Consider the following 72,089-nt stretch of genomic DNA (forward strand, 5'->3'; position numbering starts at 1 on the left):
GCTTAGACTGCCTTTTTTTCACACACAAGAGCAATAGTCCTTCGAAGAACCTTTTGTAGAGTTGCCTCCCAGCCAAAGTGAACTGAGTGGCTAATCTACGAATTGTAGCTCTATCCCTACTATTGGCTGACTGTGGGTATTCTCTTACCTCTAAATATCTTTTTATGTCCTCATACCATTTCATCTCATCTTCTAGATCTAAATGTGCTATTATTAACCCTTCATAGCATGGGATTCTACTCCTCATCAGGATAACTGGCTGGGTCAACTTCTGATCACCCTTCTCCCATAAGGATGCCAGCGTGGCTAGAGCATCAGCCATCTGGTTCTGAGCTCTAGGCATGTGCTTTATTGTCACTTCCTCAAAGCTAAATAATAGTTTCTTAGCATACTCTAGGTATGGCCTCAACTTTTCTTCTTTCAATTCCCATTCACCTTTAATATGGGAAACTACTAGCATTGAATCTCCAAACACCACCACTTTTTTAGCCCCAACAGCTATTAATGCCTCTAGGCCACAAATGCAAGCCTCATATTCTGCAATATTATTAGTGGTTGGGAAACATAGCCTTTTTGACATTAACAATTGTTCTCCATTCGGTGCTTCCAAAACTACCCCTATACAGGCTCCGCTCTTATTCATGGCCCCATAAAAGTACATTTTCCATGGCTGGACCTCTACTAGCTTGAGACTCTCATCCGGGAAGGCTGTTTCGACTTCTTCCTCTTCATTAACTGGATTTTCAGAAAGAAATTCGGCCACTACACGCCCTTTGATGGTTTTTCGAGTCTCATACACAATATCAAATTCAGACAGTAGGACCAAGCATTTGGCCAATTTTTCAACTAGCGTCGGTACTTCAAATAGGTACTTTAAAGGATCCATCCGGGATACTACAATAACTCGATGGGTCTGAAAGTAGTGCCTTAACTTCTTAGTTGCCCATACTACAACCAGACAGGTTTTTTCTATTAGTGAATAATTATTCTCATAAGCAAGGAGTTTCTTACTGATGTAATAGATGGCTCTCTCCAGATTCTCTACTTCTTGTGCCAACATTGCCCCCAGGGCCATGTTTTCCACTGATAAGTAGAGGATTAGAGGGATGCTAGGGATGGGTGGTGACAAAATTGGTGGATTACTCAGGTACTGCTTTATCTTTTCAAATGCCTCTTGACATTGCTCATTCCACATCACTGGCTGATTCTTTCTTAGTAGCTTAAAAATTGGTTCACAGGTAGTTGTGAGCCTAGCTATGAACCTACTAATGTACTGTAATTTTCCTAAGAAACCTCTAATCTCTTTTTCTATTCTCGGGGCTGGCATCTCTTGGATTGCCTTCACCCTATCTGGGTCAACCTCAATCCCTTTTCTACTGATCATATGCCCTAACAGCTTGCCTGAAGTGACCCCAAACACACAATTGCTAGGGTTCAGTTTCAATTTATACTTAATGACCCTCTGAAAGAACTTCTCTAATGCCTCAAAATGTCTCTCCCTAGTTGGGGATTTTACTACCATGTCATCCACATATACTTCAACTTCTTTGTGCATCATGTCATGAAATAACATAGTAGGCATTCTCTGATAAGTCGCACCAGTATTTTTTAGCCCAAAAGGCATGACCTTATAACAATAAGTCCCCCATTCAGTGATAAAAGCTGTCTTTGCTTTATTTATCAAATCCATGAGGATTTGATTATATCCCGAAAACCATCCATGAAAGAGTACATGGCCATGCAAGCAGCACTATCAATAAGCACATCAATGTGAGGCAATAGGAAATCATCCTTAGGAGTAGCCTTATTCAGGTCCCTATAATCTACACACATCCGAACTCGCCCATCCTTCTTAGGGACTGGCACAATGTTGGCTAACCACTCGGGATACTCAATTACTTCAATGAAATCAGCCTCAATGAGCTTTTTCACCTCTTGAGCTATCTTTTCTTCCCATTCTGGCCTAAGCCGACGCTTCTTTTGTTTTACTGGCCTCATGTTAGGGTCTGTGATGATCTTGTGTTGTACTATATCTCGATCAATTCCCGGCATATCTTTATAAGACCAGGCAAATGCTTCTTGGTACTTTATTAATAAGGCTACAAATTTATCTCTTTCTTTTTGGGTTAAATCTTCAGCTAACTTAATGTCTTTAGGATCATCTGATGTACCCAAATTAATAGAGATTGATTTTAATGCATTAACAGAAACAGATTCTAAATGATTATGAATGCCATGCGTGTAGCCATTAGGATGAACATCAAACAAGTAAGCAAAAGGACTAGTCATATTATTTAACTTTGCCTCAAAATCGTCATCAAGTACATCAGAAATAACAATATCAAGATTATCACTCGTGAGTATTACAAAAGACAGACTCAAACTTAGGGGTGTAGGTCCAAGTGCTTGGCTTCCATGCAGACCTTAACTTGATGGCACTGACCTCTTGTTCTAATTCCTCAACATGCGACAGCTCCTGGTCATCAGTTCATGCAATTGCGCCCTCCCTGATAAACTTGGTGGGCTTAAGTCCCTCTTCTTCTTCAGTTGGCTGATAGCCCAACCCATATCTAGTGATCTGCCCTTTTATTTCTGGAAAAGTCACTAAGCCATTAGCTCGTTTTCCCAGACCCATGCCAGGAAAAAACTTCATCTCTTTCATCATAGTGGCCACCCTAGGGTCCATCCAGTCTCCATAGATCCCAGCAACTTGGAAACCAGACAATAGTGGTACCAAATCATCCACTTGTAGCATAGCTACTTCCCCATCTCTTTCAGCATTGACGGTGATTATACCATCTTGGTGCGGGATCTTGATCTTTTGGTGGAGTGTAGAGGGGACTCCACCTAAGGGATGGAACCAGATTCTACCCAACAGTAAGGAGAATGTCATGGGGATGTCTAGCACAGTGAACTCAACTTCAGTTTCTATAGGCCCCACCTTAACCATAGTCTTGAATACCCCTATCACGTTTCTCTTTGAATCATCGTAGGCCACGATAACGGTCGAGAACCAGTTAGTTCAGACATAGAAATTCCTAATTTTGGCAAAATCTTCAGAGGGCATACGTTGATGGCTGACCCATCATCTATCATCACACAAGGCACTTTCCACCCTCCAACCTCAGCGGTCACAAACAGAGCCCTGCTATGGTTTCTCCCCTCAGCTGGGAGATCATGATCAGAGAAAGTAATATGACCCCCATCTTCTATAAGCACAACTTTGGCAATCTCTTCTGGAGTTATCTCCGTGGAGACCTTGAGTACACTCAGGGCCTTGGTCAGTGCGGTTCTGTGTTTTTCTGATGCCAATAGCAATTCCCAGACCGTTACACTAGCCTGAGTCCTTTTCAATTGCCTAAGGAACTGATCATCCTCTTCATCTATGTCCTCTTCAGCCAACACCTTGGCTTTCCCTCTCACGTTGTCCTTCTCCATGGGTGGATCAGGATAATATCTACCACTCTTGGTCATGTGGCTCACCCTACTCTTTTCCTCTCCGTCAGAGTCAACCCAAATATCTAACAAACCTTCCTCATCACTGGAACTATCCCAAATATCAATTGCCATTACAGATCGAGGTTCATCAAGCTTTTGGATAGGTTGGATAAGGTTGAGAATTTGGTCAGGATCAATTAAGGTGGTGGAAATCATGTAAAGTCCTGGTGGAGGTGGAACATTATGGTTGGGCATTGGGTTGGTGCGTGTGTTGGGTCGATTTTCTAGGTCAGCTATTTTCTTAGCATCGATCAGGTCCTGAACTTTGTGTTTTAGCCAAAAACATCTATCAGTGTCATTGCCATGAGTTTGATGGAATTGGCAGTATAGGTTAGCATTGTAATTGGGTGGCAGTGGGTTTGGTGGTGGTCTAGGTGCCAAGGGTTGGAGGAGGCCCCAAGCTTTGAGTCGCTCGAAGACTTTAGATAGAGGTTGGTTGAATTGAGAGAACTTTCTAGGGGTGCGGGACATGGTTTGAACCTCAATGACTTTGTTTTCCCCAGTAATGTTGCCAGCTGACTGGTATCCTCCCCTCTTGGGCTGATAAATCTTCCTTTCATTGTTCAATACATCCTCCACTAATACCCCAGCATCATATAGCTGTTCAAAAGTAGCCAAGGGATAATAACAAAGTTTCTCATAATAACTAGGCTACAGACTTTTCACTACCAATCGCACTAGATCCTTTTCAGCAGGCCTATTGGTCATCTTCATGGCCTTTTTCCTCCATCTCAATAGATACTCTGAAAATGTTTCATTTGGTTTTTGCCTAGTGGTCTCTAAGTCTCTCAGGGTAACATCTAAAGCTGTATTATAGGAGTATTGTTGCACAAATCTCCTAACTAGCTCCTCCTAGTCTTTTCTCACAGTGGCTTCTAGCCCATGATACCATGAAGATGCAACCCCTTCTAGTGACATAGAAAAGAACTGAGTGACTTGGTTCTTAGTCAAACCAGTTGTTTTCATGACTATAAGATAAGACCTAAGGTGGGTTTTTGGGTCACCAGTACCATCGAATTTAGCCAAATCAGGCATCTTGAATTTTTCAGGTAGATTTCCATCCAACTGGATGTCAAAGTCATCTGCATCTAAGAGCCCCATTTCAGTAAATTCAGCTTGCTTTTTCATACTGGCCTAAAGTTTTTCCATCATCTCAGTAACAACTCTAATCTCCTCACTTGTCCCTTTTTCTTTCTTTTTGGCCTTGTCTTGGAGATAATCTTCTTCATTCCAAACGTCATCAAAGGCCTTCTTTTTACTAGTCTCTTCTTCGGGCCTTTTCACCTGAACATCACTAGGCCCACCCATCTCTAGCTTCTTCTCAAAGTTGGCCATGATTTTTCCTTCAAGCTCAGCCATCTTGGCATTCAAAGCTTCTTCAAGCATCTGTCTAAACATGACCTTAGTGTCTTCCATTTTAGCTTGTGCAGGTGTAACTCTTACTAATCTCTTTCCCTCCCTAACCCAAGTGACCTGATTAGAAGTCTTCCTAATGTGTTCTAAAGCTATGTTTACTACAAGAGAAAAAAAAATACAAGGTTTTAACATCTTATGCTATGTACAAATGCAATGTATGAATGCATGAATATGCACTTTCATTTTTACCTTTGCCTTTACAAAACCAAAACCGAACTGTACCAATACGATCGAAACTGAACCAAATCGAACTGTATAAACCAAGCTAAAATCGGACCAAAGACTAAATGATAAACCGAAAAGAATGTCTCCAGAACTGAATCTTCGCCCCCTTATACCTTCAACTCTCACGTGTAGGGTAAGAAAAAAAATTCTATCCTAGGCTACGGTACACTAGACGCACCAACAGGAGGTGGTCTAGGACGACCTTTCCTCTATAACCAAATGATTTGTATCCTTAAAGTTTAACCATAAGTAAGCATCCTCTTGCTTAACATGGGTTTTAAAATGGACTTGGGCCTATACACACATTGGGTTTATGCATAGGCCTAGGTTCATCGCAACTACCACTAGAACTTATGGTTTGAATAGTAAGGATACGAATCCAGCACAATAAAAATCTATGGGGTATCTAGGGTTGAAATCTATGGCTTATAGGCTTTATTGGGTAGGAAAAGGGTCACCCATGCGAGAGCTTGTCCATTAAGCACAACGGCCGGAGCTGTGGCTCTTTTATATACTCGAAGGTATGGGCATGGGGTGCTAGCATTCACCAATTCATCATAGCTTGAGTGAAACTATGGTCTCCTTGGCTAGTACTAACGGGGCTAAAAAGGGTAAGGGTGATCCGTGTGATAGTGTAGTGCAATGCAAAAAGTTTAACAGAGGAATAATATTAGACTAATAGAAACATGTTGGAGTAACTATCCATTTAGTCCCCAGTAGAGTCGCCAAACTATAGGGGCAAGGGGGCATGAGGCGAAATATCATCCATTAAAATTATATAAAATGCACCAGGTAATACCCAGGAAAGATGGTGGAGTCACAATGGTCTCACTTAAGTACCACCTCCTTAGACAGCATTTCCTAGACATGCACTTCATACAATCCTAATAGAATCAAACCACTGGTAAGTACCATCTTCCCATAACACTACCACGGTACTAAGGATTTATACCACGAAGGCATAGATAGACAGGAGTCGCCACCCGGGTAATAACCGGGACATATTCAGTGTTTCTTCCGAGGGTCATGGATGGCAACTTACTCCTTGCAGAGTTTCCACAACCGTCATTACCATAGCCCAATGTCTAGGTTCGGGATAGTGGGTACGTAAGGGGAAGGTGTTAGGCACCCCTTACGCCTGGTCTAACCTCGTTGATTCGAGTGCCAGTCCTCTACTAATGTTTCTAGAAGTCTTGTTTATTATTCCTTTATTAAACTTTATCCTAAAAAATGCAATTCTAATCCTACACACGCAAGTAATTCACAAAAGGGTTGTTGTTTACACACAATTTTCATGCACAAGTAATTCCTATCTATGGGGTTGCTAATTATTTAAATGATATTTACCAAATGACTAAAATTAATTTATTATTGAGAATTTAATTTACAAACAAATTCGATTTCAAATAACCCTACGTTTCTATTTAACTTAATTAATTAATTTTCACCAAGTTACCCTAAGGATAATTGAACTAAGTTAATTATGTACATGTGTAATTTATTCTAATATCACATAAGGCCCAAACAATCACAACCTACTAAAGATTTCTAACATGCAAATTTATTTTACAATTACCAAGTATTAAATTAAATTTATTTACATGCCAATGTTAGTTTAATTTACAAATAAGATTAATTTTAATTTACAAAGTATTTATTTAAATTAATTACATGCAAAAGTCAGTTAAATTAAAAACAAAGTTAATTTTAATTTACCAAATAAAAGTTCTATTATTACTACAATTTCATGCCAATGGTTATTCGAGAAGTTTAGAGCTACTTACCTATTGGTAAATGCAGTTGCCATTGGGGCAAGCTACCCTTAAAAAAGGGTCTTCTATTCTAGTATGGCAATGATATCCTTGGCTTACTCCCGTTTAGCTCCATATAAGCTCTGCGCAAATGCCCTCTTTGGTACTTACCTTAGGGCTACTTACCAATTTTGTTTGTAATAAAAAATAAAGAAAATAAAGAAAAATAATAAAAGTACGAGAGACAGAAACTAAACATGCGCAGAGTTGTGTATCCCCTCAAATTAAATATGATTACACGATATATATGAACATATAAAATAAATTGAAGACAAAGAGCATAGAATTAAAATATTGTGTGGCATAGATCTTGAAAAGAAAACAATAAAAACTGACCTTCCAAAAATCTTGTATGAAAATCTTCTTGAAGAAAAGAAAAAATAAGAAAGAACTCAAAGATTCTTGAATATCTCTAAATTTCTTATAGCTATGAATTTTCTCTTCCTCTTTCCTCCCATCAACCCCTCTTCCCTTCTCTAGTAGGGTATTTATAGGGTTTTGGGAGAGAGGTGTGATAGGGTTTGGAGTCTTAAGGTGATAAAGTTTAGATGACTTAAACAACTACGATTACAGAATTCGAATAAGACTGGGATATGGGTGAGGTGTTTCAACCAATAGGAAGACAGGAAAAAATGGAAGGCACCAATAGGGAGCGAGGAAGATGTGTGGTAGGGTTTGGAGTCTTAGGGTGATAAAGTTTAGATGACTTAGACAACTACGATTGCAGAATTCGAATAAAACTGGGATATGGGTGAGGTGTTTCAACCAATAGGAAGACAGGAAAAAATGGAAGGCACCAATAGGGAGTGAGGAAGTGGTGTGGTAGGGTTTGGAGTCCTAGTGTGATAAAGTTCAGATAACTTAAATGACTAGGATTGATGAATTTGGATGAGACTGGAATATGAGTGAGGTGTTCCAACCAATAGAAAGAGAGGGAAAGAGGGTGACACCAATAGGGAGTGAGGAAGAGAGTGGGGCCAAGGAGGATAGAGATATTTTGTTATTTTAATTTTTAGAAAATAATTAAATGGATCCTATTTAAAATTCCTAACTAAGCTTTCTTAGGCCCATGAAGCCCAATTAAACTTAATTAGATCCATTTAAGACCTATCCATATTAAATTTAAACAAAATAAAATTTTATTTAAATTTAATTAAATTAATTTCCCCAAAACTTTATTATTATTTTTATTTTTTCAAGATCATGCCACAGAATTAGTAATTCAGCTCCATGCCTCCAATTACATCTTACAGTCATATAATTTTTCATCATCGGGTTTCCCACGGCCTCAATGCACATACTCATCACAAAATAAGGGTCTACAGTTTCCATCCTCAGACAGACAGGTAGTCCGAAAGGACAATCCAAACACTGGAAGACATGCTTCGCATGTGTGTTTTGGATTTTGGAGGTCAATGGGATGATCAGCTACCCTTGGTGGAGTTTGCCTACAACAACAGTTATCATTCCAGCATTGGGATGGCACCCTATGAGGCACTATATGGCAGAAAGTATAGGTCTCCTCTGTGTTGGACAGAAATGGGAGAAGTGAAGGTGCATGATGTAGACCTAGTGCAGTACACTTCAGATATGGTTCCTTTAATCAGGGAACGATTGAAAACAGCTTTCAGTAGGCAGAAGAGTTATGCAGATCCCAGACGGAAGGATATAGAGTTTGCAGTAGGCGATTACGTATTCCTGAAGGTTTCTCCGATGAAGGGAGTCATGAGATTTGGAAAGAAAGGCAAGTTGCTACCTTGGTATATTGGACCTTTTGAGGTTACTGATAGAGTTGGAGCAGTTGCCTATCGGTTGGCGTTACCCACCAACCTTTCTCATGTTCATTATGTATTTCACATCTCCATGCTCAGGAAATACATACCTGATCCTTCTTATGTGTTATAGCCGAATATAGTAGAGCTGAAAGAAGACTTGACGTTTGAGGAGCAACCTGTAGCCATAGTGGACTACTAAGTGAGGCAACTAAGATCAAAACAGATCCCTATGGTTAAGGTTTTGTAGAGGTGCCAGTTAGTGAAAAAGTGCACTTGGGAGTCAGAGCGGGACATGCATAGCAAGTATCCTTATTTATTTAATGTGTAATTCTGTTCTTTTATTCTACCTTATGTAAAAATTCGAGGACGAATTTTCTGTAAGGCAGAAAAAATGTAACACTCCTAATTTTTAAATTAATTATTTTATGGGTAGATATTAATATTTTATTTTATTTGAATTTTGAAAAATTATTTGAAATTTTTCAGATTTTAGAAATCGGGTTCGATTTTCCGAAAATATAAACCTTTGATATTTTTAAAAATTAATTTAAAGACCACGTGGCAAAACTAAAAATATATTTGGACTTTACGAATTTTTCTGAGTTTTCTAGAATTTTTTCGAAATTTTTGGGCCTCGTTTTTGGTCCCAAGGCAAAGTAAAAATTTAAATTTTTGTATCCTGAATCGAATCGGACCGGGTCGAATCGGACCGACCCTTTCCTTTTTCCTTTCCCTTTTCCCCGCAAGTCCCGACCTCTCCCCTTCTCTCCTCGTTTTCTCTCTCCTCCCTCCGCCCCTCGCAGGCTAGCCACCTCCCCAGCCCTCCTCGGTCGCCGGTGCACCACCCTCGCCCCTCCTCTGCTGCCGGCAATCCTTCAAGCCATCGGAAACATCGCGCAAAACCCACCCCAGCGCGTGCGCGCCGCTTCGTTGTCCCAGCTAAAATCCGGTTGATCTGACCTTTAATTGGATTGGGTCTTGTGCCAAAACCTATCTACACCTCAAGAGCTTTTCATAGGCACCGAGAACACCAAAATCAATCGAGCGGTTTGTCCAATTTTTGTCTGGGAAGTTTTAGCCGATTTTGACTTTCGGGCTAGATTTCTCAAAAACCGTAAATCCCACCAAAAATCCGAGAGTACTAGAGTACTCCACTCGTAGAGGGCTTCGCGGCAATACCCATTTCAAATTGTTCTGACACCGTTTTTTGGTGGGTCTTACGAGACTTCACAGTGTTTTTTTGAGCATTAAATGAGCTTAGAAAATTTCGTAAAAATTATATACTAACCCCTGTGTTGTGGGCTTCACGTAAGTACCTTTAATTCGCGAAAATTCAACAGTTGCTCAGGTCTACAATTTTGGGCCCGGCAGACAGGTTACAGAAAAAGTATCCGAATTGGGTCGATACATCACCATTTTTAGACGTCCCGGATGCGACTCCAGGGTCGGAATTGGCATAGGTAAACCCGAACTCTCATTTTTCTTAATTATCTAGTGCTTGATTTCGATTAAAAATCTATTAAATATTCGTGGTAGGTTAGAAAAATATAATTCCTTTTGCGTTAGCTCTATAATATTGCTAAGGACCGCGGAGAAAAGTTTAAGAATTTTTAGAGCTCATTTGGGTAGTTTTTTGCAAAAGGGGTAATTATAGGGATTAAATTGTAAGTTTTTAAATTGTGATTATTGACTGTTTGGGTGGGCCAAGGAGAGACTTTGTAATGTGATTGAGTTGTGGATGTGTGGCTTGTGAATATAAAAGTGCAATTTGAACCCTTTTTCAAGTTGGGTAGGTCCTAGGTATAGGGGAGACTCTGCCGGATTTTTTGCACGATTTAGGGTGTCTTTGATCTTTTCCAAACTTGTATTGAGTCAAATATATTAAAAATTGCAATGAAATTTTGTCAGGTAAGTTGGGACAACCTTCCTCTTCCGCCTAGCCACTGCAATGACCGCAGTTAAGTCTGTGAGTAAAATATTAATTTTAATTATAATTTCGATATTATTATATGTTCAAGCATGCCCATGCATTACTTATAAATATGTATCTATGTAGTTAAACACTAGGCATGCTTTATATTGCATTCATAATTGATGAAGTGCCATGGATGTTTGTGATAATTTGGAGCAGTGTGCGTGCGTTGGCGTGCGTGTGGTATGGTATTGGATATGGACAGGATGGGTAGACACGGCTTGAGAGACACTCGCTAGGACTGATCCTTTTTGGATAAGTCGGGGTAGACACAGCTTGAGAGACTCGCTAGGACCCCGCATTTGGTTTATTAAGCGAAAGTCTGGCTTGAGAGACACTCGCTGGTAAAGGTTGGTTTAAGAGAGCTGTATAGGGGATCATGTAACACCCTCCCGGTAGCAACTCCGTACATTCTACTGTTCCGGTGATCGGTGTCGGTCTGGACAGCTAGAACATCCGGAAAAATATTTAAACTAAAGTCAGAAACCATAATTAACTCAAATATTAATAAGAAAAATTTAGTGAAAATTTTAGAAATAAAATACAACCAAGTTAAACGAGCCGGTGCCCTAGCGAGGGGTAAACCAGAGGGAAGTTGCGGTTCTCACAACGAGGAGCCCTAGACCCGGGAGAAAAATTATAAAATAATTTTTGGGACTCCAGAGAAGGGTCATTGAGGTTCCTATGGCATTAGAATGCCAAGAAAATACCTAAAAAAAATTTTTCAATTGGTATAGACAATTTTGACCCGTTAAGCCAAACGGAGGGCATTTTGGTCATTTCGCCTTCAGAGGTGATTTTTGGCCGACTTGTCCAGTTGAGTAAATAATTAATATGACATAAAATATGAAGAAACATTGCTAGAAATTAAATTGAAAATGAGTAGTGGAGGAAAGAAAAGAAAAATGCAACATATGCAATTTATGACATCATTGTGATGTCATTTAAAATTACCAACCAATCACAATTAAGAAACTATTTGACTAATAAATAAAAGAGGTTAAAAGAAGACCAAAATAACAAAAAATGCAGCAGCCATCCCTCTCCCCTTTCACCAGCCGAAACTTCTTCCTCTTCTCCCTCCATTGATGTGCAACCAAAAGCTTCCTTTCTCCTTTGTTTCCACCACTAAACCCTAACCTCTCTTCATTAAAATTTTACCCCACACCTTAAACAACCTTTTGGCAGCCTAGAAAGTGAAGGAAAGTGAAGTTTTGAGTTGGGAAAAATCTGCCCTATTCAAGGTTAGTGCACTACATACCTAAAACTCTTTAATTTCATGAATGGGAACTTGAATTTAGTAAGAAAATGTAATTTAAATGAACAAAACTCATGTGTATGTGTACATGAATTCCAGCTGCCCTAGCTATGGAATAGGAGGGAGTGTTTTTGATGAGCTTGAAGTGAACTAGAATCATGTTGGAAGTTTATAAACATAAGAATAATAAGTTGGTATGCTAACTAAGGCATTTTGTAGAAAACATAATGTGAAGCTAGGGTTTTGGGGAGTGAAAATTGATTTGGCTTATGAAATTGTTAGAGAACATTTTAATGGTCAATTAGTGACCATTTGAGGAGATTTGACCATAATATGGACTGAAAAATAGCATGGTAAAGGGAATGACTATGCTGCCTAGGGACAGCAGCAATGGACTAAGATTTCAGTCCAATTACACAGCCATAACTTTGGCTGTGTTAGTCCAATTGGTGTTTGGCCAATTGGACATGAAACTAGGCTTATAATGGCACATTTTTGCTGAAGAAACCATGCCCAAAAGACCAAAGCAAGAGGACCAAAACTTGGCCCCAATCCGGATACCCTGCAACTGATTCTGCAGAATGACCAAATGAACAGTAGCCATAACTCACTGTAGATTTGGTCAATTGACCTGAAATTTTTACAGCAACAAGTTAAGACATAGACAAACAACTTTCATGAAGAAACCTACCCCAAATTATGGCCAGAACCTAACCCAAATGGCAGTGGCAGTCACTGTTCATGTTACTGTAGATATGGTCAATTCTGCAGATTGGCAATCCGGCCAGCTGGGGTTTTTGGACCATATCTGGAGCTACAAAACTCCAAATGGAGTGATTCAAAAAAGGAAATTCAACTAGACAAAATAAGGAACAACTTTCATGTTTGTCATTTCTTCAAATTCTCACTGCAACAGTGCTTAATGGAACAGTAAACATATGCTTCAAAAACTGAAATTTTCTGCCCCCTTGGTTTTAAGTTAGAAATGGTAATGGTGACCAATTCTAACAAGTTTTAAATGTAAAATGTGGTATGTTGGGAGTGCCAAAGTCAATGTACATATTTTCTATCCAAAAGTTAATATTTTTGTTGACCAATGAGATGAATAGTGACACCAAAACTTGAAATGCACAAATTGAAGAATTTAAAAGTTTCAAATGCCCTAGTATACCTAACATGATTGGTTTGGATAGTTTGGCATGCCAATAGGGTTCAATTAGCAGTACTGCATATGGCAATATGCCATTCTGTGATTTCATGGCTTTTAGCCATTCTGACTTTGCATTGAGATTTGGCCTTGTGCGAGATTATTTCTGACTTAGTAGGCGTTACATTTGCCTGCCGGGAGATGCATATGTGACCGATGGTGTGACGGCCGAGTACTAGATACCCAGTGCGGTTTACCGTTATCGATCCGATCGTCTAGTGTAGGTTACTTGGGGCAACCAAATGAATAAAAGTGGACAAAGTAAATAATATACAAATACCAAACAAATGAAACATATACATTCACTACACATTTAATTTCTTGCTATTTTCTTTTATTATATTATTGCACCACTAAGCATTATTGCTTAGCGCGTTGCTTTTGCCACGCGTAGGTACTGGAGATACTGATCGTGAGCCCAGTAGACCACAGACTGGGTGAGTCCATCCTGCAGTTCTGCACAGTGTCCGTGTCACCTCATCACCTGCAGTGCATTGGTAGGACACTAGATGTCATTTTGTCATTTTGTAATTAAATTTTTATTTTCTCATATGTATTTGGGATTTATGTAATGTATTTTGAAGTTCATGTAAATAATAAAGATTTATGGTTATGTATGAAAATAATTTGAGTATTTAATTATTGTTTATATATGAGAACCCTGAGAAATGGATGTTTGAGAAATGAAAAGGTTGTTGAGACCTGAAATTGAAAAATTGTTGAGACTCTATTGATGAATTGAAGTTGGGATTGTGTGAAAATTAATTAGGGTATATTAGAGTGTGCCGGTACACCGTGTGGCATTACTTACTCGGGTATACTGTACACGGGTACGGGGTGTCACATTTAGTGGTATCAGAGCACGGTTTAGGCGTTTCTGGGCCTAGATTGAGTCCATACCATGCATTGCATTTGTAAGAGTCGAGGTGACACTAATGCAGATCTGTTTGTCTTTGTTATTTTGAATAGGATATGGACCCTTCATCTCAGAGAGCTGTTGAGGAGGAAGTGGAGAGTCATGCTCCACTGGCGGTGAGGCTGGGGCATGGGAGAACCTGCTCCACCAGCTCAGGCAGAGCCCGTTCAGCCTCCACAGGCCTTGTTTCAGTAAATGGCCGATTTCTTTAGACAAATGGCCGGGGTAATGCCAGCAGCACCACCACCACCAGCTCCACAGCAGAAATCACACCTGGAAAGGTTAAGAAAGTTTGGGGCAGTGGATTTCTATGGCAAGAGAGAAGATGATTATGTGGCGGTAGAATTGGTTGAGCAGAATAGGCGAGTTCTAAAACAACTCCACTGCACCCTGAGCAAAATTTAGAGGTCGCCATATCTCTTTGCAAGATGATGCTTATGAGTGGTGGGACACGGTGTCAGTGAAGTGCAGCTAAGTCAGTAACTTGGGACTTCTTCCTCTCCGAATTCAAGAAGAAATATGTGGGTACTGTATACCTGGAAGAGAGAAGAAGAGAGTTTATTAATCTGAGGCAGAGACAGCTGTCAGTGGCCGAGTATGAGAAGGAATTCGTAAGACTGAGCCGTTATGGAAGGGAGATAGTCCCTAATGAAGCTGAAAGGTGCAAGAGATTTGAAGAGGGACTAAATGACAACATAAAGATCATGATCACTGCTTTGGGAATCACTGACTTCACTAAGTTAGTGGAAGCTGCAATAAAGGTTGAAAAAGTAAGAATCAGTGAGCAAACCAGAAGAGAGAGACAGCAGAAGAGGGGCCCAGGTCAGTCTAGTTCAGCTCCTGCATTTGGGAAGAAGTTCAAGGGTCCTCCTGCATGAGTTCGGCTCACCCACAGGTCGTGGTCACCTGGGCCTGGCCACGATTCACCCCTAGGAGAGGTCACCCACACCATCGGTGGGCGCTCTCCGAGGATGGGGTTCAGGGGACCAGCCAAGATCTTCTGCATGTCCACACCGCTGAAGTGGCATAAGGGAGTGTTGGAGAGTAATCGGTGCTCGCTGAGGTGTGGGTCAACAGAGCATCGATTAAGGAACTGCCCACGCAGAACTACTACTTTGCTCCAACACAAGGCATGCACTGCTCCGCACCACGCAGAGGTAGAAAATCTGTAAATCGAGGTCATTGGACCATTACAGAGGCTGCATCTCGAGCCACAGAGAGGCTCGACAGAGACCACCAGCAAGGGCTTATGCTATTAGAGCTCGGGAGGAGCAAGATGCCCTGACGTCATCGAGTGCGTTCTTCCTCTACACTACACCTGTGCATGCATTGGTAGATCCAGGATCTACTCATTCCTACATTTGCATCAACCTACCCGTAGAAAGGGGGATACTGGTAGGGGAGAGTGACCAAGACATTCTGGTCACTAATCCATTGGGTCACAGTGTGGTAGTGAACAAAGTATATAAGGGTTGCCCGTTGAGGATTCAGGGGTATGAATTCTTGGCAGACCTGATTGAGTTGCCCTTCCACGAGTTTGACGTGATTTTGGGAATGGACTGGTTGTCACGTCATCAGGCAATAGTTGATTGCAAGTTGAAGAGAATTTCTTTGAAAACTTATGAGGGTAATGAGATCACTGTTGTGGGTGAAAGGACAGATTTCCTGTCCAATGTCATCTCAGCCACAGTTGCAAGAAGAATGATGAGAAAAGGCTGTGAAGCCTACCTAGCACATGTGGTGGATACTAGGCAGGCTAAGCCAAACCTGAGTAACATACCCACAGTAAGGGACTTCCCAGATGTGTTCCCTGAAGAGTTGCCTGGTTTGCCACCAGAAAGAGAAGTCGAATTTGCTATTGAGACACTGCCGGGTACAGCACCCATTTCCATTGCTCCTTATAGGATGGCACCCACGGAATTGAGTGAGTTGAAAACTCAGTTGCAAGAGTTGCTGGATAAGGGGTTTATACGCCCCAGTGTGTCACCATGGGGAGCTCCAGTGCTGTTTGTGAAGAAGAAGGATGGGACTTTGAGACTATGCATTGATTCTGGCGATTGAATAAAGTGACTGAAGAACAAATATCCGTTGCCTAGAATTGATGATCTGTTTGATCGGTTGAAGGGAGCAGAGTATTTTCTAAGATTGATCTCGATCGAGGTATCATCGATTGAGGGTGAAGGATGCAGATGTGCCAAAGATCGCATTCAGACCGTATGGGCATTATGAGTTTCTAGTGATGCCCTTTGGCCTAACAAATGCACCAGCAGCATTCATGGACCTTATGAACCGTATCTTCCATCCATACCTAGATCGGTTCGTAGTGGTCTTTATTGATGATATTTTGGTGTATTCCAAGACCAGGGAAGAACATGATGAGCATTTGAGGATTGTTCGCAAACCACGAAAGAAAAGAAGTCAGATGCTAAGTTGTCCAAGTGTGACTTTTGGTTGAATGAGATTGCATTCCTTGGACACATAGTGTCAGCTGATGGGATTAGGGTGGATCCCAAGAAAATAGAAGCAGTGATGGAATGGAAGCCTCCCAGAAATACAACTGAGGTTAGAAGCTTCTTGGAGTTAGCTGGGTATTACAGGAGATTTGTGAAGGGATTTTCCTTAATAGCTGCTCCAATGACCAAGTTGTTACACAAAAATGTCAGATTTGACTGGAATGACAAGTGTCAGACCAGTTTTGAGAAGTTGAAGGCTATGTTGACAGAGGTTCCAGCAGCACACACCAAAGGTCGAGAAAGGATTTTGTGGTCTACGTGATGCCTCACATAATGGGCTAGGGTGTGTATTGATGCAAGAGGGGAAGGTGGTCGCTTATGCTTCCAGCGGCTAAGGCCACATGAGCAATTACCCTACCCATGATTTAGAGCTTGCAGCAATTATCTTCGCACTGAAGATATGGAGGCATTACTTGTATGGTGAAAAGTGCTACATTTACACAGACCACAAAAGCCTGAAATACTTATCAACCCAGAAGGAGCTCAACCTTAGACAGAGGTGATGGATTGAGTTCCTGAAGGATTATGACTGTGTAATTCACTACCATCCTGGGAAGGCAAATGTAATTGCTGATGCTTTGAGCAGAAAATCCATGACAGCTTTGAGATCATTGAATGCCCGTCTATCTTTGGTTCGAGATGGAGCTATTTTGGCTGAGTTGCAAGTGAGGCCAAACCTGATGATAGATTTTAGATGGGCAAAAGGCGGATGAAAAGTTAATGGCTATTATGAGCAAGATCTCGGAGGGAAAAGCAATCGACTATGGGGTAAGCGGATGGGTGTCTCAGATACAAAGAAAGACTGTGTGTACCAGATGATGGGGAATTGAAAGCTAGTATTCTAAAAGAGGCACACACTAGCGTATATGCTATGCACCCAGGAAGTACAAAGATGTATCATGATCTAAAGCTTCAGTATTGCTGGCCTGGTATGAAGAAAGACATAGCTGACTATGTGACTAAATGCTTGACATGTCAGCAAGTCAAGGCAGAACATCAAGTTCCATCAGGTTTGCTACAGCCTATACGCATACCTGAATGGAAATGGGATCGGGTCACCATGGATTTTGTGAGTGGTCTGCTTCTCACTCGGAAGAAATATGATGCAGTATAGGTGATAGTGGATAGATTGACAAAGTCAGCACACTTTCTGCCAGTTAGGACTGACTACTCACTGGAGAAGTTAGCAGAATTGTATATCAGTGAGATAGTTAGACTGCATGGAATTCCACTTTCCATCATATCTGATCGAGACCCAAGGTTTACATCGAGATTTTGGAAGAAGTTGCATGAATCCTTGGGTACACAACTCCATTTCAAAGATGACTTTCCATCCTCAGACGGATGGGCAATCAGAAAGAGTAATCCAGGTAAACAATTGAAACCAATGAAATTGATACAAATATTGAATTGAAATGATAACAATAACATGAAATATATGTCAGGTCATTGAGGATATGCTGAGGAGTTGTGTCATTGAGTTTGAGGGAAGTTGGGATAGATACCTCCCACTGGCAGAGTTTGCATACAACAATAGCTACCAAGCTAGCATTCAAATGGCCCCATATGAAGCACTGTATGGGAGAAAATGTAGAACTCCATTGTGCTGGACTGAATTGGGTGAAGACAAACTGGTAGGGCCAGGCTTGGTGAAACAGACTGAGGAGAAAGTGAAACTAATCAAAGCCAACTTGAAGGTTGCCTCAGACAGACAGAAATCTTATGCCGTCCTGAAGAGAAAAGAAATAGAATATGTGGTTGGCGACAAAGTGTTCCTCAAGGTGTCACCATGGAAGAAAGTGTTGAGGTTTGGAAGAAAAGGTAAGTTGAGCCCTAGGTTCATTAGCCCATATGAAGTCATTGAACGTGTGGGTCCAGTGGCCTATAGGCTAGCTTTACCACCAGAGCTGGACAAGATCCACAATCTGTTCCACGTGTCCATGCTCAGAAGGTACCGCTCAGATCCTTCACATGTCATCTCCAGGGAAGAAATTGAAATACAGCCGGATTTGACATATGAAGAAGAACCTCTACGGATCCTGGCTCGGGAAGTAAAAGAATTGAGGAACAAGCAGATACCATTGGTGAAAGTGCTTTGGAGGCACCACAACACCGAGGAGGCAACTTGGGAAAGTGAAGAAACGATGAGGCAACAGTTCCCTCAACTGTTTGCATCAGGTAAATTTCGAGGACGAAATTTAAATTAGAGGGGAAGAGTTGTAACACCCTCCGTAGCAACTCGTACATTCTACTGCTCGGTGATCAGACGGTCCCAGACAGCTAGAACGTCCGGAAAAATATTTAAACTAAAGTCAGAAACCATAATTAACTAAAATATTAATAAGAAAAATTTAGTGAAAATTTTAGAAATAAAATACAACCAAGTTAAACGAGCCGGTGCCCTGGCGAGGGGTAAACCAGAGGGAAGTTGCGGTTCTCGCAACGAGGAGCCCTAGACCCGGGGGAAAAATTATAAAATAATTTTTGAGACTCCAGAGAAGGGTCATTGAGGTTCCTATGGCATTAGAATGCCAAGAAAATACTTAGAAAAATTTTTCAATCAGTATAGACAATTTTGACCCGTTAAGCCAAACGGAGGGCATTTTGGTCATTTCGCCTTCAGAGGTGATTTTTGGCCGACTTGTCCAGTTGAGTAAATAATTAATATGACATAAAATATGAAGAAACATTGCTAGAAATTAAATTGAAAATGAGTAGTGGAGGAAAGAAAAGAAAAATGCAACATATGCAATTTATGACATCATTGTGATGTCATTTAAAATTACCAACCAATCACAATTAAGCAACTATTTGACTAACAAATAAAAGAGGTTAAAAGAAGACCAAAATAACAAAAAATGCAGCAGCCATCCCTCTCCCCTTTCACTAGCCGAAACTTCTTCCTCTTCTCCCTCCATTGATGTGCAACCAAAAGCTTCCTTTCTCCTTTGTTTCCACCACTAAACCCTAACCTCTCTTCATTAAAATTTTACCCCACACCTTAAACAACCTTTTGGCAGCCTAGAAAGTGAAGGAAAGTGAAGTTTTGAGTTGAGAAAAATCTGCCCTATTCAAGGTTAGTGCACTATATACCTAAAACTCTTTAATTTCATGAATGGGAACTTGAATTTAGTAAGAAAATGTAATTTAAATGAACAAAAATCATGTGTATGTGTACATGAATTCCGGCTGCCCTAGCTATGGAATAGGAGGGAGTGTTTTTGATGAGCTTGAAGTGAACTAGAATCATGTTGGAAGTTTATAAATATAAGAATAATAAGTTGGTATGCTAACTAAGGCATTTTGTAGAAAACATAATGTGAAGCTAGGGTTTTGGGGAGTGAAAATTGATTTGGCTTATGAAATTGTTAGAGAACATTTTAATGGTCAATTAGTGACCATTTGAGGAGATTTTTTACCATAATATGGACTGAAAAATAGCATGGTAAAGGGAATGACTATGCTGCCTAGGGACAGCAGCAATGGACTAAGATTTCAGTCCAATTACACAGCCATAACTTTGGCTGTGTTAGTCCAATTGGTGTTTGGCCAATTGGACATGAAACTAGGCTTATAATGGCACATTTTTGCTGAAGAAACCATGCCCAAAAGACCAAAGCAAGAGGACCAAAACTTGGCCCCAATCCGGATACCAGAACTGATTCTGCAGAATGACCAAATGAACAGTAACTGTTCATTTGGCCATAACTCACTGTAGATTTGGTCAATTGACCTGAAATTTTTACAGCAACAAGTTAAGACATAGACAAACAACTTTCATGAAGAAACCTACCCTAAATTATGGCCAGAACCTAACCCAAATGGCAGTGGCAGTCACTGTTCATGTTACTGTAGATATGGTCAATTCTGCAGATTGGCAATCCGGCCAGTTAGGGTTTTTGGACCATATCTGGAGCTACAAAACTCCAAATGGAGTGATTCAAGAAAGGAAATTCAACTAGACAAAATAAGGAACAACTTTCATGTTTGTCATTTCTTCAAATTCTCACTGCAACAGTGCTTAATGGAACAGTAAACATATGCTTCAAAAACTGAAATTTTCTGCCCTCTTGGTTTTAAGTTAGAAATGGTAATGGTGACCAATTCTAACAAGTTTTAAATGTAAAATGTGGTATGTTGGGAGTGCCAAAGTCAATGTACATATTTTCTATCCAAAAGTCAACATTTTTGTTGATCAATGAGGTGAATAGTGACACCAAAACTTGAAATGTACAAATTGAAGAATTTAAAAGTTTCAAATGCCCTAGTATACCTAACATGATTGGTTTGGATAGTTTGGCATGCCAATAGGGTTCAATTAGCAGTACTGCATATGGCAATATGCCATTCTGTGATTTCATGGCTTTTAGCCATTCTGATTTTGCATTGAGATTTGGCCTTGTGCCTGAGATTATTTACAGCTTTGTAGCTGTTCTGTTGCACACCGGGAGATGCATATGTGACCGATGGTGTGACGGCCCGAGGTACTAGATACCCAGTGCCAGTTTACCCGTTATCCAGTCCAGTCGTCTAGTGTAGGTTACTTGGGGCAACCAAATGAATAAAAGTGGAAAAAGTAAATAATATACAAATACCAAACAAATGAAACATATACATTCACTACACATTTAATTTCTTGCTATTTTCTTTTATTATATTATTGCACCACTAAGCATTATTGCTTAGCGTGTTGCTTTTGCCACGCGTAGGTACTGGAGATACTGATCGTGAGCCCAGTAGACCACAGACTGGGTGAGTCTATCCTGCAGTTCTGCACAGTGTCCGTGTCACCTCATCACCTGCAGTGCATTGGTAGGACACTAGATGTCATTTTGTCATTTTGTAATTAAATTTTTATTTTCTCATATGTATTTGGGATTTATGTAATGTATTTTGAAGTTCATGTAAATAATAAAGATTTATGGTTATGTATGGAAATAATTTGAGTATTTAATTGTTGTTTATATATGAGAACCCTGAGAAATGGATGTTTGAGAAATGAAAAGGTTGTTGAGACCTGAAATTGAAAAATTGTTGAGACTCTATTGATGAATTGAAGTTGGGATTGTGTGAAAATTAATTAGGGTATATTAGAGTGTGCCGGTACACCGTGTGGCATTACTTACTCGGGTATACTGTACACGGGTACGGGGTGTCACATATCAGCTTCCATGTATGTATTGTTTGAACAGTGTTGGGTGTGTGAGTGCTCCAAATTGCCTTTTTACTGCTATGATGTGGCTTGTATGAAAATTATGATGATGTTGCATTTTCATTCCTTAGGATGCATTAGCTTTAGATAGCTATAGAAATTGTAGTTAAAATTAGTATTTTACTCTCTGAGTCGAACGCTCACTCCTGTTCATCTATTTTTCTAGGTTACAAGAGGATTACTTGTTGTGACTAACCTGCTCTTCTTCTTCGCAGGTCAATTAGTAGTATTTGATGTATTTCGTACACTTGAGTTAAATTTTAGACTCTGTGTGTGTTAGGAGTATTTTAATTAATTTGAATATGTAATATAATATTGTACTAAATTTGTAAGAATATTAATTGCATGCATGACTGGATGAGATGAGGGAGCTGAGCTCCCATTGGACTTTATGATATTATGAGTATGTGGAGGGTGAGCTGAGTTTCCCAATTTATTATATATTGTGTTTACAGGTCGGGCGAGTCAAAAACTCCCCGTTGAATGGTCCATTTTATGGTCAGACTCTATCCGGTTGAATTCTTAAAATTGGGCCCAAATGGGCCTTAGGATTGGGTTGAGGAATAGTTAGGCTTACTACGGGTCTCGGGGGCTTTAAGCTGGCTCAGGTCCTAGTGTCTATCCGGCCCATAAATTGGGTCGTGACAATAATATATGTTTAAAAGTGGTGAAAGATTCTCTTGTTGAACGCTAGTGATTGTATTATTGTTTATTTGTTTAAATTAGTCCAACTTTTTTTTAAGTTTGATAGCATCAATAATACACATCTATAATGTACAACATAATAAAAGTGAAAAGAGAGAAGATTTGAGATTTTCAAAATCACTTTTATTATTAATATTATTTATAAAAATATCAATAAAAATATTAATAATGATATACATACGAAATTATCGCAAATCATATATTTCAATGATAAAGAATCTGTCATTAATTTGAAAACAATAGTTGCTAATAACTTTTAGCGATAACAACGAGAAGCTATCAAGGCTAATTTGTTACTATTACTTTTTAGCCAAAGCGTAGTAGTCACTAAATGCATAAACAATTTCAATTTTAATATTACTTTATTTAATATAAATTAAAATTTTTAATTCTATTTATACCAAAATCTTGTTATAATTTTAAATATAGTAATTCTATAATCTTAACCCTATAAACATTATTAATTCATTAAAAATTATTTACTTTATTATAATAATTTAATAAAAATCTTAAACACAAAATCTTACTTCCATTATTTTATTTTTTAATTATATATATATATATATATATATATATATATATATATATATATATAAAGTATTTTTAGATGTTTGCATTATCTTTTTTTATTTAGATCTTACTTTTGTTTTTTTAATTTTATTAGATTATTATATTTGTTTTGAAGAAAATTTCTATTAATTTTAAAGTTTATTAATTAATTAATATAATTTTTTTCTAAAATCATATATATAAAAAATAAATTATAAATATATACAATAAATATATATACGCCGAAAAACACAGGCGGTTACACATCGCCCATACTTTGAATCCAAGATCGAATTTCCACTTGCATTTTACGAGGCAGACCGCCACAGTCAATTGCCCAGCCGGAAATTCCTCAAAATTAGAGAGCAGCCTTTGAGCATCCCCCAAGCCGACACGTTGGACAGGATCATGTGCTCTCATAGTTAATAAGATTGTGAAACATGATTATATTAATTATGTTTCATTAATTAATTTAGTTAACATATTCTAATATTATAGGTTAATAAGGGTATATCTAATATAAGATTAAATTTATATAAAAATGAATTTAATAACTGTTAGATTAAATATTTATATCAAGATTTATATAGAATTAAAATGTATATATAAAGTGCACGAATCTATAATCCTATTTGATTTGATGTTGCTGTTGAAATTGTTATTGAAAAAATCACATTTTTAAATATATTAATAAGATAGTATTAAAGAATAATTTAAAATTAAATTTAATAAAATTTTATTTATAAAAATATTAAAATAATAAAATAATTTTTTTAAATTACTTTTTCAATAATATTTAAAATGATATTTTTATTTAAAAAAATAATTTATACCCTTTAAAATAACTATATATAAATATTTAATCAAATCATTGATAAAATCATTCTCATATAAATTTAAACTCTTTATAACTACACTAAATTAATAATATTTGCCTACTCCTTTTGTATACTTTTATATAATTTTTTTAAAAATTATTTCATCTATAATAATTACCTGATATCCATTAGGCACTAAGTCGCATTTGACTGATAATAAAATACAGAATTTTAAGACAAGATGGGACAGAACAACTTGCATCACCATTTTAACATCACTAGATTCCCAACTTTCTCGTCGACGATGCATAGTTCCAGGATGGCCCAATTATTGTTATTATTATTATTATTATTATCATTATTATTATTATTATTTAGTAATTTTCCAATCAATAAATAGAGGAAAAAATATTTGACCGACTCTAATATCTAAGAATTAAAAAATATTTGACCTTCAAGGAGTCCACTTCCATGCATGTTAGTGAAGTGTGAACAGACAATGTAAGGATCTTTTATTTGTCGAGAAATTATTAGGTGTATTCAGTGTAGGTGTATCGTTTCTCACAATCATGTGGGATCTATTTTTTATATTATAAAAAGAATTTATTTTTCTATTAAAAAGAGAATATTATTTTTTAATATTTTTGATGTATCTAATAATTAACCTTATTTGTCTCGTGACAGAACACTAGACCAGTATCACGGTCTATAGCCTTCCACACTGATCCGACAAAGTCATACACCCATTTGCCTTTTCTAAATTTTTTTATTTACAACAATTAATATTAGATTATTTCATTGAGTAAATTACAACCAAATTCTTAAGATTTAACAAAAATTATAAATTAATTTATCATGCAAATTTGATAATAATTTAATCTTTAAATTTTGTTTTCGTTAATAATTTTATCTTCACATTTTATTTCTATTAACAAATTAGTTCATATTAACAAAACTGTACACTAATAAGTCCATGCTAAAGTTTTAATTAATTTTTGTCAATATCAACATCAAGAAATTAAAAACATAAATCAAGTAACTCAAATAAGATGTCTAAATAAGAAAATCCAATGTCTAAATCGATACACTATTCATAACAAAAGAGTTATTTCCATTAATAAGTTGTGAAAAGATTTACCATAGAATAATAAAAGTTTAATAATATAATATTATAAAAGAAAACATTGGTCAATTGCTTTGTCTTGAAGGTGCTGAATATCAAATGCGAAACTGTTAGAACAAAAATAAATGCAGAAAAATAAAGAATATTTTTATTGAATAGAAAGAAACAATCTGTATAACTCTCTTCATTCAAAGACTATTAAATGTGCTATTTATATAGCAAAAGTCTAACTAAATAAAATAAAATCCCACACAAATCTCAACACTTAGTCAAGATTAGATCATTATTTTAAAAATTGAAATGCAACAACCTTAAAATCTATTATCCCTAAAATCTTGAAGGATATTATGAAGACCAAATCAATCCTGTTTGAATTAGGTTCTAACAGAAACACCTATGATGTTCATTTCTTTTCTTCGTTTGCATTAGTTATGTTATTTCCCAAACTTGAACTGAGTGTTCAAATAGACTTTGCAGCAGCAGTAATGATGTATGATCCTAGTAAGATGCAACTTCTGCATGATGGACGATGGGTCTGCAGAAAGGTTCTTGGAGCCGTTCCTCGTGTTATTGGAATGAATGATCCGTGGTTTGAAGTGAATGCCTATAGCCTTTACAATACTGAAGCACGGAAAGACTTGAATCCTAAATTTGTTCTTCAAGTTTATAGGGATGTGGTTGCCCCTGGTGACAAAAAGTTTGCAGATGCTGTTTGGCCTTCAGTTTTTGTTGCGATGGGTTTATGGACCAGTTTGACAGGGATGGTGATGGGATGATTGAGAATGATGGCTTTCCTGATCAAACATATGATACATGGTCCGTGTCTGGTGTGAGTGCATATAGTGGTGGGATATGGTTTGCAGCCTTGCAAGCTGCATCCTTGACGCTTCCTAGAGTACTGTTTAATGGTTAGACGCTGTTTAACAGCAGTGTCTAACTATTTTTTTTTTAAAACTATTTTAATTATTATATATATATATTTTTAATTTTTATTTATTAGACGTTGGAATGACTAGCGATCAGCTCTCTCTTTCCTCCATTTCAACCAAGTTCAAACCCTTTGATAAATACTTTTCAATCACTCCCTTTTGGTATTTTGTTTTTTAAAGAGCAAATTTTTAGGAAAAAGCCCTGGTTTGTTAGCTGATAAAGGTAGTTTATATATATATATATATATATATATATATATATATATATATATATATATATATATATATATATATATATATATATATGTTATGGATTTGTTTATTTCTTACTCCTTGGGGCCTTATATGGCTTTTATTTTTGTCACCTTGGTGGGATTTCTCTATTTGGAAGAAGTTTCATCTCCACAATTTCTTGAAAATCCTTGTCTCAGCTCACTTGATGGACAAGATGATTGTCAAGCAACTATATTTATCAAAGCTCTTAAAAATTTTTGCCTCATCTTACCTAATTGACAAGCTGATAAGTAATCATGAATATCAAGGTGAACTTATATAATGTCACCAGTTTGCAGATGGTATAGAACTTTTAATTCTATCTAAGTATAGAATTATGAGCATATTGATGTTCTTTCCTTTTAGGGTTTTATTCCATCTATACTAGAAATCTCATTATCTTTCAAAAAGGAAAAAAAAAAAAAAGACAAAAAGCCTGTGGAATTAAATAAGAAAAACATTTTAGATATGAAGGAAACACAATACTATATATATATATATATATATATATATATATATATATATATATATATATATATATAGTACGATAAGGATTACATAGACTTAGGTATAATAGGTTTTGCTTCATGGCATTTTGCATAAGAGTCATCAATCGTGAGTACCTGAGATGAACAAAAAAAAAAATTAAGCCATCTTGCATACATTTGGCAAGTAAATAACTAATGTTACAAAAGAAGATTCCAAAAAGTTTTGTGGTTTATATGAAAAAGATATAGAGAGATCCTGTTACATGCAAATTCTATTCTTCATTTCAATGAAAGAATAGCATTACCTGCCACTTGAAGTGTACCTATATTTTGTCTCTTCCTTGGTAATTGACTTCCGATAAATTTGTTTCTAATAGAAGAGAGCTGGGCAACAACATCACTAATATTCATGCGTTCTTGTGGTGATTCCACAGAACAAGGGACTCCAATTTCTAATACTGAAATCGAGCATTCAATAAATGTATTGTTACTCGTATTCTTAGAATTGTGATTGTGATTTGATGTTGCATCCGCAATGAGTTGCATTTGAAAAAGGTTGGGATCTATAATATCTTTCGCTTCTTCTGGCAAAACTCTTTTGGCAAAACTGTGAAGGCTCAAATTCTCTTTGAACATGTCATCATTCGGCCTCTTTCCTGTGAACATCTCCAATAAGAGTATGTCAAAACTAAGTATGTCACCGTGTGTTGATACTTCACTTCCCAGACCATACTCTAAAATACACACATCAACATATAGTTAATTGATTTGCTTTGAAACAAATAAAAAATAATGAATTCTTGTAGCCTGCTAGCATTAGAAAACTACGATTTTAGACATCGAAGTAAAACCATTTCATCATCAAACATGCTGAAGGAAAAGGTGAAAATATGAAGTGCAAATACCTGGAGGACAATATCCAACAGTTCCTCTTATTCCAAGTGAACTAGATTGATTCGTTGAATAGTCAAGCATTCCAACAGAAAGGAACTTTACTAACCCAAAATCACTTATATGTCTAATCATTTCTTCATCGAGAAGGACATTACTTGGTTTTAGATCACAATGAACAATTGGTGTTCCACAATGATAGTGAAGATACTCAAGTGCAGAAGCAACGTCAATGGCAATATTCAATCTTTGGATAACATTTAAAGTCCTTGGCACCTCATCTAGTCCAAGAGTCGGATGCAACCAGCCATCTAAGCTCCCATTAACCATGAAATCATAAACCAATTCTTTGAAATCATTGCCATGAGAATCAATTCCTGAACAAGCTGTGAGTATTTTGACAAGATTTCGATGCCTGACATTTCGTAAGGCCTCACATTCGGCTATAAAACTCTTTGAAGCTCCTCGTCGCGTCAGGTTAAGCACCTTAATTGCAACTACCATTCCTTGTTGATCAAGAATACCTTTATATACAGATCCAAAGCTACCAATACCAATCAAATTATCTGAAGAGAATCCATTAGTGGCTTTGAGCAGACTTTGATAAGACAACTTCAATAATGGATTTCCGTCAAATAGTGATGCAGATTCTCCTTTTCTCTTTCTTGAATGGCGCCAAAGAAGCAAAGATATAAGCAAAAGTGCAACGCTTATTACCCCACAAAACACGGAAATTACGATCTTTAATTTTGTAGTTAGTCTCCTCTTTGATTGTTCAAACTTGCACACAGGTAGCCCAAAATCAGGCATGCCACCACATAGATTTTTATTTCCTGCCACAAAGGTAGCACTAGAATTCTTGAAAACTCCTTCTACTGGTACCATGCCCTCAAAGTCATTATAAGATAAATCCAAAAGCTGTATTGAGTGGAAGCTCTTTAGAAATTCTGGAATCTTGCCTGACAAATTATTATGAGAAAGATTTAACTCTCTAATGCCACCTAATGAACTAAAAGAGGGAGGAATGGATCCTTGGAACAAGTTGGCACCCATGAATAGCAATTCTAGACTTATACAACTGCCAAGGCCACTGGGAATCTCCCCTGACAACATGTTCGCATGAAGGTCAAGGATTCCTAGATTTTTCAAATTTTCTACTTCTTTTGGAAGGGAACCAGACAAATTATTCTGAGACAAATCAAGACCTTTTGATAAGGAGGAAAGTCCAATAACTTGTGGGGGTATGGGACCACTAAGATTGTTTGCAGAAAAATCTAGTGTGATCAATTTTTCCCAACTGCCTAGACTTGAAGGGATGGTACCTTGAAGATTGTTTTTAGATAAAAAAATTTCAAGTAAATTTGTCAGGTTTCCCAGAGATAATGGAATATATCCCGATAACTTATTTATTTCAAGGCGAAGTAATTTTAGATTTTGAAGTTGTCCAATGCCAGAAGGAATGGTACCTGAGAGTTTGTTCGTATCTGCAACGAAAACTTACAAGTTAACAAGATCCTGTATTCCAATTGGGATATTTCCAGATATCTGATTTTCTTGTATGACGAAGAAGTGGAGTTCTTTTGATAAGTTGGAAGTTCCCCTCCAAAGTTGTTGCTGCCTATCTCTAGGATTCGTAAAGCTGTGGCGTTAGTTAAAGTGGAAAGAAATCTCAAGTCATCGGCTTTCTCACTTCCTAAATTGTTGACACTAATCACAAATTGTGAAAGCCTATGCAACTTTTCAAGAGAAGGCACTTTTCCGGTGAGATTATTTTGGGCTAGAGCCAGCATTTCTTGATTTGAGGCGTTAAAATTTCAAGTTGGAATGGGGCCCGTGAATTGGTTATCAGAAATATCAAACCTTCGAAGATTTGGAAGAGAGCTTCCAATGCCCATGGGAGGATTCCTTTGGAAACGGTTTTCAGCAATGCTTAAAACCTCGATCGAAGAAAGATTGAAGATAGACGGAGGGACGCTACCTGAAAATCCATTATGAAAAATTGATAAAAACCATAGACTCGTCAATTGGCCCAAGCCCTAAAGTTTCTGGGAGATTTCCGTTCAAATGATTTTGATATGCAGCAAGAAACTGAAGGGACGACAGATTCCCAAAAGATGGCGGGAGGCTACCTATTAAATTATTCTCCTTCAAAAAGATTTCTTGGAGCTTTGTAAGGAACCAAGCTCCACTGGGATTTCGCCTACAATATTGTTGTTATCGAAATAAAAGAAAAGAAGGTTTGAACAGTTAGATATGCTAGGAGGAATATGACCATCAATTGAATTGTTATAAAGAGACAACGTTTGCAGTCTGCCTAAACGGCTGATCTGAGGAGGAATCTCATGGCTGAAGCTATTATTATAAAGAGACAGCACCCTTAAGAAGCTCAAATTACCAACATGTGGTGATATGGGACCTGAAAGTTTGTGGGAGTGCAAGTCTAACGTTGTGACTCTTTGGTGTCTACGCCCACAAGTGACACCATACCACCGGCAGAAGTGAAGACTGTTATTCCATGAGCGCATGACCCCAAAAGGGTCTCTTATTTTGGCCTTAAAGTTCAGCAATGCAAGTCGATCTGTCTCATTGTTCTTGTGGATGGCAGAGGCTGCTGGCAAGTTGAAGCACATGAAATGAATAAGAGAAAACAGGCACAAGGATGAGAAAGATGCTGAGGAACTCTTGCAATAAAGCCCCATATGTGCAGTTTGAGACTTTCTTTGAGTAGGAATTGGTTGGTTCAATTAAACAAGTATAAAGCGTATTTATGGAGAAGGGATGTGATACATTAAAATTCTTTCACATGGTTGAAATATTAAAATATGAAAAATAGTTGAAGAGACTAGTCAATCACTTGGCTTATTCTTTTACATTATTCAAAATTTATGAATAATTATAAATAAATAATGAATTTATTCATAATTATTTAACATAATACAATATTATAATAAAATTTATAAATAACTTCATAAATTAAATTTATTAAAAAATTTCTAATTAAAACATACGAGCGTTTTGTGTAGGTTACCTACCTAAACAATGACATGTCTTTAATAGAAGGTATACAACAAAATCCAACGCTTACGATAAGATGTGTATTTATTTATTTTTCATAAGAGGATTCGAATCAAACATTTAATTGATTGATGTGCTTTTTAGCCATTAGACAAATTCTAATTATATATATATATATATATATATATATATATATATATATATATATATATATGGATAATTTATAATTAAATCTCTGAACTATAGGAAAACAACAGATTTTTGAGTACTAATGTAATCCTCAAAGTATAGTTCTATTAGCAAATTACTCTATACTATCTAAATCGGCTATTAACTTTGTTAATTGTTATTCAATTTAAAATAATTTAGTCTTTAAAATTTTATTTTATTAACAAAATAATTTTTTTATTAATAAAATAATTCACGTATCAAAGTTTTAATTTAAAATAATTATTTATCTTATATTTAAAATAACTATTTATTTGATTCAAAAAATTTTATATAATTATTTAAATATAAATTAGATAATTATTTAAATATGAAACTTAAATATAGAGAATATTTTGTTAATAAATAAAATTTAAGAAACTAAATTATTTTGATAGTCAATGATAGTCAAGTCTCAATCTTAAAAAATGAAATTATTTTTTTTTTAATTTTAAAAAGTATTTGTCATAATTCGAAAAATGATTTTTTACACTATTTTTAATTTTTTTTAATATATATATATATTTTGAAAATTCTTGATGCATTTGATCACTATGCTGACGGCCAGTGGCCATCCAATTAAGACTTCAACACTTCAACTGCCCTCAACGTTTGGGATGGGTTAGACTTTTCCACGATTGAAGAAGTATTGGTTCAATTAACTCATTGACTGAACTTTTAATTAATAGAAAAATTGTACCGTTTGCACAATATCTTCAAAGAATATTTAATGATTGATTAACGTTCTGCAGACTTAATTGCCTTGGGCATTTTGGATGGGTCCCTTTTTCACGACTAATTGAACTTCTAACTAATTTGTTGGCTATTGATTAACCTTTTATGTGAGATTACCAAGAATTTGTCAGTGGAAAAGGACTAAAACATTCATTAAGGAAATTAATCAGAAATTCTTTTATGTTTGTTTGCTTTGCAATTTCTTAGTGTGAATGGCAACGATTCATGCAGGCTTTTTTACATGGGCGGTAACCTTGCATTCAACTCTTTTCATGAATGTTTCTACGTTACATTTCTGTTAGTTAATACTTATTCGTTTAGCTGAGTCAGACATGTTCAGTATGAAATGAATTTTTAAATAAAATTTTATTTTTGAAGCCATCAAATCTCATGCATATTCATTATTCTGAATTTTCCGGTCTGCGCTTCAATTCTACAGGAATGATTCCTTGCATAACTCAAAATTGTTTTCATTGTTCTTACAGTAGATGTATACTTGCACTGACATTTTATTTGTCCTGCTAGAATGGAGGATGGTGTGCATGGCATCCTTCTACATCACAAGTGAGCTCATTTAATTTCCAGGAATAGGAGATAAATCTGGACTTGGTTTGATTGCTTTATCATGTGTTATACGTTTAAACAATAATGATATTGAGCTCAGACTGAGCTAGTTCAATTGTGTCAAAAGTAATTTTAGTCAAAATTGTATTAAATGCTTTAAGGTTTTTTTTTTTTTTTTGAAACACTTTTAACTTATGAGCCATTTAAGTCATCCTATTTAAACTACTTACTTTTTGAAGTTTAAATTTTTATTTTTCTTTATTTAATTTTAACAAATAATTAATTTCATTTTATTTATAAAACAAAAACTTTTTCTATTATTTAAATTATTTCTATTAGCTTAAAATAATTAAAAACTATTAACCTATAACTATTATAAAGAAAATTGAAAATTCTTATTTTTATCTATTTATAATTTGAATAATTATAAACTCTAATATTTTTATCTATTTAGTTAATAGTATACTAACTAAACTCTGATTTAGCTTTGGTTGAATTTTAAATCCTTAACTCTTTATTTTTATTAATTCAATAATCAGACTAAATTTAAAAATCTTGACATCTTTCAATATTCACCGAACTGATTAATTCAATAATCAATAGGCATTCTACATCAGAGTCATCAATCTTGAGTACCTGAGATGAAAAAAAAAAAAAAAAGAGAGAGAGATTTTTTGAACTACCTTGCATCCATTTGCAATTGAACAACTGATGTTACAAAAAAACATTCAAAAATTTTTTGGGTTATCATATGAGCAGGGGATGGAGAGATTTTGTTACATGCATATTACAAGTTTTATTCTTAATTTATTTCAAGAAAGTAAAAAAAAAAAAATAGCATTGTTTATCTGCCACTTGAAGTGCACTTATAATCTATCTTTCTCTTGGTAATCGAGTTTCAACAAGTTTGTTTCTAATGGAAGAGAGTTGAGCAACAACATCACTCATGTTCATGCGCTTTTGTAACGATTTCATAGAACAAGGGATTCCAATTTCTAACATTGAAATCAAGAATCCAATGAACATATTGTCCCATATTCCTAAAATTATGGTTATGATTTAATGTTGCATTTGTATTGAGTTTCATCAAAAAAAGATTGGGATCTATAATTAATCTCTTGTGATGGCAAAAATCTTTTGACAAAATTGTGAAGACTCAAATTTTCTTTGAACATGTCATTGGTCGACCTTTTTCCCGTGAACATCTCCAACAAGAGTATGCTAAAACTTAATATGCAACCATGTTTTGATACTTCACTGCCCACACCATTCTCCAAAATGCACACATCAACAAATAGTGAATTGACTTGCTTTGAAACATATAAAATATAATGAATTCATCTAACCTACTAGTGTTAGACTACAACTTTTAGACATCAAATTAAAACTATTAATCATGACAAGTTTATTTCATCAATTGTTATCTTCTAATAGTTGAAAAAGAGAAATATGATGAAGGAAATGGTGAAAAATATGTATTGCGTATTGGGGCACCACGAGAATAAGAATGGTAACGAATTGGATTTTTGTAGGTATTCGATCCAATCGAATTTTAATAGGATAGGTTTGGGTAGTCTATAATTGGGTTCGGAACGGGTTTGAATTTGAAATTTAATAGCCATAAAGGGTTCGGGTTTTACATGCTGAATATCCATTATATGAATTTGTTTATATAAATATTAAATTAAAATTAAAAAATATATTTTCTTATAATAATATTTATAAATTATATTTTATTTTATATAAAATAAAATTGAAATATTTTATGGAATTATTAAATTTTTAAAATATAAATTATTAATAAAAATAATTTTTTATGTGGATGTTTAATTAAAATATATAAAATTAAATGGGTTCTGATATTATTCAGGTAATAATAGTCGGGTTTGGGATGGTTTTGGGTAGTTGAAAATAAATTTTAATCGAATTTGAGACGATTCGAGTTTTGAAAATATTAATCGAATTTAGGTAGGGTGATTTTCGCAGGTACTCTACCAGTTGTCATTCCTAAACCAGAATCATTGACCATCATTTTTATACTCGTCCGTACCTAACCATCTACTCTAATACTATATGAGAATCTAAAGCGTCTGGATAAAATACTTTTTAACGAGCCTTTTGAAAGAACACAGTTTGACATTACATCTAACTCTAAACTTTAAAGCAATAAATTTATGAGTTATTTTTATTTATATATTTTTTACTCATTTCATTTTTTGTTTTATATAAAATTTCTAACACTAGAATATTCCTAATAATAAACTAGTCCAGCTGTTTTAAGTTTGACGCTGGTATCAAACGTTTAAAATATTTTTCATACATATAATCAAACTTGTCTGATTTGCTGGGAATTTTTGGGAGGCAGGGCTCTCAAACTTGGCAGTTTTTCCACATTGAGAATGGCACCAATTCAAAGGATTATGACCTAACTTTTGTTTAGTATTTACTAATGCTGCCTATATTAATTTTTAAATTACAAATTGAACAACACGTAGTAAAGACTCGATTGACCAATAAAATTAGGTATTTTTAAAATGATTAAGACATAAATTTATCTATAAAATTTTCATGTTTAACTTTCAAAAATTATTTTCTAAATATTAAATTCTTGTTATTTGTATGAGTGGATGATAAAATGAAAATTTGTAAATATATCAACTTATCACATGATAAGGGAAAAAAATTATATGAAATTAAAACCTAGATATTTATTTAATTACGTAATAATTGATCAAACATACTATCTTATGCAAGAGAAATTGAAAATTCTAATGTTAAAATAACTAGGAAAAATTATAAATGAAAAGTATTTAATTAGAGTACGTATTCTTTAAGGAGTCTTTTTTTTTTAATTAAATTGAATTTGAAGTCTAATCAAAGCACACATCATGGTTATATCTTAGATTATATATTTTGATGCTAATAATCTGCAAAATATATATGGGTTTTCATAATTAATTTTGAATTCGAGAGTGAATATGACGTATATATATGTTGTTAAGATATAAGAAACAAGAGGCTGGACTGTTGTGCTTGGATTTTCGAAGGTATTAATTTCATTAAATGAACAAGAAAATTATTATTTATTGGACAAGTGGCCCAATTAGAACCGGAAGCTAAGAATTATAAATAAATAAAATTTTAATTAAGGACTTAAATTCAATTACTGAGAACAACAATAATTCCCTAATTTTTGTCAGGGCAACAATTGAAAGTTTGATAATGAAATAGACATGTTTAAACTAATTAAAAAAAATTAAGCTTTTGAAGTAAAATAAGAATAGCATTTTATTGGGTAATAGCAAACACAGCGCTTAGCATATATATATATATATATATATATATATATATATATATATATATATATATATATATATATATATATATATTATGTTTTATGCTTTTAAACTTTGAATAGCGAGATTGATTATGGTATAAATAAATGATAACAACTTTTTTCTTATTACGTATGTAAGATGAGAGTCAAATTTGAGTTTCGCAGACTCAATATAGATATAGTTATATATGTAGTTATCATTAAGATAAAAAGATTTTGGAATAAAATAAGAAAAACATTTTATAGATGAAGGAAACACAATACTAACTAAGCATTACAAACATATATATATATATATATATATATATATATATATATATATATATATAATCGGTAGCTACATGGAGAGACAAATGTACATATATAACAGGTACGATAAGGATTACATTGACTTGGTTATGCTTCATAGTAATCAACAGGCATTCTCCATCAGAGTCGTCAATCTTGAGTACCTGAGATGAAACAAAAAGAAAAAAAGAAGAGAGATTTTTTGAACCACTTTGAGTAAGAGGTGAGGTCGTAGTAAGGTGTGAGGCGAAATATCATCCACTAGAATTATATAAAATACACTAGGTAATGCCCAGGAAAAATGATGGAGTCACAATCTCACTTAAGTATCACCTTCTTTGATAGCATTTCCTAGACATGTACTTCATATAATCCTAATAGAATCAAACCACTGATAAGTATCATTTTCCCATAATACTACTATGATACTAAAGATTTATGCCACGAAAGTATAGAAAGATAGAAGTTGCCACCCGGGTAATAACTGGGACATATTCAGTATTTCTTCTGAGGGTCATGAATGGTAATTTACTCCTTACAAAGTTTTCACAATCGTCATTACTATAGCCTAATTTCTAGGTTCGGGATAGTGGGTACAAAAGGGGAAATTGTTAGGCAACCCTTACCCTTGGTCTAACCTAGTTAATTCAAATACTAGTCCTCTACTAATATTTCTAGAAGACTTGTTTATTATTACTCAATTAAACTTTATCCTAAAAATGTAATTCTAATCCTACACATGCAAGTAATTCACAAATGGGTTATTATTTACAGACAGTTTTCATGCACAAGTAATTCCTATCTATGGGGTAGGTAATTATTTAAATGACATTTACTAGATAACTAAAATTAATTTATTATTGAGAATTTAATTTACAAATAAATTCAATTTCAAGCAACCCTAAGTTTCTATTTAACATAATTAATTAATTTTTCATTAAGTTACCTTAAGGATAATTAAACTAAATAAACTATGTATATGTGTAATTTATTCTAATATCATATAAGGCTCAAACAATCACAACCTAATAAAGATTTCTAATATGTAAATTTATTTTACAATTACCAAGTATTAAATTAAATTTATTTTACATGCCAATGTTAGTTTAATTTACAAACAAGATTAATTTTAATCTATCAAATATTTATTTAAATTAATTACATGCAAAAGTCAGTTAAATTAAAAAAAAGTTAATTTTAATTTGCCAAATAAAAATCATATTATAACTATAATTTTATGCCAACAACTATTCTAAAAATTTAGGGCTACTTACTTATTGGTAATTGCAGTTGCTATTGGAGTAAGCTACCCTTAAAAAAGAGCATTCTCTTCTAGAATAACAATGATAACTTTGGCTTACTCCCGTTTAGTTCCACGTAAATGCCCTATTTGGTACTTAGTTTAGGACTACTTACCAATTTTGTTTGTAATAAAAAAAAATAAAGAAAACTTTAAAAAAATAAAGAAAGTAAAGAAAATAAGAAAATACTAATAACAATTCATATTGAATTCTAATTCAAGTCTCCTAAAGGGTTAAGATTTCTAATTAGTTATAACTAATTAAGGGTCCAGGTCTTCTAACATATCCCAAACATTTCATAACACTTTTTGAATTAAAAGAACACAGAAAAATAGATCAAATGTTAATTAGAATTCAAGAACATGCATAAACATTCAATTCTCAGATTCTGGCAGATTAACAGTAATAAGAAATTTGATTTTTGAAAAATAGTTGGACATGCCTAAAAATCATGAAAAAATTACAGAAGACAAGCAAAACATCATACAAGATTATAAAATTTATAAACTAAACAAAACCCTAACCAAATGGTCTACACAAATCATAAATTTTTCAGTGACAGAATTGCACTATTTTTTTGTAAAATTCATAACTCATCAACCACAATAGATATGAATACAAAAAAAATTGAAAACGATTCACAAGATTCTAAACTTAATTTTAGACACTAGATTAGCACAAAAACTTTAAGAAACAATGGAGATATGAAACAAGGGAGATATGAGCTTCAAAAAGCCGGGTAAGCTACAAATCGGATTTTGTAGGAACCCTAATTTCTAACAGCTATAACTTATAAAATTCCAAAACTTTTTTCAGTGATTCTTGATCCTAAAATTAATAAAATTTTATGTATAATATGAGTATATTTTTTTTAAAATTTTTACAGATTTATAAGATAACGAAAAGTAATAAAAACCTGAGAGACGAAAAAAACTGAATATGTGCAGAGTTGTGTATCCCCTCAAATTAAACATGATTACATGATTTATATGAACATGCAAGACAAATTAAAAGATAAAGAACATATAATTAAATATTACATGACATAGATTTTAAAAAGAAAATAATGAAAATCAAACTTCAAGAAATATTGCAAGAAAATTTTCTTGAAGAAAAGAAAAGAAAAGAAAATAAAAGAAATGAGAAAGAACTAAAAGCGTTTTGAATATCTTTAAATTTTCTATAGCTCTTTTTGAATATTTTTGAATCTTTTATTTTTCCTCCTCTCTTCCTTTTTTTTCTTTTTTTTTTTTCTCTTTTTATTTTTCTTTTCTTCTTTTTCTTCTCCCTCCTCTTCTCTACCCTCATGGGAGAGAGGTGTGATAGGGTCTGGAGTCCAAGGGTGATAAGGTTCAGATAACTTAAACAACTGAGATTGGAGAATTTGGGTGAGACTGGGATATGGGTGAGGTGTTTTAACCAATACGAAGATAAGGATAGGGGGCAGCACCAATAAGAAGTGAGGAATAAAGAGGGGCCAAGTGGGAGATAGCATTTGTATGGGAGAGTGAGAGAGAAAAATATATTTTCTTATTGTAATTTTCAGAAAACAAATAAAATTGGTTCTATTTAAAATTCCTAACTAGGTTTTCTTTGGCCCATAGGGCCCAATTAAACTTAATTAGGTCCCTTTAAAAGCTACCCATATTAAATTTAAATAAAATAAAATATTATTTAAATTTAATTAAATTAATTTCTCAAAAATCATATTTTCTTTTTTTTTAAAGATCATGTCACGGAATTAATAATTCAGCTTCATACCTCCAATTACATCTTACAGTCATACAATTTTTTCATTATCGGGTTCCTTACGGCCTTAATGCACATATTCATAATAAATCACAAATTAAGGGTTTAGACTTTGCATCCATTTGCAATTAAACAACTGATTTTACAAAAAAAAAAAAAAAAAAAAAAAATTCAAAAATTTATTGGGTTATTACATGAGCAGGGGATGGACATATTTTGTTACATGCATTGACAAGCTTTATTCTTAATTTATTTCAAAAAAAAAAAAAAAAAAAGCATTGTTTATCTTCCACTTGAAGTGCACTTATAATCTATCTTTCTATTGGTAATGAGTTCCAACGAGTTTGTTTTTAATGGAAGAGAGTTGGGCAACAACATCACTCATATTCATGCTCTTTTGTGGTGATTTCATAGAATTAGAGATTTCAATTTCTAAAATTGAAATCAAGCATCCAATGAACATATTTTTCCACATATTCCTAAAATTGTGGATATGATTTGATGTTGCGTTTGCATTGGGTTGCATCAGAAAAATATTGGGCTCTATAATCACTTGCTCTGACAAAAATCTTTTGACAAAATTGTGAAGGCTCAAATTTTCTTTAAACATGTCATCGGTTGGCCTTTTTCCAGTGAACATCTCCAACAGGAGTATGTTAAAACTTAATATGTCACCATGTGTTGATAGTTCACTGCCCACACCACACTCTAAAATATACACATCAACAAATAGTGAATTAACTTGCTTTGAAACATACCAAAAATAATGAATTCATCTAACCTACTAGCGTCAGACTACAAATTTTAGACGTCAAATTAAAACTATTAATCATGACAAGTTCATTTCATCAATTGTTACCTTAAAAGAGTAGAAAAAGAGAAATACGTTGAAGGAAATGGTGAAAAATATGCATTACGTGTTGGGGCACCACGACAATAAGGATGACAATGGATTGGATTTTTGTGGGTATTCGATCCGACCGAACTCTAATAAGACAGAATTGATAGTGGATAATTGAGTTTGGGATAGGTTTTAAGTTTGAAATTTAATGCCCTGGGTTCGGATTTTACATGTTGGGTATCTGTTGCTTGAACCCGTTTATATAAATATTTAATCAAATTTAAAAAATACATTTTTTATAATAATATTTATAAATTATATTTTATTTTATATAAAATAAAATTGAAATATTTTAAGGAATTATTAAATTTTAAAATATAAATTATTAATAAAAATAATTTTTATGTAGATTTTAATTAAAATATATAAAAGGGTTCTAGTATTTTCAAGGTAATAATAGTCAAGTTCGAGATGAGTTCGAGTAGTTGAGAATAAATTTTAATTAAACTTAAGGTGGTTTGGGTTTTGAAAATATTAATCGAGTTCGGATAAGGCGATTTTTACACGTAATCACCTGTTGCCGTCCTTACACGAGAATCATCTCGTCCCTACCGAACCATCAGCTCTAATACTATCAGAGAGTCTAAAGCGTCTGGACAGAATACTTTTTAATAAGTCTTATGAAAGAATACAATTTGACATTAATTATATCTAACTCTAAACTTTAAAAAAAAAAAATTATGAGTTCTTTTCACTTATATGTCTCTTATTTATTTTTTTTATATGAAATTTCTAATACTGGAATATTCCTAATAATAAACTAGTCCAGCTGTTTTAAGTTTGACGCTGGTGTCAAACATTTAAAATATTTTTCCATACATATCATCAAATTTGTCTGATTTGCTAGGAATTTTGGGGAGGCAGGGCTCTCAAACTTGGCAGTTTTTCCACATTGAGAATGAGACCAATTCAAAGGATTATGACCTTAACTTTTGTTTAGTATTTACTAATGCTGCCTATATTAATTTTTAAATTACAAATTGAACAACACGTCTGAGTATAGTAAAGACTCGATTGACCAATAAAATTAGGTATTTTTCAAATGATTAAGACATAAATTTATCTATAAAATTTTCATGTTTAACTTTGATAAATTATTTTCTAAACATTAAATTGTTGTTATTTGTTTGAGTGGACGATAAAATGAAAATTTGTATATACGTCAACTCATCACATTATAAGGGGAAAAAATAATATGAAATTAAAAACTAAATTTTTATTTAATTACGTAATAATTGATCAAACATACTATCTTATGCATGTGAAATTGATAATTCTAATGTTCAAATAACTAGGAAAAAATTATAAATGAAAAGTATTTAATTAGATTACGTATTCCTTAAAGAGTTTTATTTTTTTAATTAAATTGAATTTGAAGTCTAATCAAAGTAAACATCATGGTTACATCTTAGATTATATATTTTGATGCTAATAATCAACAAAAAAAATATAATTAATTTTGAATTCGAAAGTGAATATGACGTATATATATGTTGTTAAGATATAAGAAACAAGAGGTTGGACCGTTGTGCTTGGATTTTCGAAGGCATTAATTCCATTAAATGAACAAGAAAATTATTATTTATCGGACAAGTGGCCTAATTAGAACTGGAAGCTAAGAATTATAAATAAATAAAATTTTAATTAGGGACTTAAAATCAATTACTGAGAACAACAATAATTCCCTAATTTTTGTCAGGGCAACAATTGAAAGTTTGATAATGAAATGGGTATGTTTAAACTAATTAAAAAAAATTAAGCTTTTGAAGTAAAATAAGAATAGCATTTTATATCATGAAAAATTCGTTATTATGTGTTATGCTTGTAAACTTTGAATAGCAAGATTGATTATGGTATAAATAAATGATAATAATTGTTTTTTATTACGCATGTAAGATGAGAGGGGAGTCGAATATGGGTCTCGCAGACTCAACATAGATATTGTTATATATGTAGTTATCATTAAGGCATGCCCACTACTGTAAATGGCAATAATATTTATATCTTGTGTGATTAAAATATTGAGTTTTTCTTGCAATGAGTATTTTTTTTTTTACACTTCTACTTATGTGGGGGTAATCAATTTAATAAATAATTTAATCTTTAAGTGATCTCTTTTATTAATAAATACTATAAATTAATCATAAATATCTGTTTTTACACAATGGAAAATATTAACAATCTTACTGATAAAATTAAATATTTAATAATAAATGAGATTAATAATCATTGATTTAGCAAGGTGATAGAATCAAGATGGAATTGAAATTAAGCTCTTAATTGTTAATTAAAATTAAGCCTTTGAAGTAAAATAGCAATAGCATTTCATTAGTGAAGCAAACAGTATGCGTTTTTTTTAATAGGAAAAGATATTTCATCAGTTGGAAACAGAATACAGATGCGAAGTAAATATGGAATACAAATCATCATATGACTACATCATCATGAGTAAATACAGTACTACCCTTTGCCTCTTCTCATGGCCCGCAAATGTCGAGGATTTAAATGAGGCTGAATTACTTGCTATCCATAAAGCCTCAAGGCTTTCTCATCAGCACTCTCTTTCGCATAATGCCCATTACTTATCTTGGACAGTGACTCCACGAATGCTCTCAGGTGGGTAACCCGAAAGTCATAAGGCCCATGGAGGTTGAATGACTGATTGAATTCCGCACTTAGCCTGACGCAAGCTCTCCCCATTATGTCTTTCCTATATACTTTTCGAGAAGCTAATATTTTCGAGGATTATTTGACCAAAACTGGTTGCTCGAGATTGAATGATTTTGCAGGCTTGTTATGATGGCTTTTCTCTTAATTTACTCTCATTTTGTGGTAGTTTGATTGCATTATATGTTATCTACATTTTGATTTGTCCTCCCTTATGCTGTTTTTTCATTTTGTTTTTGTTATCCATGTTTCTTGGTGGGTTTTTTCATCAGCAGGTTGTAGTGGTTTTGTAGGGGGCTGGATATGTCGATCCTGGGCTCTATGCCTCCTGATTTTTCCTTACCTTCGGATTTTCCCTTTTTTTTTTATTAGTAAATTTTTTGCATATACAGGGCTACGTTGTATCACCATTTACATATCACCATAGCTACGTTGTATCGACTTAAAACTGCTTATGCAAAGGAAGACACATGTGTGTGCATAGACTTAAGATTTATTTGATATTATCGTTGAAATTGTTAAAAAAAATAATTTTTTAAAATATATTAGAAAATATTAAAAATTAATTTAGAATTAAATTTGAAATGTTTTAATCTAAAATAACTAAACTTTTTTTTTTCATTAGAATTAAACTATTTTTTAATTACTAATAAAATTACTTTTATTGAAAAAAAAATCATAAGTCCTTCGTAAGGAAGCTAGAATTTATAATAATTCCCCTCATAGTATAGGATCAAAGACGAGTTTAATTTTCTTTAACAAATGCAAAATAAAAATCATATATATTTTGAAAAATAAATGATTTCATTGATTCATTGCATTTTCATTCTTCAAAAAATCAATATTTCGATGCTTCACAGCTCTGGAAGTATTGGAGGAAGTTATAAAGGTGAATTTCCGCATTGGAAGAACTTCTACATGATGGACGATGGGCCCGTAGAAATGCTCTTGGAGCCGTTCCTCATGATATTGGAATGAATGATCCGTGGCATGAAGTGAATGCCTATAAACCTTTACAATATTGATACGTGGAAAGCACATGTAGCAACAAGCAAGAAGCAAGTAGCAAGTAGCAGCATTACAAACATATAAATAATCGGTAGCTAAATGAAGAGACAAATGTATATATATATATATATATATATATATATATATATATATATAGTTGAAAATTTGGGAGCAGAACGGAATTTTGCAGCTGGTCTTCTCCTTGATTGTTCAAACTTGCACATAGGTAGCCCAAAATCAGGCTTGCCACTACATAGACTTTAATTTCCTGCCACAGGGGTAGCACTAGAATTCTTGAAATCTCCTTCTACTGGTACCATGCCCTCCAAATCATTGTAAGATAAATCCAAAAGCTGTATTGAGTTGAAGCTCTTTAATAATCTGGAATCTTGCCTGACAAATTGTTATGAGAAAGATTTAACTCTCTAATACCTCTTAATGAAACAAAAGAGGAAGGAATAGACCCCTGGAACAAGTTGGCAGATTTCCCAGAGATGATGGAATATATTCCGATAAATTATTACCTCCAAGGCGAAGCAATTTTAGATTTTGAGGCTGTCCAATGCCAGATGGAACGGTACCTGAGAGTTTGTTCCTGTCTGCATAGAAAGCTTCCAAGTTAACAAGAACCTGTATTCCAACTGGGATGTTTCCAGATATCTGATTGTGTTGTATGGCAAACCTGTGGAGCTCCTTTGAAAAGTTGGCGATATGTTCAGGAAGTTCCCCTCCAAGGTTGTTGTAGGTTATCACTAGAGTCTGTAAATATGTGGCGTTAGTTCAAGTGGAAAAAAATCTCAAGTCATCAGCTTTCTCACTTCCTAAATTGTTGTCACCAATCCCAAATACTGAAAGCCCATGCAACTTGTCGAGAGAAGGCACTCTTCCGGTGAGATCATTTCCGAATAGATTAAGAAAATATAGATTTGAGGCGTTAGAAATTGAAATTGGGATGGTGCCAGTGAATTGGAAGAGAGTTTCCAATGCCCAAGGGAAGATTCCCTTGGAAGTGGTTAGATGACAAGTCTACAGTCTCGATCGAAGAAAGATTGAAGATGGAGGGAGGGATGGTACCCGAAAATCCATTTTCAAAAATTGTTAAAACCTATAGACTCATCAATTGGCCTAAAGTTTCTGGGAGATTTCCATTCAAAAGATTTTGATACGCATAAAGTTTCTCAAGGGGCGACAGGTTCCCGAAAGATGGTGGGAGAGTCCCTATTAAATTATTTACCTCTAAATAGATCTCTTGGAGCTTTAGTAAGGAACCAAGCTCCACAGGGATTTCCCCTACAAGACTGTTGTTAGACAAATCAAAGAAAAAAAATGTTTGAACAGTTAGATATGGTGGGAGGAATTTAACCATCAATTGAATTGTTACCAAGAGACAATATTTGCAGTCTGCGTAAATGGCTAATCTAATCAATTAGATTAGGAATAGCCGCGAAATATAAAAAAATAATATTAATAATAAATATTAATATTGTTATTTATTATCAATAATAAATATTACTAAGTTTATTCATTATTATTTTAATGTGATATAATATTATTAATAAATAACGTGATAAATATAAATAAATTCTCGTTATAATAAGTAAACTTTTTTTTTTTTAATTTCATAAAAAAGTAAACTTTTTATTTATTAATAAAATAATAAACTGTTAAAAACCTAAAATCTCAGAACAGATAATAAAAAATATATATCAAATCATATTAGGTATTAGATATTAAAAATAATTTTTTAAAGTGAATATGATAATAAATATAATAAAGATATATAATTGAATTATAAAATTAATTTATAAGCATCTGCTTATAAGTATTAAAATAAAAAGTTCTTTCCTCTAAATTTTTTATAACTTATAAATTATAAAAATTTGTTAAATAAATAAGTTAACATAAATAAGTAGGTTTAATCAACTTATAAGTCGGGCCAATTACTCTCTTCTTTTACTTTTAATATTAGATGAGATAGAAATGAAGAGAAGGCTTTTACTCATGAATTCTCGAAATACATATAATAATAATATACTATTTTTTATTAAAAAAATAATTTATTTTTATTTATTTAATTTTAATATATCTATATATTATATTTAAAACTTATATTTCTAGGTTATAATTTATTTTTAAAAAATAAATTTATATTATATTATATAATAATAAATTAAAATAAAAAATAAAAAAGAAGAAAATCCTCGTTGAGAAATCCGACTTCCACTTTCGCCTTGACCCCAACCCCTCAAATTTTCATCTCAACTCTACTAATTTATAATTTGTATATAATAATTTAAATTAAAATATTAAAATTATTTTATTGTTATTAAATAAATACAAGAGTTTAATTAGAAATTAATTATTTAAATTTTCATATTTATAAATTAAAATTTGATTAGCTGTTGTTATTTGAAATTCAATTTAAAGTTAATCTAATAATTTGAAATTTAAATTAAAGTTAATCTAAAATTTTTTATAGTTTAATATTTTATATTATATTATGTGAGTGGCTGCCCTGTTAATTTTTGTCAAGCATTTACAAATGCCAACCTTATACTTTAATTTCGAAGTGAAGAACACGCCAGTCTTGGGAGGATACTTTTTATAAGCAAAAATTTTATTAGTTATAAGATTAGGAAAAATTTAACATAAGCATTGTCGATTAAACCAGGCTGATAGGCCACCCATTACATATAACCTAAACAACAGCATACTAAGTGAAAAAAACTGAAAAGAGAACAAAATATACTAAAATGCATATTATAAAGTAGAAAAGAAATCCAAATTACAATATGCTGCATCCATATTGTAAGTACAAAGCTGCTTGCACAACTAAACAAGCAGAATATCTAAATATCAACCCCAGAGAGTCCAAAAAGAGTAGCAAAATTTGGAAGCAATAAAATCAGAGGAGGATAAAGATCTGCATTCTCAAAGCAAGAATACTACAACCAAAGGAGTCTTGGAAGATTAATTAGAGCCCCATTAGGCTATAATTTATGGCTATTTTATTTTTTAAAAATAAAAATATTAATGTTTATAAAATAAAAAATTTAATTTTAGAAAAATTTAATTTTTTTTATAATTTATTTGAAACAAAATAACTATAAAATTTATCCATATAATATTATGAAAAATAACATTTGTATGTATTGGAGTAAAGTCAGTTTAATTATTGGGATGTTCATGAGAAGGAGAATTTCATCCGATTAAATACTTCAACATAGCTGAACGTTTTGGATGGGTTACACTTTTATTCAATTAATAGAACCTTTGCAGAGTTCTACAAAGAATAATAAAAATATATAATTAAGAAAATAAGAACAGTCTATTTACATTTAGATTACATTTGATCAATTAAGTATATATCCAATAATTTAATTTAATTAAGGATTTCAACAAAATCAACCAAACGATTGAAAAAAAATTCTTAATACTGATGTTGGTCAATTTAATTATACATGAAATTAATATTGATGTTGATTCTTAAATTTAGCAATTAGGTGAATTGTACGGCTAAATAACCAAAATAATCTCAGTACTTATGACCTTAACACTCAGTAGCAGAGGGAGGGAGTAATTTAAATTAAAATTTGATTGAAAATTAAATTTAAGTAATTTAATAATTTCCTATCATATTATATAAAATTATATGGGATTTTTCAATTTTTATTTTTTTGCTTTTCCTCTCATTTTGTGAGTACAATATAATTTTTTTCCTTTATCTTTCCTATCATTTAACTTTCTCTATTTTATTTTATTCAAATTAAAAACTATTTTATTTATATATATACGAGTAGATAAAATTTTCAATTTCAACTCTTATACAAATTTTAAATGGTTCATCTTAAATACATATTTATTTTTAATTGATATATTTACTTTATTATTTCATTGATATGTAATTTTTCGTATTTCTTTACTTTTAACAAATTGATAATGTCATTTTTTTTTATAAAAATAACGTCATATTATAAATTATTGAGATGTTCATGAGAAGGAGAATTTCATCCTATGAACGTCTTGGATGGTTACACTTTTTTTAAAATTAACAGTAAAAATGTGCGTTTGCAGAATTCTACAAAACGTTTTGAATGGTCTTTTGCAGACTAAATTGACTCTGAGCATATGCTCATATAATTATTCTTTAAGAAAATAATAATTCTGTTATATTTATTTCATGAAAAATATTTTTAAAAATATTTTTTAATATTTAGAATATTCAGAAAAATTAATCAATTGAAAATATTTTCTTAAAAAATTAATTAAATTATTTTTAAAAAAAATAAAAATTAAGTTATTTTTAAAAACAATGACTTCTTCTTTTTTTTTTTTTTAAACAGAAAGATATATTTTTTTTATTTTTTAGATTTTAATAATCTTATTAAAAATTGAAAACACTTATAATAAACACATACCATTAATTTAACACTGTAACTAAATAACAAAAAATAATTTTATGAAAAATATTTTTAAAGGAAACATTTTTCACAAAAAATATTTTTTTATATATAAGTTATTTTTCTTGAAGCAAATAGAACTTTAGATTTGTTACAATATATCTGTTAGTCAGTTTATAGATGAAATTAATATTGATACAATAATTAATACTCTTACTTATGTGAGAGGTAATATAATAAATAATTTAATCTTTAATTAATAACATTTATTAATAAATACTATAAATTAATCATATAAAATTTTTGTTGTTACATAATAGCAAATATTAACAAACTTACTGATAAAATAAAATATTTATTAATAAATGCGATTAATAGTAAGTGATATAGTAAGGTGATAAAACCAGTCGATGGAGCTGAAATGAATTTTTTTTTTTGAAATATCTGAAATTAAGCTCTTAATTAATTAAAAATTAAGCATTTGAAGTAAAAATAAGAATAGCATTTTATTAGTGAAGCAAACGCAGTACAAAGCTAATAGAAAGCATATATCACATACGCTGACAACTACATTGTATCAACCTAAAACTGAGTATGCAAAGGAAGATGTGAGTGCGCGCGCGCAGAGTGAAGATGAGAAAGGGAAAAAGATTGTGACTATGTGAATATGAGAATGAGGATAAATGAAAATTATAAAAGGAAGAGTTAGTGAGAAAAAAAATATATGGTTATGTCATTTAGAGTTTTCGTATATAAATTTTGATTTTCTTTTAAGTTTATCATTTATTTTAAAAGATTTAAATAATAGATGTTTAGGATGAAGTGTTAACAAGTCTAAATTTATTAAATAAAATAATTTTTAAAGTTTTAACAGAATAAAAAATTATTTTAGTAGGATCATGAGGGTAATTTAATACTGTGACACCCCTTACCCGTCTACTATATAGCCGAGCAAAAAGTGCCACATTCGGTGCTGGAGCACCCTATTTTGTTTTATCATATCCATTGTAAACTTTTAATATCATTTAAAAGTAGTAATCCATGTGTAGAAATTTTTTTTTTTAAATAACTTATTTCTGTGAAGACCCGGACAGAGTCTCCCCTGTTTTATTAGCATCTGGCGGGTTTCACTAATCACCTGTTAATATGTCCATATTCATTTCACACATTTCTATATCATATTCTCTTGTATCATATTATTTACAATTATTTATGAGATCTAAAAATGAAGCATCATCTATTGCATTCATATAGAAATTCATAAATAATAAATTATAAGTTTTCATTTCAATCTCAAGTTTAATTACAAGTCCAAAATGAAATACATCATAACTAATAATTACATTATGATTAAACATAATGAATCAAAATACTAGTCTATACATGGGCTCTACCAAGATACAAAAGACTGATGAGGTGACTCTGGTCGATGGTAGATCTGGTTGAAACTCTGTCCGAACACTACTGTGGCGGCTGCTACTGTGGCAACTGCTGATCTCCAGTACCTACGCGATGGAAAACCAACGCGCTAAGCATAACGCTTAGTGGTGCATAATTTATAATAACAATAATTAAACAATTGAATTAATATTTGCAAATTATAATTTCTGGGTCTTTTACATTTTTATTGCACTTTGGAAACAATTAACATTATCGGGATCTTTTATGATTACTTATTGTATTTTAAGTCTTAATTAATTTTTATCAGTGCCCAAGAAACCTATAACAGATTATAAGAGCTGGATACACGGGAGTATACGGGTTAGACAACCATATGTCTACCCTGTATACATCTGTCAGGCACGAGGCCAGTTGTCGGGTACGAGACCCGCTGTCAGGCTCGTAAAGCTAGAAATAAAGTAGGCACAATGGCTAGTAAGTAGGCATATAGCCTGTAGAACAATCATACCAGACATATATTATCAGTTCATGATTTTCTCGGTAGGCAGTACTGCTATCTGTAGTCCCTAATTGGTATACCAATTTATTCAAACTAAATAAATAAGTCTAGGTATGCTATGGGCAATTAAGCATGATTTTAATTATTTTAGAACTATTTACTGTTACCATTTTCTAGTACTGTTCAGTGGTACCATTAATTTTATATTAATAGGACATTAGTCCCAATTTACATATTCATATCATTTTTAATATTTAATTAGCCTTATGAGTATTTTAATTATCATATATAACATTTTTCCCATGAACCTTTCCTTAGGTTCATTTTGATGTATTAATTTATCTAGGAATTTGCTAGGTTAGGATGTCTATTTGGTCACACTTTCTTCATAACAATTTCTCCTCTATGTTTAAACTTGAATTTCAATTTTTGAATCACTCAATTTGGGGTTATATAGCTCAAGTTATGGTCAAAATACCATAACTGGTCCATTTGCCTCTAAGCTGTCCAGAATTGACAATTCCTGGTCAATAAACTTTGACCAATCATTTGATCATTTTATGGTCATTTTTAGACTTAGGTTCCTTCACAAGATATGTTTCTCTATGTCTTAGAGACTCCCAGGTGCAATTTCATAATTTTTCAAGCTTGGTATAGTGAGTTATAGTCAATGTATTAACCTGGACTCTTAATCCTATAAAGGCAATAGTCAATCTTCAGGGCAGTATGTTTGTCCCTCTTTTTAGGGTCTTTACACTTAGAATTTGGCAAAGGTGTTTAAATCAATATTGTAAACCTAAGTATCATGTTTCCATATCATATTGGCACATCTCAAATGGAATTTCCTAGTGGGAATTATGGCCAAATGAACACACGGGCATCAAATGGCATTCTGGGTTCAACTTAACATTTTTTCAGATTTCAATTCCTAACTTTGGCTAATATTTTCCCGATGATGCAATGGGTTTTGGAGCTTGGTCAAAACATAAAAATTGTTGTGCTATGTCTTATAAAACTTTTGGCACTGGTTTCACTCAATTTTTAACTTTGGAGACCAAGTTATGGCATTTTTGCCAAAACTAGTCAGGCATACGAAAGGAACAATGTTTTGGTCAATTTATGGGTTGGCAGTTTTAGTGACCCAACTTGTGCTAACAATTTGACTTGGTTAAAGGAAAACTGGGTCAACTGGTCTTCATGAAAAGTGTAGCTCTATGTCTAAGCTTTCCATTGATGTGAATTTTAGGTCATTTGGACCAATATAGAGAGAGTTATGACCAAATGAACATGTACTGTTCATTTGGTCACTTTTTGGGTTTCAGTGTTTGGTCATTCGGGTTTGGATAGAAAATTGGTCATGATTTTGATAAAATTTGGACAGGTTTTCTTCTTGAAAAATGAAGGTTTGGATGTCCCAAAACACCTCCAATTGGCCTCATACCAATTGGAGTCACACATTGTCAGTTAGGGTTCAATAAACACACTGGACTCATTGAGCCCTAACTTGCAGAAAATTTGATACTCCCAAAATTCAATCTCCTCCTTCCCCAAACTCCAAATAAGCATACATGGCACTTCTATTAGCATCAATCTCAACACAATTTGGTAAAATTCAAAAATGTCACAAAATCCCCAATTTCAAGTGCACAACCCTAATTTCAAACATCAAATTCACATATATAACTATGAAATCAATTCCCACATATAATACCTTGTTAATTAACTTCCCTAACTAAACTAAAACCAACAAAATCCATCATTTTCATGGTTCCTCTAGGGCTGCCAAATTTAAGGTTTTCTTTCCCAAATTTTTCTTTTTAATTTCATGTAAATCTTCACTTGGTTTAGCATGATTTTCATGCTTAAAGAAAAGATTAAGAGTTTTGAGCACTAACCTTCTTTTGCAACTTGTAAAATTTTACTTTCCTTGCTTCTTTTTGGTATCTATAGCTTTCTTAGGGTGTGGAGAGTATTTTTAATGAAGAGTGTTAGGAGTTTTGGTGAGGAAATAAGGGAGAAATCAAGCTTGGAGCTTGAATGACAATGGTGGAAATGAGGGACAACGGTGGGCGGCACAATGGAGAAAAAGAAGAAGATGGAGAGTAAAGGTTGGTAGGTTTTTGTCATCTTATGGTGTGTGTGTGTATATATATATATATATATATATATATATTCTATTTGTGTACTTTAAATTTTTAATTTTTCATAAGCCCTTTTTCTTTTCTTTTCCTTTTTTTTCTTTTCTTTTCTTCTTCTTTCTCTCCTCATTTCCATAATTCAAATTCATAAAAATATTTTATGTTAATTATTTTATTTGTCAAATTTTTAATTTGAAATTTAGGTCAAAATTCACCTCTGGAGGTGAAATGACCAAAATGCCCTTCATGGTGCATATCGGTTTATTTTTATTATTTTATTTTCTCAAAATTTTTTCTATATTTTTTTAACATTTATTTCATCAATTTATGCCTCCTCACTATAGTCTAAGCGTAGTTTCAGACATTTTGACTGTCCGAACAGACATTGGTTGTCGGAACAGTAAAATGCACGGACTACTTATGGTGAGAGCGTTATAATTCTTGTCCTCTAATAAAAATTTCATCCTCGAAATTTACCTGATGTGAAGAGCTGAGGGAACTGCTACCTCATCGTCTCTTCGCTCTCCCATGTCGCTTCTTCTATGTTGTGGTGTCTTCACAAGACTTCACTAGTGGAATTTTCTTGTTTCTGAGTTCTTTCACTTCTCGTGCTAAGATTCTAACTGGTTCTTCTTTATATGTCAAATTAGGTTGCACAATTATCTCCTTTGCTGAAATGACATGTGAAGGATCTGATCGGTATCTCCTGAGCATCGACACATGGAATACACTGTGAATCTTGTCTAGCTCAGAGGGTAAAGCTAGCCTGTAAGCTATTGGATCCACACGTTCAACGACATCGTATGGACCAATAAACCTAGGGCTTAACTTACCCTTCTTACCAAATCTCAGCACTTTCTTCCGAGGTGATATCTTGAGAAACACTTTATTACCAACCTCATACTCTATATCCTTTCTCCTCAGGTCGGCATATGACTTCTGTCTGTCTGAGGTGACTTTCAAATTATCTCTGATGAGTTTCACTTTTTCCTCTATCTGTCTCACCAGGTCTGGGCCCACTACTTTCTCCTCACCCATTTCTGTCCAGCATAAGAGAGTCCTGCATCTCCTCCCATACAATGCTTCATATGGAGCCATTTTTATGCTAGCTTAGTAGCTGCTATTGTATGCAAACTCTACCAAAGGAAGGTATTTGTCCCCAACTTCCTTCAAAATCAATGATGCAACTTCTTAACATATCCTCCAATACCTATCATGTAATTCATATCATTATTAGTAGTCTTTTAACATTTATAACAATTTACTAGGTTCTAAGGGTTACCTAAATCACCCGTTCTGACTGTCCATCCGTCTGTGGATGAAAAGCCGTACTAAGGTGTAGTTGAGTGCCTAAAGACTCCTGTAGCCTCTTCCAAAACCTCGAAGTAAATCTCAGGTCTCGGTCAGATATGATCGATGTTGGCACTCCATGTAGCCAGACTATCTCATCTATGTAAATTTCTGCTAATCTCTCCAATGAGTAGTCGGTTCTAAATGGTAGGAAGTGAGCTGACTTGGTCAATCTATCCACAATCACCCATATAGTATCATGCTTCCTTTGTGTCAATGGTATCACAATCACAAAATCCATGGTAATGCGGTCCTATTTCCACTCTGGTATGGATATAGGTTGTAACAACCCCGATGGAACCTGATGCTCTGCTTTAACTTGCTGGCATGTCAAACATCTAGTCACAAAATCACCAATCTCTTTCTTCATTCTAGGCCACCAATAATGTATTTTCAGGTCTTGGTACATCTTGGTACTTTCTGGGTGTATAGCATGAAAGCTACTGTGCGCCTCTTTCAAGATATACTTCTTCAATTCCTCATCTCCTGGTACACAGATTCTGCCTTTATAATACAGGTACCCATCTCCTTTCAACTTATAGTCAGTCTTCTTCCCCTCTTGAGTTCTGCCCATAACAGTTAGCAACTTTTCATTCTTTAGCTGTGTTTCTTGTATTTGCTATAACAAGTTTGGCTTCACAAGCAACTCAGCCAAAATTACGCCATCCTGTGCTAAAGACAACCGAGCATTCAATGCTCTTAAAGCCATCATGTACTTCCTACTCAATGCGTCAGCCACTACATTTGCCTTTCCCGAGTCACAGTCGATCACACAGTCATAATCTTTAAGGAATTCAATCCATCTCCTCTGTCTCAGATTGAGTTCCTTCTGGTTCAACAAATACTTCAGACTCTTGTGATCCGTATATATGTAACATTTCTCGCCATATAGGTAATGCCTCCATATCTTCAATGTAAATATTATTGTCGCCAATTCTAGATCATGAGTTGGATAGTTCTTTTCATGTGACCTTAGCTATCTAGAAGCATAGGTAATTACTTTCCCTTCTTGCATCAGAACACACCCAAGCCCATTATGAGAGACATCACTGAAGATCACATAGTCTTTCTCCGACTCTGGCTGTGTCAACACTGGAGCTTCTGTAAGCATAGCCTTTAGCTTCTCAAAACTAGTTTGACATTTATCGTTCCAGTCAAACTTTGCATTCTTATGCAGTAACTTAGTCAGTGGGGCTGCTATAAGGGAAAATCCCTTCACAAATCTCCTATAGTACCCAGTTAACCCCAAAAAGCTTCAGACCTCTGTTATATTTCTGGGAGGTTTCCATTCAACTATTGCCTCAATCTTCTTTGGATCTACCCTGATCCCATCTGCTGATACAATGTGTCCAAGGAAGGATATCTCATCCAACCAGAAGTCACACTTGGACAACTTAGCATACAACTGCTTTTCTCGCAGTGTCTGTAGTACTACTCTCAGGTGTTCATCATGCTCTTCTCAGTTCTTAGAATACACCAGGATATCATCTATAAAGACCACATCAAACCGATCCAAGTAGGGATGAAAGATACGGTTCATTAGGTCCATGAAAGCTGCTGGTGCATTTGTCAGCCCAAATGGCATCACTAGGAACTCATAGTGTCCGTATCGAGTCCTGAAAGCAGTTTTAGGAACATCTGTCTCTTTCACTCTCAACTGGTGATAGCCGAATCTGAGATCTATCTTGGAGAATACTCCAGCTCCCCTCAACTGATCAAACAGATCATCTACCCTAGGTAAAGGGTATTTTTTTTTCACAGTCACCTTATTCAACTGTCGGTAGTCTATACATAACCGAAAGGTACCATCCTTCTTCTTCACAAATAGCACTGGTGCTTCCCAGGGTGACACACTAGGGCGTATGAAGCCCTTGTCTAGTAGCTCCTGTAACTGAACTTTTAATTCTCTCAGTTCAGTAGGTGCCATCCTATATGGAGCAATGGACATCGGTGTAGTACCTGGCATAACCTCTATAGCAAACTCCACTTCTCTATCAGGTAGCAAACCCGGCAACTCTTTCGGAAACACATCCGAAAAATCACATACAGTGGGGATCTCCTGCAGGCTTGGGCTAGTTTTCTTAGTGTCAACCACATGTGCTAAGAAAGCCTCACAGCCCTTTCTTATCAGTTCCCTGGCTGTTGTGGCTGATATGATGGTGGAGAGACAACCCGTTCCTTCACCCACAACTGTAACCTCATCCCCATCTGCTATCTGTAGTGTCATCTTCTTTAGCCGACAATCTACCATCGCCTGATGACATGATAACTAGTCCATACCTAATATCACATCGAACTCATGGAATGGTGGCTCAATCAAGTCAGCTGGAAACTCATAACATTGTATCCTCACAGGACAACCCTTATAGACCTTTTTCACCATGACACTATGGCCTAAAAGGTTTGTGACTTATATGTCCTCCTCTAACTTCTCTATCTGTATCCCTCTATCAACTGGCGGTGTGATACACACATATGAATGTGTGGAACCTAGATTAATCAATGCACATACTAACAGATCATGTAGAGAAAAGGTACCTCTAATGACATCAGCTGGCTCTGGCTCATCTGGAGCTCTCATAGCATAAGCACGAGGTGCTACCCTAGTCTCTTGCCTCTGCACTGTCTCTGCAGTAGGCCTCTGTGATGTACTAGCTATATCTGGCCTCACAGGTCTCCTACCCCTCTATGCTGCTGGGGCAGACCTCTCCATCTAAGATGTAGCAGTGGGAGCACTAGTGTTCCTCTGTGGACAATCCTTCAGGAAGTGATCCGTAGGCCCACATCTAAAACATCCACCCGTTAATAATCTGCACTCTCCTCTGTGGGGTCTACCACAATGTACACAAGCAAGTGGTGGGGCTGATCCCCATGTAGCTACACCAGGTGAACTATCCACTGATGCACCAGACTGTCCTCCTCCTCTCCTTAGAGCAAAGCGAGACTTCTGCTTCTTGCCCAGACCTTGAGTCTGACCCTGAGACTCCTTGGGCCTCTTACTACCCATGGCTGCTGAACCGGACTGACTAGATCCAGAACCCCTCTTACTCTGCCTGTCCCTCCTGGTCTACTCCTCAGCTCTGACTCTCTCCACATCCAGGGCTGATGCTATCAATTGGGAAAAGTCGGTGAAGTGGTGAGAAGTGTCTATCACTCTGATGTTGTCATTCAATCCGTCTGTAAATCTTTTACATTTATCAACCTCTATCGGCATCAACTCCAATGCATATCTGCTAGGTCTCACGAATTCCCGCTCATATTCAGAGACTGTAAGCTGCCTTTGTCTCAGTGCCAGGAATTCTCTCATTCTGGCCTCTAAGTACAAATGACTGATATATTTCTTCCTGAACTCGGCCAGAAAAAAATCCCAAGTAATCTGCGCAGGCTGTACCACTCTAGATACTGTTACCCACCATCTATAAGCATCCTCTTGTAGCAGTGATAGAGCACACTCCAACTGTTGCTCTGGGGTGCAGTGTAACTGCTGCAATACCCTCTCTGTCCTCTCCAGCCAATACTCTGCTGCGGCTGGATCATCATCCCTCTTACCTCTAAAGTCAACTGCCCCATACTTTCACAGTTTCTTTAGTGGAGATCTGTGTACAGGTTACGGTTGTGGGGGTAGAGGTGGCTGTACAGGTGGTGGTGGTGGTGGCTGTCTGTGGCTGTGGAGGTGGAGGTGGCTGTGGCTGAGGAATGGCTCCGGTAACCTGACGGAGCAGCTGTGTCATCTGTTCATAGAAGGCCTGCTGTGCCCTACTCATAGTACCTCGAGATGACTCCGCTCTACTACCACTTCGCCCCTGACTAGGAGCAGGTGCGGGTGCGTGACTCTTTACTTCCTCCTCTATCGGTCCTGGAGGTCCGTGCTCTGAAGGATCAGATGCCATCGATCCTATAAAACAGACAAAGAACAGATCTGCATTAGTATCACCTCGACTCTATTTAAAGGCCCATGCATATGATGCACTCTATCTATTTCTAATTATCTAGGTCTAGGACCGCCTAAACCTCTACTCTGATACTACTAAACGTGACACCCCTTACCCGTCTACTGTATAGCTGAGCAAGAAGTGCCACATTCAGTGCCGGAGCACCCTATCTTATTTTATCATATCTATTGTAAACTTTTAATATCATTTAAAAGTAGTAATCCATGTGTAGAATTTTTTTTTTAAATAACTTATTTATGTGGAGACCCGGACAGAGCCTCCCCTGTTTTATTAGCATCTGGCGGGTTCCACTAATCACCTGTTAACATGTTCATATTCATTTCACACATTTCCATATCCATTTCATATATTTCCATATCATATTCTCTTGTATCATATCATTTACAATTATTTATGAGATCTAAAAACGAAGCATTATCTATTGCATTCATATAGAAATTCATAGATAATAAATTACAAGTTTTCATTTCAATCTCAAGTTTAATTACAAGTCCAAAATGAACTAGTAATTACATTATGATTAAACATAATGAACTAAAATACTAGTCTATACATGGGCCCTACCAAGATACAAAAGACTGGTGAGGTGACTCTGGTCGATGGCAGATCTGATCGAAACTCTGTCCGAACACTACTGTGGAGGCTGCTGCTATGGCGGCTGCTGATTTCCAGTACCTACGCGATAGAAAACAAACGCGCTAAGCATAATGCTTAGTGGTGCATAATTTATAATAAGAACAATTAAACAATTGAATTAATATTTGCAAATCATAATTTCTGGGTTTTTTACATTTTTATTGCACTTTGGAAACAATTAACATTATCGGGATCTTTTATGATTACTTATTGTATTTTAAGTCTTAATTAATTTTTATCAATGCCCAAGAAACCTATAACAGATTATAAGAGCTGGATACACGGGAGTATATAGGTTAGACAGCCATATATCTACCCTGTATACATCTGTCAGGCACGAGGCCAGCTGTCGGGTACGAGACCCACTGTCAGGCTCGTAAAGCTAGAAATAAAGTAGGCACAATGGCCAGTAATTAGGCATATAGCTTGTAGAACAATCATACCAGACATATATTGTCAGTTCATAATTTTCTCGGTAGGCAGTACTGTTATCTGTAGTCCCTAATTAGTATACCAATTTATGCAAACTAAATAAATAAGTCTAGGTATACTATGGGCAACTAAGCATGATTTTAATTATTTTAGAACTATTCACTGTTACCATTTTCTAGTACTATTCAGTGATACCATTAATTTCATATTAATAGGACATTAGTCCCAATTTACATATTCATATCATTTTTAATATTTAATTAGCCTTATGAGTATTTTAATTATCATATATAACATTTTTCCCACGAACCTTTCCTTAGGTTCATTTTGATGTATTAACTTTATCTAGGAATTTGGCTGGGTTAGGATGTCTATTTGGTCACACTTCCTTCATAACAATTTCTCCTCTATGTTTAAACTTGAATTTCAGTTTTTGAATCACTCAATTTGGGGTTATAGAACTCAAGTTATGGTCAAAATACCATAACTAGTCCATTTGCCTCTAAGCTGTCCAGAATTAACAATTCCTGGTCAATAAATTTTAACCAGTCATTTGATCATTTTATGGTCAGTTTTAGACTTAGGTTCCTTCACAATATATGTTCCTCTATGTCTTAGGGACTCCCAGGTAAAATTTCATAATTTTTCAAGCTTGGTATAGTGAGTTATAGTCAATGTATTAACCTGGACTCTTAATCCTATAAAGGCAATAATCAATCTTCAGGGCAATATGTTTGTCCCTCTTTTTAGGGTCTTTATACTTAGAATTTGGCAAAAGTGTTTGAACCAATGTTGTAGCCCTAAGTATCATGTTTCCAGATCATATTGGCACATCTCAAATGGAATTTCCTAGTGGGAGTTATGGCCAAATGAACACATGGGTATCAAATGGCATTCTAGGTTCAACTTAACATTTTTCAGATTTCAATTCCTAATTTTGGCTAATATTTTCCCTAGGATGCAATGGGTTTTGGAGCTTGGTCAAAACATAAAAATTGTTGTGCTATATCTTATAAAACTTTTGGCACTGGTTTTACTCAATTTGTAACTTTGGAGACCAAGTTATGATATTTTTGCCAAAACTGGTCAGGCATACCAAAGGAACAGTGTTTTGGTCAATTTTTGGGTTGGCAGTTTTAGTGACCCAACTTGTGCTAACAATTTGACTTGGTTAAAGGCAAAACTGAATCAAGTGGTCTTCATGAAAAGTGTAGCCCTATGTCTAAGCTTTCCATTGATGTGGTGTAACCCTATGTCTAAGCTTTCCATTGATGTAAATGTTAGGTCATTTGAACCAGTATAGAGAGAGTTATGACCAAATGAACACGTACTATTCATTTGGTCACTTTCTGAGTTTCAGTGTTTGGTCATTCGGGTTTGGGCAGAGAATTGGTCATGATTTTGACAGAATTTGGGCAGGGTTTCTTCTTGAAAAATGAAGGTTTGGATGTCCCAAAATACCTCCAATTGGCCTCATACCAATTGGAGTCACACATTGTCAGTTAGGGTTCAACAAACACACTGGACTCATTGAGTCCCAACTTGCAGAAAATTTGACACTCCCAAAATTCAATCTCCTCCTCCAAACTCCAAATAAGCATACGTGACACTTCTATTAGCATCAATCTGAACACAATTCGGTCAAATTCAAAAATGTCACAAAATCCCCAATTTCAAGTGCACAACCCTAATTTCAAACATCAAATTCATATATATAATCATGAAATCAATTCCCACATATGATACCTTGTTAATTAACTTCCCTAACTGAACTAAAACCAACAAAATCCATCATTTTCATGGTTCCTCTAGGGCTGCCGAATTCAAGGGTTTCTTTCCCAAATTTTTCTTTTTAATTTCATGTAAATCTTCACTTGGTTTAGCATGATTTTCATGCTTAAAGAAAAGATTAAGAGTTTTGAGCACTAACCTTCTTTTGTAACTTGTTAAACTTCACTTTCCTTGCTTCTTTTTGGTATCTATAGCTTCCTTAGGGTGTGGGGAGTATTTTAAATGAAGAGTGTTATGGGTTTTGGTGAGGAAATGAGGGAGAAATCAAGTTTGGAGCTTGAATGACAATGGTGGAAATGAGGGCCAAGGGCGGGCGGCACAATGGAGAAAAAGAAGAAGATGGGGAGAAAAGGTTGGTGGGTTTTTGTCATCTTATGGTATATATATATATATATATTCTATTTGTGTACTTTAAATTTTTAATTTTTCATAAACCCTTTTTCTTTTCTTTTCCTTTCTTTTCTTTTCTTTTCTTCTTCTTTCTCTCCTTATTTCCCTAATTCAAATTCATAAAAATATTTTATGTTAATTATTTTATTTGTCAAATTTTTAATTTGTCATTGAGGTCAAAATTCACCTTTGGAGGTGAAATGATCAAAATGCCCTTCATGGTGCATATCAGTTTATTTTTATTATTTTATTTTCTCAAAATTTTTTCTATGTTTTCTTAACATTTATTTCATCAATTTATGCCTCCTCACTATAGTCTAAGCGTAGTTTCAGACATTTTGACTGTCCGAACAGACATTGGTTGTCGAAACAGTAAAATATACGGACTACCTATGGTGAGGGCGTTACAAATACAACATGTGTCCGGGAAATTTTTATTTTTTCAAATTTTTATTGTGCTAAATTAAATTGGATCAAGATGGACCTCCAACAATAATAGATTTTTAAATATTCAAGTCTAAGGATAAACGGTAATATAGCGTAAATTATACTCCTAATTATTAATAAATTAATGTGCCATAATTTCAAATATGCATGATTTATGATAGTTTTAGATAAGGCTTAATAATAAAAAATATATTTATAAATATTTATGCACTATAACACTTTTATCAAATATTTTTAATTTTAATAATTTTCAATGTTAATATGGAGTATTATTGCTGACATGATAAGTTCATGAAATATTTTAGTTAAGATGAATAAGACTTAATTAAAAAAAAAAAAAAAGAATAAGACCTTTATTCTCATGACTTATTTTTGAATCGAATCGACACTAAAACTTTAAAAGATATAAGATAATCCAAATTTGTAATAAACATTTATTAAATACTTACAATTCAATTATCTTGAAAAATACCTCAAAATAATATTATTGATCATAGTACCTAGTTCAAATACAACCAATATCCAAACATTCCCAGTCTACCAAGATCACCACAAGGGGTGGCAGTTAGGGCACAAACCCCATCTCTTATAACACAACAAGGGCACACCATAGACTAATTGGCGACATTACCAAATACAGCATCGCTTATTATAATTCAAAAGTTTAAATATCCTCGTACCAAATACAACTAATTGGGGAGATTACATAGACTAAGGAACATTCAGCTTTGAAGTGATCAATCTTTAGTACCTGCGATGAAATATGTAACAGATATTACAAACGAAATATCAAAATCTTTTTGAGTATCAGATTAGATTTTGTTATACGCATATGACAAGTTTCATTCTGTATTTCAACAAAAGAATAGAATTATTTACCTGCCACTTGAAGTGCACTTACAGTTTCTCTCTCCCTGGGTAATCTAGTTCCAACAAGTTTGTTTCTAATGGAAGAGAGCCGAGCAACAACATCACTCATATTCATGCGCTCTTGTGGTGATTCCATAGAACAAGAGATTCCAATTTCTAATGTTGAAATCAAGCATTCAATGAATATGTTGTTTCTCCTAATCATAAAATTGTGGTTATGATTTTGTGTTGTGTCTGCATTGAGTTGCATCTGAAAAAGGTTGGGATCTATAATCTCTTTCACTTGTTCTAGCAAACCTCTTTTGACAAAATTGTGAAGGTTCAAATTCTCTTTGAACGTGTCATCAGTTGGCCTCTTTCCTGTGAACATCTCCAACAAAAGTATGCCAAAACTATATACGTCACCTTGTGTTGATACCTCACTTCCCACACCATATTCTACAATACACACATCAAGACATAGTTAATTGATTTGATTTGAAACACATAAAAAATAACGAATTCTTCTAGCTTATTAAATTAGAAAACTACAGATTTTAGACATCAAAGTAAAACTGAGAAGTCAATGCTTATCATTTCATCAATTATTATATTAAGTAAACAAAACCAAATATATAGTGAAGGAAATAGTGAAAAATATGTTTTAGGGCGATTACCTGGAGGACAATAACCAATAGTTCCTCTTATTCCAAGTGAGCTAGATTGATTCGTTGAACAGTTAAGCATCCCAATAGACAGGAACTTTACTAACCCAAAATCACTTATATGTCCGATCATATCTTCATTGAGAAGGACATTACTTGGTTTTAGATCACAATGAACAATTGGTGTTCCACAATGACAATGAAGATACTCAAGCGCAGAAGCAACATCAATAGCGATATTCAATCTTTGGATAACATTTAAAGTCCTTGGCACCTCATCTAATCCAAGAGTTGGACGCAACCAGACATCTAAGCTCCCATTAACCATGAAATCATAAACCAATGCTTTGAAATCATTGCCATGATAATCAACTCCTGAACAAGCTGTGAGTACTTTCACAAGATTTCGATGCCTGACATTTCGTAAGGCCTCGCATTCAGTTATAAAACTCTTTGCAGCTCCTCTTCGCATCAGGTTAAGCACCTTAACTGCAACTACCATTTCTTCCTGATTAAGAATTCCTTTATATACAGATCCAAAGCTACCAATACCAATTAAATTATCTGAAGAGAATCCATTGGTGGCTTTAAGCAGACTTTTATAAGACAACTTCAATAGTGAATTGCCATCAAATTGTGATGTAGATTCTCTTCTTCTCTTTCTTGAATGGCGCCAAAGAAGCAAAGAAATAAGCAAAAGTGCAATGCCTATAACCACAAAAACCATAGAAATTATGATCTTTAATTTTGCAGTTGGTCTCCTCTTTGATTGTTCAAACTTGCAAACAGGTAGTCCAAAATCAGGCCTGCCACCACATAGATTTTTATTTCCTACCATAAAGGTAGCACTAGAATTCTTGAAAATTCCTTCTACTGGTACCATGCCCTCAAAATCATTATAAGACAAATCCAAAAGCTGTATTGAGTTGAAGCCCTTTAGAAACTCTGGAATATTGCCTGACAAATTATTATGAGAAAGATTTAACTCTCTAATGCCTCTTAATGAACCAAAAGAGGAAGGAATGGACCCTTGGAACAAGTTGGCACTCATGAATAACAATTCTAGACTTGTACAACTACCAAGACCACTGGGAATCTCCCCTGAAAACATGTTTTCATTAAGGGCAAGGATTCCTAGATTTTTCAAATTTTCTACTTCTTTTGGAAGGGAGCCAGATAAATTATTTATGGACAAATTAAAAACTATTGACAAAGAGGAAAGTCCAATAACTTGTGGGGGTATGGGACCACTAAGATTGTTTCTAGAAAAATCTAGTGTGAGCAATTTTTTGCACCTGCCCAGACTGGAAGGGATGGTACCTTGAAGATTGTTGTTATCTAAATCAATTTCAAGTAAATTTGTCAGGTTTCCCAGAGATGATGGAATATATCCCGATAAATTATTACCTCCAAGGTTAAGTTCGTTTAGATTTTGAAGCTGTCCAATGCTAGATGGAATTGTACCTGAGAGTTTGTTCGCTACTGCGTTGAAAACTTCCAAGTTAACAAGACCCTGTATTCCATCTGGGATGTTTCCAGATATCTGATTGTTTCCTATGTCAAAGAAGTGGAGCTGCTTTGAAAAGTTGGCAATGTGTTCAGGAAGTTTCCCTCCAAAGTTGTTTTCGGCTATTTGTAGGCGTCCTAAAGCTGTGGCGTTAGTTGAAGTGGAAAGAAATCTCAAGTCATCAGCTTTCCCACTTCCTAAATTGTTGCCACCAATCCCTAATTCTGAAAGCCAATGTAACTTGTCAAGAGAAGGCACTTTTCCGGTGAGATTATTTACGGGTAGATCAAGAAATTCTAGATTTGAGGCGTTAGAAATTGAAGTTTGGAATGGTGCCAGTGAATTGATTATCAGCGATAGAAAAAAATTGGAGATTTGGAAGAGAGTTTCCAATGCTCAAGGGAAGATTTCCTTGGAATTGGTTAGATGACAGGTCTAAAACCTTGATCAAAGAAAGATTGAAGATGGAGGGAGGGATGGCACCCGAAAATCCATTTTCAAGAATTGATAAAAGCCATAGACTCTTCAATTCGCCAAAAGTTTCTGGGAGATTTCCTTTCAAATGATTTTGAGATGCATAAAGCATCTGAAGGGACGACAGATTCCCGAAAGATGGTGAGACAGTCCCTATTAAATTATTGCGAGATATATCAAAGTATTTTAGCATCAGCAAGGAACCAACCTCCACAGGGATTTCCCCTACAAGATTGTTGTTAGCCAAATCAAAGATAATAAGGTTTGAACAGTTAGATATGCTGGGAGGAATTTGGCCATCAATTGAATGTCAAAAAGAGACAACGTTCGCAGTCTGCGTAAACGGCCAATCTGAGGAGGGATCTCGTGGCTGAAGCTATTGTTTGCAAGGATCAGCTTCCTTAAGAAGCTCAGATTACCAACATGTGGTGATATGGAACCTGAAAGTTTGAGGGATTGTAGGTCTAACCTTGTGACTCTTCGGTGTCTTCGCCCACAAGTGACCCCATACCAGCGGCAGAAGTGAAGAGTGCTATTCCATGAGCTCATGACCCCAAAAGGGTCATTACTTATTTTGGCCTTGAGTTCCAACAATGCAAGTCGATCTGTCTCATTGTTCTTGTGAATGGCAGAGGCTGCTGGCGAGTTGAAGCACAAGAAATGAATAATATAAAGGAGGCACAAGGTTGAGAAAGATGCTGACCAACTCTTGCAATAAATCCTCATATCTGTAGTTTGAGAGTTTTGAGGTTGTAGATTAGGAATTGGTATGTTCAATTAATCAAGTGGAAAGCAATTTATACATTGATGTGATCAACTATTTAATACAAGTATTAAAATATTTCAGAACGTGCTATAGGGGCAACTACCTAACCAATGACAACAATTTAGCGGAAATGATGCTTAAAGAAAAGTGATCTTTAATAGTGGGATTAAATTTTGTTACAATGAATTTGGATAATTTACCGATGAATTTTAAAAATTTATAAATAATATAATAGACTAAATTTGTTTAAAAATTTCTTATTAAAATATAGGATAACGTATTATAGGGCCACCACCTACCCAATGACAAGAATTTGAAAAAACCTGGTAGTTTTTCCACTTTGAGAATGACACACATTCAAAAAGTGGATTATGACCTTAACTTTTTTCAAGTTGGAAGTGAAGAACACGTTGGCGTCTTTGGAAGATTAGAAGCTAACTTTCATTTCATGTTTGCTTTTTTCTTTTCTTTTCTTTTCTTTTTTTTTCTTTTTTTTTTAAAAAAAAACTTTCATTAATTATTCTTGTAAGAGTGCATGATAAAATGGAAAACTATAAATATATCAGTTCACATGATGAGGAAAAGAAAAATAATGTGAAATTAAAAATTCTAATTTTTTAATTATTTAAATGCAAGAGCTTCTAATTAAATAAAAAATTAAGCCTGCCATCATCGGGACCCCAACTAAACTACCTGTAGTCTGTAGACACCTCCAAACCTTAGTCGTGATTGCAATTATGGGATCAAATTTAACTCAGAGAGTTCAATTTTAACAACTTCAAAGCTATCTTTTGTTAGTTGAGAAGAGAAAATTGGTATTATAAGCGGTCCTCTACCTATCTTCCTAATACTGGCCTTGCCTGTTGCATAGAATTTAAAGCGAAAGAGAATGAAAGATCAGGTGTTAGTTATGAAATGGAATTGGTGGAGGAAGTAGTGGCAGAGAGTGAAAGGGAAGGAGTTAAATAGAGAGAGAAATGCCTAAGATTTCATATTGCGGAGACGAGAAGCAAGAACTAGTGTTGATGGTACGTGCTCTTGCAAAGCTTCTGCTTCACCTAAGAGATTATTTAGAGGATGTTTGGTTATTAGATGCAATGGATAGTTAATAGATATTTAAACAATCGAACTAGCTTATTTGATGAACTTATCAAAATTGTAGTTGCTAGTTAATAAACAATTTATCAATTATATTGTATTAATTATAAAATATGAGTTTTTTTTTTCTTATTAACAGATAGTTAATTTAATTTAATTTTTATTTTTATTTAGATTATATTATTTTTTAAAATTTATTAATTACATAATTTTTATGTCTCTAAATTTATTTTTTATATCAATAAATTATTTATAATTATAAGAAATTATATATATAATTAATTTTTTTAAAAATTATTTTAATTATTATATATGTTATATATATAATAAATTAATAATTATATATCTATATCAATAATAAAATAAATAATATGATATATATATTTTTTGCCATTTTACATATTAATACTAACAGTTAAATATAATTTTACAAAATACTAATAAAATATTTGTTACAATCAATTATATTAAATTGAATCAATTATATTTGTTACAATAAAATATTTGTTACACTTCCAGCATTGGCAGGCAGGCAGTCAATTCAGTGGCCAACAGGGTCGAGGACAAGGAGGACATGGATTTGGAGGTAGGTCAGGAGGTAGAAGTCAATTTAAGGGTTCTGCAATGCAGGGTAGGAGTCAAGCTACGAGTCAAGCTCGGGTTTTCACCTTAACCCACCAGGATGCTTAGGCTTCCAATGTAGTTGTGGCAGGTATTCTTCTAGTCTGTTCCTATGAGGCTCGTGTTTTGATAGATCCGGTTGCTACGTACTCATTTGTCTCCCCTGTTTTTGCCATGAGATTGGGTAGGAATCCTACAACTTTAGAATGCCCCTTGTCTGTAGCTACCCCACTTAGTGACAACATAGATGTGGATATGGTTTTTCCGGGTAGCCTAGTAGTAATGGATGGAAGGATCCTCCCAATAGACTTTGTTCCTCTACCAGTAATGAATTTTGAAGTAATTTTGGGAATGGATTGATTGACAACTCATTATGCCACTTTAGACTGTAGGAACAAAAGGGTGTACTTTCATATATCTGGTGTGGAAGAGTTTAGCTTTGATGGTGACAGAAGCGTAGCTCCATATAACTTGGTGTCAGTAATTAGTGCTAGAAAAATGTTGAGGCGTGGGTGTCAAGGATATTTGGCATTAGTGAGAGGTACATCTGTAGAAGGTGTTAACATTGAAAATGTTCCTGTTGCCACAGAATTTATGGATGTCTTCCCTGAGAAGCTTTCAGAGTTACCACTAGGAAGGAAAATAGAGTTCTGCATTGATGTTGTGCCAGGACAAACCCCCTATCAATGCCACCTTACAGGATGGCACCAGCAGAAGTGAAAGAGCTAAAGCAGCAACTACAGAAGCTTTTGGATAAGAGTTTCATACGTCCGAGCACTTAACCCTGGAGTGCTCCTGTTCTATTTGTGAAAAAGAAAGATGAGTCATTGAGGTTGTGTATTGATTATAGACGGCTGAACAAGGTGACTGTGAAGAACAAGTATTCACTTTCTCGGATCGATGATCTGTTTAATTAGCTCCAAGGGGCTAGATTCTTTTCCAAAATAGACCTACGATCTGGCTACCATCAGTTGAGAATCAGGAATGAGGATGTGTCTAAGACAGCATTCAAGACAAGATATGGTCATTATGAGTTCTTGGTGATGTCTTTTGGACTCACTAATGCACCAGCAGCCTTCATGGACTTAATGAACAGGGTATTCAGGCCATTCCTGGACTGTTTTGTCATCATATTCATAGATGACATTTTGGTATACTCTTGGATCGAGGAAGAACATGTGTGGCATTTGAGGATGATGTTGCAGACTTTGAGGGAGCACCAGCTATATGCCAAATTTTTAAAATGTAAATTTTGGCTAAAAAGCATCTCATTCTTGGGACATGTGGTTTCTAGTGAAGGCATTCAAGTGGATCCCAACAAAATTGAGGCTGTAACTGATTGGCTTAGGCCTACAATAGTCACTGAGGTGCAAAGTTTTCTAGGCCTAGCTAGCTACTATAGACGCTTTGTACAGAATTTCTCCAGGATAGCAACTCCCCTAACTAAGTTAACTCGGAATAATGTTTCGTTCATTTGGACAGATGATTGTGAGGAGAGCTTCCAGAAGCTTAAAGAGTGTCTAACTACCGATCCTGTATTGACATTACCGATGAGTGATGAAGGATATACCATGTACTGTGATGCCTCCAGAGTTAGCTTAGGGTGTGTTTTGATGTAGAATGGAAAGTAGTGGCTTATGCTTCAAGGCAGCTAAAGAGGCATCAACAGAATTACCCCACCCATGATTTGGAAATGGCGGCTATAGTCTTTACACTAAAGATCTGGAGACACTAACTATATGGTGAAGTGTGCGAGATATACACCAACCACAAGAGTTTGAAGTACATCTTCCAACAGAGGGATTTAAATTTGAGAAAGAGAAGATGGATGGAGCTTCTGAAGGACTATGATTGTACCATCCAGTACCACCTTGGGAAGACCAATGTAGTAGTAGATGCTTTGAGCAAAAAATCTTCTGGCAACTTGGTGCACATATCAGCAGAGAAGAGACCATTGATTCAAGAAGTACATGAGTTGATGGATCAAGGTTTGATCTTAGATCTTTTAGATGAGGGGGTATTATTGGCCCATTTTTCAGTGAAACCAGACCTGCGAGACAAAATCAGAGTTTCCTAGCACAGAGACCCAAAATTGATGAAGATCATAAGAGTGCAGTAGGGTGAAGGTGATGAGTTGGATTTGCCAATGATAGCGCTCTTATGCAAGGTTTCAGGATATGTGTGTCCGACATGGACAATCTCAGAAATGAAATCATGCGAGAGGCACACTATACACTATACAATGTCCACCCAGGCTCCACCAAGATGTACCATGATGTGAAAGATAGCTACTGGTGGAATGGCATGAAGAGAGACATAGCAGACTTTGTGTCCAAGTGCTTGACTTGTCAGAAGGTGAAGTTTGAACACCAGAGGCTGTCAGGGAAGCTGCAAGAGCTCCCTATCTCAGAATGGAAGTGGGAAATGATCACTATAGATTTTGTAACTGGGTTACCTCGTACCACCCGAGGATATGAGTCGATATGGGTAATTGTAGATCATCTAACTAAATCAGCTCATTTCTTGCCTATGAAAACCACATATTATGTTGTAGAGTACGCTCGGCTTTATGTTCGAGAAATAGTCAGATTGCATGGAGTTTCTGCTTCCATAATATTTGACAGAGGGCCCCAGTTCACTTCTAGGTTTGGGAGAAAGCTACAAGAGGTACTTGGCAAGCAATTAAACTTTAGTACTGCCTTCCATCCTCAGACAGATAGGTAGTCCGAAAGGACAATCCAAACACTGGAAGACATGCTTCGCATGTGTGTTTTGAATTTTGGAGGTCAATGGGATGATCAACTACCTTTGGTGGAGTTTGCCTACAACAACAGTTATCATTCCAGCATTGGGATGGCACCCTATGAGGCGCTATATGGCAGAAAGTATAGGTCTCCTCTGTGTTGGACAGAAATGGAAGAAGTGAATGTGCATGATGTAGACCTAGTGCAGTACACTTCGGAGATAGTTCCTTTAATCAGGGAACGATTGAAAACAGCTTTCAGTAGGCAGAAGAGTTATGCAGATCCCAGACGGAAGGATATAGAGTTTGTAGTAGGCGATTACGTATTCCTGAAGGTTTCTCCGATGAAGGGAGTCATGAGATTTGGAAAGAAAGGCAAGTTGCTACCTCGGTATATTGGACCTTTTGAGGTTACTGATAGAGTTGGAGCAGTTGCCTATCGGTTGGCGTCACCCACCAACCTTTCTCATGTTCATTATGTATTTCACATCTCCATGCTCAGGAAATACATACCTGATCCTTCTAATGTGTTATAACCGAATATAGTAGAGCTGAAAGAAGACTTGACGTTTGAGGAGCAACCTGTAGCCATAGTGGACTACCAAGTGAGGCAACTAAGATCAAAACAGATCCCTATGGTTAAGGTTTTGTGGAAGAGCCAGTTAGTGGAAAAGTGCACCTGGGAGTCAGAGCGGGACATGCGTAGCAAGTATCCTTATTTATTTAATGTGTAATTCTATTCTTTTATTCTACGTTGTGTAAAAATTCGAGGACGAATTTTCTGTAAGGGAGAAAGAATGTAACACTCCTAATTTTTAAATTAATTATTTTATGGGTAGATATTAATATTTTATTTTATTTGAATTTTGGAACATTATTTGAAATTTTTTAGATTTTAGAAATCGGGTTCGATTTTTCGAAAATATAAACCTTTGATATTTTTAAAAATTAATTTAAAGACCACGTAGCAAAACTAAAAATATATTTGGATTTTACGAATTTTTCTGAGTTTTCTAGAATTTTTTCAAAATTTTTGGGCCTCGTTTTTTGTCTCAAGGAAAAGTAAAAATTTAAATTTTTGTATCCTGAATCGAACCGGACCCGGTCGAATCGGACCGACCCTTTCCTTTTTCCTTTCTCTTTCCCCCGCAAGTCCCGACCTCTCCCCTTCTCTCCTCGTTTTCACTCTCCTCCCTCCGCCCCTCGCAGGCTAGCCATTGCCCCAGCCCTCCTCGGTCGCCGGCGCACCACCCTTGCCCCTCCTCTGCTGCCGGCAAGCCTCCAGGCCATCGGAAACATCGCGCAAAACCCACCCCAGAGCGCGCGCGCCGCTTCGTTGTCCCAGCCAAAATCCGGTTGATCCGACCGCTAATTGGATTGGGTTTTGTGCCAAAACCCATCTACACCTCAAGAGCTTTCCATAGGCACCGAGAACACCAAAATCAATCGAGCGATTTGTCCAATTTTTGTCTGGGAAGTTTTAGCCCATTTTGACTTTCGGGCTAGATTTCTCAAAACCGTAAACCCCAACAAAAATCCGAGAGTACCAGAGTGCTCCACTCGTAGGGGGCTTCGCGGCAATACCCATTTCAAATTGTTCTGACACCATTTTTTGGTGGGTCTTACGAGACTTCACAGTGTTTTTTCGAGCATTAAATGAGCTTATAAAATTTCGTAAAAATTATATACTAACCCCTGTGTTGTGGGCTTCACGTAAGTACCTTTAATTCGCGAAAATTCAACAGTTGCTCGGGTCTGCAATTTTGGGCCCGGCAGACAGGCTACCGAAAAAGTCTCCGAATTGGGTCGATACCTCATATTTTTTAGACATCCCGGATGCATTTCCAGGGTAGGAATTGGCATAGGTAAACCCGAACCCTCATTTTTCTTAATTATCTAGTGCTTGATTTCGATTAAAAATCTATTAAATATTCGTGGTAGGTTAGAAAAATATAATTCCTTTTGCGTTAGCTCTATAATATTGCTAAGGACCGCGGAGAAAAGTTTAAGAATTTTTAGAGCTCATTTGGGTAGTTTTTTGCAAAAGGGGTAATTATAGGGACTAAATTGTAATTTTTTAAATTGTGATTATTGACTGTTTGGGTGGGCCCATGAGGGGCTTTGTAATGTGATTGAGTTGTGGATGTGTGGCTTGTGAATATAAAAGTGCAATTTGAACCCTTTTTCAAGTTGGGTAGGTCTTAGGTATAGGGGAGACTCTGCCTGATTTTTAGCATGATTTAGGGTGTTTTTGATCTTTTCTAAACTTGTATTGAGTCAAATATATTAAAAATTGCAATGAAATTTTGTCAGGTAAGTTGGGACAACCCTCCTTTTCCACCCAGCCGCTGCAGTGACCGCAGTTAAGTCTGTGAGTAAAATATTAATTTTAATTATAATTTCGATATTATTATATGTTCAAGCATGCCTATGCATCACTTATAAATATGTATCTATGTAGTTAAACACTAGGCACACTTTATATTGCATTCATAATTGATGAAGTGCCATGGATGTTTGTGATAATTTAGAGCAGTGTGCGTGCGTTGGCGTGCTTGTAGTATGGTATTGGATATGG

General features: G+C 34.7%; 1 protein-coding gene and 2 pseudogenes across 1 annotated transcript; all 3 read right to left on the reverse strand.

Moving 5' to 3' along the window:
- Nucleotides 1-26,809: 26,809 nt before the first annotated feature.
- Nucleotides 26,810-30,278, reverse strand: LOC131172789 (putative receptor-like protein kinase At3g47110; annotated as a pseudogene).
- A 13,508-nt stretch (nt 30,279-43,786) lies between these two features.
- LOC131172790 (serine/threonine-protein kinase BRI1-like 1) lies at nt 43,787-56,146 on the reverse strand. The gene is made up of 4 exons (XM_058134310.1): nt 56,021-56,146; nt 44,733-44,752; nt 44,586-44,649; nt 43,787-44,110 (listed from the first exon to the last, which is right to left on the reverse strand). Exons 1-4 carry the CDS (start codon nt 56,144-56,146, stop codon nt 43,787-43,789), a joined length of 534 nt encoding a protein of 177 aa, XP_057990293.1.
- Nucleotides 56,147-61,525: 5,379 nt separating this feature from the next.
- LOC110636932 (probable LRR receptor-like serine/threonine-protein kinase At3g47570) lies at nt 61,526-65,009 on the reverse strand (annotated as a pseudogene).
- Nucleotides 65,010-72,089: the final 7,080 nt, after the last annotated feature.

This window comes from Hevea brasiliensis, chromosome 14 (genome assembly GCF_030052815.1).
Source record: "Hevea brasiliensis isolate MT/VB/25A 57/8 chromosome 14, ASM3005281v1, whole genome shotgun sequence".
NCBI lineage: Eukaryota > Viridiplantae > Streptophyta > Magnoliopsida > Malpighiales > Euphorbiaceae > Hevea > Hevea brasiliensis.

Coding starts and splice junctions, on each gene's coding strand:
- LOC131172790 (XM_058134310.1), bottom strand. CDS start 56,146: ATGGGTAGTAAGAGGCCCAAGGAGTCTCAGGGTCAGACTCAAGGTCTG. Junction 44,753..56,020: donor CAGTGGATAGTTCACCTGGT/GTAGCTACATGG, acceptor CCATTTACGCAG/ACTGCAAATATTGTCTCTTG. Junction 44,650..44,732: donor ACTGCAAATATTGTCTCTTG/GTAACAATTCAA, acceptor GTCTAACAACAG/TCTTGTAGGGGAAATCCCTG.